Genomic DNA, 72,089 nt, shown 5'->3' on the forward strand with positions numbered 1-72,089 from the left:
GCAATTTGAATGGGAGAGACAAGACAGGCATAGGAATCAGAGGCACTGAGACAGGAGGGGTGGAGATGGAGTTTGTTGTGTGTGTGTGTGTGTTTAAAATCAGAGAATGGAAGGATTTATGTACATATGATAGAAAGGAAGATGAAGGAAAATGGTATCGAAGAGGTGGAAAAGAAAAATTACTGGGGTGTGCTTCAGTGGCATGTGTATAGGGTTTGGGGCTAGGCATATCTGGTTTGAAAATATCTAATAGTAAGAATAAAAACAACATTATGAAGAAGGAAGAGTAGGTACATTTATTATGTTCTTGACTATGTTCTGTCACAGAATTAAGCCCCTTTTAGACACTGTTTCATGGCTGCTAACCAGCAGTCGGCAGTTCAAACCCACCAGCTGCTCCGTGGGAGAAAGCTATGGTGGTCTGCTTTCGTAAAGATAACAGCCTTAGAAACCTTATGGAGCAGTTGTGATTCAGAGTTGACTTGAAGGCAATGAGTTTGTGGATTATTTTAGGTGGTGATTGTTTTCTTTTAATACATTATCTCATTGATTCCTTGAAAGAACAGTATTTGGTTTATAGCATTATTATCCCATTTTTTAGAAGAGGACAGTGAGTCCCAGGGAGACTAAAGTGACTTGCCATGGTCCCAAACTAATACATGAAGAAGCTTCAAGGGGAAAACACCTCTGCTTGACAAAGAACCTTTACCTCTGTGTCTCCATACAATGAATACAAAAACTGACGAACACTCTCTCATTAAACGCATCGGTTCAAATTCTAACTCTGTCCTGTGCCCTTGGATAACTTATTTTCTTTGTGTGGAATATAAACTAAGGCTTTTGTTCCCCAGCTCACAGAGAAGATTAAATGAGATAACACATATGAAGGCACTTGGAGAATTTTGAAGGGCTAAGTAAATGTGTAGCTTGCTATTTGGACTTATCTGTATGTGCTAGTTTCTTTGCTTCTTCCTAGCCTGTGATCAAAGACACTACTTTCCATCCAAACACACAGGTCCTTTTTTACTTCTCACCTTTCTCCTCCCTCTCACCAGGGGCTGCCCCTTTCCATAGTCCCCAGTCTCCAAAAGAAACACAAGTTTGAAGTTCCATGAAAAATCAAAGACAGCAGATTCCAAATAGCCACTCGGTCAGAGTAGCAAAGAGATGCCCGTTTCATGAATCTTACTAAGAGATGAGGAATAGACAATTGTGTGCTAAGGAATGCTTCAAAATTATTTCCAGTGTAGTTAAATACAGTTGAAGTTAGGGATGGGTGAGCCACGGTGGTGGTGGTGATGGTAGTTGTGTGCCATGAGTAATTTCCAACTCATAGTGACTCTACAGTGCTTCTAAGGCTATAAATCTTTACAGGAGCAGAAATCTCATCTTTTTCCTGCAGAGCAGCTGTTAGACTCGAACTACTGACCTTGAGGTTAGCAGCCCAACTCGTAATCCACTATGCTACCAGGGTTCCTTAGGTAAGCCAAGTTGTTGTTGTTACATGCTGTCGAGTTGGTTCTGACCCATAGCGACCCTGAACAGGATTTCCGAGGCAGTAAATCTTTACGGGAGCAGAACGCCTCATCTGTGGACAATCCCCATGACTCACATTGAGTCTTCAGCTTGCTCAGTACCCAGAACTGATCAGGCTGCATAAAACTGAGTTCCATCCACCGCACTCTGAAGGACAATTTCCAAGCTGCACCCGAAGCTCTTTTAGATGCAAGGAAAATTTAAGACCAGATGCACTTACATGATGTGCTTGTATTTAAACTGAACAGAAGGAAAGGAAGCCCACAGAACTTTGCTAAGGATACACGTGCTCCCAGCACCAGAATCCCCATGGCCAAGGCACCCTATAGACCTGGGAAGACTGGAACAATGATCTGTTATCAAGCAGGGGCTCAGTGGGGCCCAATTTCCCTGCATTCCATTCATCAGAAGATAATCTTCTGATCAGGCACCAACCTGCATCCAGTTCATTCATTGGGTGGCGTTTCACATGAGGCTGCATTGTACTCCCTTACCCCACAAGCTATGGAGTCCTGGTGTGGTGCTGTGGGTTAATGCGCCAGACTGCAAAGTCATTTGAACTGCAAGATCAGTGGTTCAAGCTCACCAGCTGCTCCTCGGAAACCCTATAGAGAGTCACTATGGGTCAAAACCAACTCGATGGCACTTGACAACAACAACCCCACACCCTGGTGTGGTGTTGTGGGTTAATGCATCAGACTTCAAAGCTGTTTGAACTGCAAGGTTGGCAGTTCAAGCTCACCAGCTGCTCCTTGGAAACCTTATACAGGGTCACTATGGGTCAGAATCGATTCAACGGCATTAATAATGACAACCCCACACAGAAAAGAGCTCTGGTAGCAGAGTGATTATGAATTAGGATGCTAACCTCAAAATTAGCAATTTGAAACTACCAGCTGTTCCACAGGAGAAAGATAAGACTTTCTGCTCCCGTAAAGTTTTACAGCTTTGGAAACCCTGTACAGGTCAGAATCGACTCCACAACACATAACCACCACCACCACCACCACCACACCACACCCAACAGATACATCAAAGTTCTAAACTCCTGGTACCTGTGAATGTGACCTTACTTGGAAAGAGAGTCTTTGCAGATGCTCTTTATTAAGATGGGGCCATTAGGGTGGGCCCTTATGTCTTTATGATTGATGTCCTTATAAGGAGAGATGAGGGAAGACAGGCACAGAAAGCTGGAGGCCAAGATTAGCATTATGCTGCCACAAGCCAGGGAAGCCTGCAGCTACCAGAAGCTGGAAGAGACCAGAAGGTTTTTCTCTTAAAGCCTTCGGAGAGAGCATGGCCCTGCTGACATCCTGAATTCGGACTTCAAGCCTACAGGGCTTTGAGACAATAATTATTGTTGTAAACCACATAGCTTGTAGTAATTTGTAATATACTGCCTCCTAAGCGATTTGCTAATCTTATGCCTATACGAAGCGTTTGTTGGGACCTTGGTAATTAGTTCAACTGTTGTTGTGGTTAGCTGGCATCAAGTCAGTTCTGACTCATAGTGACCTTACGTATAACAGAATGAAACTACCTGGTCATGCACCATCGTCACGATTTTTGTTACACTCAAGCCCATTGCTGCTGTCACTGTGCTAATCAATCTCATTGGGGGGGGGGTCTTCCTCTTTTTTACTGATACTTTACTTTACCAAGCATAATGTTCTTCTCCAGGGACTGGTCCCTCCTGATAATACGTCTGAAGTATGAGAGACAAAATTTGACCATCCTATCTTCTGAGGAGTATTCTGGCTGTACTTCATCCAACACAGATTTGATCGTTCTTCTGGCAGTCCATAGTATTTTCAATATTCTCCAACGTCATAACTCAAATGCATCAATTCTTCTATGGTCTTTGTTATTCACTGTTTAACTTTCACATGCATATGAGGCTACGGAAAATACCATGACTTAGGTGAAGTACACCTTAGTCCTCAAACTGACATCTTTGCTCTTGAACAGTTTAATGAGATCTTGTGCAGCAGATTGGCTTAATGCAATATGTCACCTGATTTCTTGACTGCTGCGTCCATGATTGTTGACTGTAGAATCAAGCAAAATGAAGCCTTTGATAACTCTGATTTTTACTCCATTTATCATGATGTTACTTATTGATATGGTTGGAGGAGTTTGTTTTCTTTACATTGAGGTGCAATCCATACTGAAGGCTGTGCTCTTTGATCTTCATCAGTATTTTAAGTCCTCTTCACTTTCAACAAGCAAGGTTAGCTCAATTACTAGAAACTTACTGGTTTAACTCTGGAATCCTGGTGTGCTTCTATGGTTAATGCGTCAGACTGCAAAGCCGTTTGAACTGCAAGGTTGGCAGTTCAAGCTCACCAGCAGCTCCTTGGAGACCCTATACAGGGTTGCTATGGGTCAGCCCTGACTTGACAGCACATAACAACAACAACAACTGGTTTAACCCAAGCACGTGGCACAAACCAAGGACCTCAGCCTGAAATGCCTTTCCTCTAGAAAGAGGCTCTGGGCATGCTAGGTTTGCAGAACTTCACCCAGCCCTTAAAAACTCATGTTACCGGGACTGTGTGTTTCTTGCCCTATGAGAACACTCTCCATGGTATCAGAGCAGGGACAGTGAGTTGGATGGCCTTCATGTCATCATGCCATGCCAGCCTGATACCACATAACCTTTCTTAGTGTTTCTTTTCTAATTGCATGAGGGCGAGGATAGGAGCATTTTAATCACAGCACTAAAGCCAAGCAGGCTAAGAGAAGCAGGGGACAGACACAAGAGCAGAAAGAAACATCCTGAAAGGGCTTGCTTGGCCCGCTGTAGTTTTAGATCTTGTTCACACATTCGAGTCCTGCTGTGGTGTTGTAGGATAAGCACTGAACTGGTGACCACAAGGTCGGCTGTTCAACTCCACCAACTGCTCTAGGAAACCCTGTACAGGGTGGCTATGAGTCAGAACTGACTCGATGGCAAACCACACTCACACATATTTTAAGGTGTGTTATTGCTACTCATTATGTCTAGCAGGCATCACATCTGCTGGTCTGAGCACAGTGCTGGGGGCAGCGTTCCTGACCTGGGGGGCTTGCTTTTACTAGGCTTCAAACACAATATCCCCTTCCATGAATGCCTTTTTTTGGTTAGGGACGGGACCATTAACATTGATGCACTTTCAACAAGTTTGCCTTACTGAGAAATCATCTTAGTCCTCTGCTGCTGAAAGCAGACAGTACTGATGGAGGGCTTTCCTGGGCCAGGCACTGGGCTGGGTTAAAAGCAAGGAGAAACTGCACAGGGTCTCTGCTCACCAGGCTCTAGTCGGGTGGGAGAGAGGGCCAATTCACCAAATACTGATTTCAGTGTAATATGTATATATTTTAATCATAGCATTGGTGTGTTGGTGGTGTACTGCAGAGTCAGTTCCAACTCATAGTGATTCTACATAGGGTTTCCGAAGCTGTAAATCTTTACGGGGGCGGAAAGCCTCATCTTTCTCCTGTGGAACAGCGGGTAGTTTCGAGCTGCTGACCTTCAGATTAGCAGCCCAACTCGTAACCACTATGCTACCAGAGCTCCTTATATAATTCATAGATAAGGGGCAAGGCGGTACGGATGAGGAAGTGATAAACTCTGCTTTCAAGATTCAGGGAGGGCTTCATCAAGGGGGCCTTACAAGGAAGGCTTTATAGGCCAGGGAAGCTTTGGATGAGAGAAGTGTAACCAGCTACAGGGCACTCAGGCATGAGCTAACACAGTCTGACCTACTAGAAGAGCAGTTCAGGAACAGTAGTTAAGTGCCATTGAGTCGCTTCCAACGCATGTTGTTGTTGTTAAGTGCCGTGGAGTCGGTTCCAACCCATAGCAACCCTGCACGGGATTTCTGAGGCTGTAAATCTTTACGGGAACAGAAAGCCTCATCTTTCTCCTGCGGAACTGGTGGTAGTTTCGAACTGCTGACCTTGAGGTTAACGGCCCAATTCGTAACCACTATGCTACCAGAGCTCCTTTTACTCATAGCAACCCTAAATACGGTTTCCAAGGCTGTAAATCTTTGCAGGAAGAGAAAGTCTCATCTTTCTCCCACAGAGCAGCTGGTGGCCCTGAACCACCAGCCTTGTGGTTCACAGCCCTCTGCTTATCCTACAGAGCTACCTTGTTCCCGGTTCAGTAGTTAGAGGCTCGGTATTTTTTAATGCAAAGTTTACTAGAGGAAGACTGATAGTGACGACTATCGCATTACCATCTCCTCTTTGTGGAGCACTGCCTGTACCGGGCACTGTGCTAAATGCTTTGCATTACCGAAGCCCATCTTCAGATCAACCCTGTAAGACAGGCACTACCGTATTTACTGGAAGAAAAATCTAGCAATCTTCTGAAAATCAGCCAGTGAAAGCCCTGTGGATCACAATGGTGCAACTGGCAATAGATCATGGGGACGGTGTAGGATAGGGTACGGTTTTGTTCCCTAGTGTATGAGGGTCATCCTACACCTCAATGGCAGCTACCAACAACAAGGACATATTTCTCAGTGGTTAAGACTCTCTTGGCTGTGTCATAAACCAAGTCAAACAGGCTTAAGTAAATGGAAGGGTTTTGGAAGCTTTTTCATTGCCTCTCTCTGTCTCTGTTTGTCTTCATTCTCTCTCTGAAAATTGGTCTGCTTTACACATGGAGTAGTAGTCCTGGTGTGGCGCTGTAGGATAAGCATGGGACTGCAAGGTGAGGCTGAAACTCAAAGTTGGCAGTTCAAACCCACCAGCTGCTCCCAGGGTCACTATGAGCTGGAACTGACTCAATGGCACAACAACAACAAAAAACACACTGGGAAAGGCACCCTGGTGGCAGTGTGGTAAAGCTGCTAACTGCAAGGTCAGTAGTTCGAACCCAGCAGTGAGTCCAGAGCAGAAGAAAATAGTAGTCTGCTTCCATACAGATTTCAGCCTTAGAAACCATAGGGGCAGTTCCCATCGTTAGTGTGGATCAACTATCAACATTCATGGAAGCAGCAGTCAAGAAATCAAATGACGTATTACATTAGGTAAATCTGCTGCACAAGACCTCTTTAAAGTTTTGAAGCACAAAGACGTCTGCTTGAAGACTAAGGTGTGCCTGACCCAAGCTATGGTATTTTCAATAATCTTATATGCATGCGAAAACTGGACAGTGAATAAAGAAGACTGTAGAAGAATTGATGCTTTTGAGTTATGGTGTTGGAGAAGAATATTGAATGTGCCATGGGCTGCCAAAAGAACCAACAGAAATGCAGCCAGAATGCTCCTTGGAGGCCAGGATGGCCAAACTTAGTCTCTCATACTTCGGAAATATTGTCAGGAGGGACCATTCGCTGGTGAAGGATATCATGTTTGGGAGAAAGATAAGGCTTTCTACTCCCGTAAAGATTTACACCCTCGGAAACCCTGTTACAGGGTCGCTATGGGTCGGAACTGACTCGATGGCACTTAACAACAACAACAACAAGGTGGAGGGTCAGAGAAAAAGAGGAAGACCCCCAGTGAGATGGATTGGCCAAATGGCAGCATCAATGGACTCAAGTGTGGCAACAATAGTGAGGTTGGCCCAGGATCGGGCAGTGTTTCATTCTGTTGTGCATAAGGTTGCTATGAGTCGGCACCGACTCAATGGCACCTAACAACAACAACCACAACAACACCACCTCCTACTCTTGAAGGGCCTCCATTGACCTTTGGAAGAGCCTAGGTCTCCACCCCACAATTTAAAGACAATGTTGTTAGGTAGGTGTGGGTAGTGTAGGGTGCTGTTGTTTAGGGATCTTTGAGTTGTTTGCAACTCATAGTAACCCTGTGGACAACAGATGAAAACACTGCCGGGTCCTGGGTTTGCCATTCTCACAGTGTTTGCCACGTTTGAACCTCTTGTTGCAAACACCGTGTCACTTCATCTCTTTGAGTGTCTTCCTCTTTTTCTCTGACCCTCTACTTTGCCAAGCATGATGTCCTTAGGGACAGGTCTCTCCTGATGACAAGAACAAAATATGTAAGATGAAGTCTCACCATCTTCACTTCCAAGGAGCTGCACTTCTTCCAAGACAGATTTGTTTCTTCTTCTACCAGTCTACGACAGATTCAATATTGTTTGCCAACGCCATATTTCAAAGGCATCAATTCTTTTTCAGTCTTCCTTATTTGTTGTGCATCTTTTGCATGCGTATGAGGTGATTAAAAATACTGCATGGCTTGAGTCAGGTACTCCTTAATACTCAAAGTGACATCTATGTTATGTCTTTTATAGTTTATATGTTGCTGTTGTTAAGTGCCATAGAGTCAGTTTCAACCCTTAGAGAGCCTGTATTGGGTTTCCGAGGAGCTTGAAGCATCAACCTTGTGGTTCAAACTGACCTTGCAGTCCAGCACATTAACCCACAGCGCCACACCAGGACTCCAGGCACCAAGTGTGTGCTCTCATACTTCATGGTTTACTCTGTTTCCTTTCCTCATCTGAATGCATGTCTCCACCTTGAGAACTCAGCTAAGCTGCCACTCCTCAGTGATGCCTTGGTGACTCACCCAGAAAAAGTGAGTTCTCCTTTGTGCTTCCCAAAGTCTGCTTACATGCCCACCTCTTCCACTGTTCCTCAAGGGTGTGGTTCATTCCTCTTGGTATTTATTCTTCACAATATCTAACACTGTACCTACCACTATATAAAAACCACAACAGCAACAACAAAACAATGTGAGTCAGAGTAGAACTGTGCTCCACACAGTTTTCAATAGCTGATCTTTCAGAAGTAGAAGGCCTCTCGGACCTTTCAGTTAGCAGCTAAGTGTTACCTCCCAGTGTCTCCCAGTACATAGAAGGTGTTCAGTAATTGTTTACAGATATAAATACGAAATTTCATTGGAAGCAACACCAAAGTTTAGAGTCATATACCTGGATCATCTAAAGGTACTGATCACTCTGCCTAAGCATTGTTTTTTCTAACTCTCACATTTCAACGGTTTTTTTCTTGCCTACCTTTAAAGGAGTGAAAAATCTTGTTTATAGAGTTCAGTAGCTTGGTCCTTCCTCCTCTGCCTGTCAGCTTTCATCCAAATCCGAATGTTAGTTCTGTTTGTTATCAGTGCTTCCCAGATTCTCCATTACCTCTCCAGCTTGGGTTTCTGTTTACCTGCTGTGATTTAACCCTGAGCATGCAGCTCTCCTGCCTCACTGGTTTCCACACTTACTGAACGAGCAAGGTCTTCCTCCATGTGAGATCTGCCATCGGATTTGCAGGTTGGTGGCACCATTTGTTCCCCACTCAGTATGTAAGTAATGACAAGTCCAGCGACTAGCCATCTGAGTATCTGATAGAGTTACCAGTAATTCTGGGCTCTTTGCTAAGAAAATGACAATTAGTCTGTGGGATGTCCTTTTCAACTCAAAAACAAACAACCAGAACAAAACACAACACTCTTGAATGATTGGTCCATTTCAGTCTCAAAAGGCAGAAGGCACACTCAAGTTATCATGAGCTTCTAACCAGAGTGCCAACGTTCGGAGGAGCTTATTAGAATGCAGATGCATGGATGCTGCCAATGACTCTCATTCAGTAATTTGAAATGCAGTCGACGTATCTGTGTTTTTAACAAGATATATCTATCGGTTTCCTAGGGCTTCCATAACAAACAACTGCAAAGTTGGTGGCTAAAAAGAACAGAAATGTTGTCTGTTACAGTTCTGAAGTCTAAGATCAAGGTGTCAACAGAACCACAAAGGTTTACAGACCCTTGTCTCTTTTAGCTTCTGGTAGTACCTGGCATTCCTTGGCTTATGGAAGCGTAACTCCAATCTCTGCCTCCACCTTCACATGACCTTTTCTTCTGTGTCTCTATGTCTCAAATCTCTCTCACCTTTCTTGTATAAGGACACAGTTATTAATTGAATAACTGTATGGTGCAAAAGGTTCATATGCTTAGCTGCTAACTGAAAGGTTGACGGTTTAAGTCACCCAGTGGTGCCTCCAAAGAAAGGCCTGGTGATCTGCTTCTGTAAACAACAACAACAACAACATCCATTACAAACCCTCAGAAGCATACTTCTACTCTGACACACAGGGAATCACCACGAATGGGGTCGACTCGATGGCAACAAGCTTGGCTTTTTGGATGATCACATAGGATGATCACATCTTAAGATCTTTGACTTCATTAAATCTGTAGAGTCTATTTCTGAATAGGGTCAGACTCACACATGTTGCTGCTGTGTGCCTTTGAAACTAAGGAGCTACACCAAGACATCTCTGAAACAAAGGATCTACAATAATACATGTAATTTCCACAAACGTACAGGTGCTGAGTTGGTTCTTATTCATAGTGACCCTGTAGAGGGTTTCTGAAGCTGTAATCTTTACAGGAACAGCTGGTGGACTTGAACTGTTGACCTTGTGGTTAGCAGCTCAACGTGTAACCCACTGCGCTAGCAGGCCTCCTTATATCCACAGACATTGGGGGTTAAGGCATGGACATATCTTTTGGGAGAGTACAATTCAATCCATTGTACAAGGTTATTCTTGTATTTATGGGGTTTCAGAATCTAAGAAGTATTGTTGTGGTAAGATTTAGAGCTTCTTAGTGAGTTTGAACTGCTAACCTTATGGTTCAAACTGACCTTGCAGTCCAGCGCTTATCCTATAGCACCACACCAGAACTCCATATTGATCCTTTATTGTTGTTGTTAGGTGCCGTCGAGTCAATTCCAAATCATAATAACCCTAGGCACAACAGAACACAACACTGCCCAGTCCTGCACCAACCAACCTCACAATCATTGCTACATTTGAGCCCATTACTGCCGCCACTATGCCAATTCATCTCATTGGGGGTCTTTTTTTCTCCTCCACTTTACTGGTCCTTCCTGATAAGATGTCCAAAGTATGAGAGACAAAGTCTGGCCATCCTGGCTTCCAGTGAGCATTGTGACTGTACTTCAACACAGATTTGTTTGTTCTTTCGGAGGTCCGTGGTACTTTCAATATTCTCCTCCGACACAATAATTCAAATGCATTATGTCTTCTACAGTCTTCCTTATTCATTGTCAAACTGGAGAAAAGATTGAAGTTGTCAAAGACTTCATTTTGCTTGGATAAACCATCAATATTCAAGGAAGCAGCAATCATGAAACCAAATGATGCACTGCATTAAGCAAATCTGCACAACACGTCTTTAAAGTGTTTGAGGACTAAGGTGCGCCTGATGCAGCCATGGTATTTTCAATAACCATATTGATCCGAGTTTCCATTAAAATCTAGATAGTTCTACACTGGGACACAAGGGAATTACACAAAATAAGAATTAGACAAAGAGGGTGCTCTTTCCTCTGTCAGTGACTTGGGAGTTGGGGAGGAGACGCAGAAGTGTCAGGGGGTTTTCCTGCCCCCACGCGCTCTCGAATTCTCTGGGCTCCTTTCTTCCCCAGCAACCACAAAATACTGGCTTTGAGAGTCAAGTTCTAGGCTTTCAACAGCCTCTTATTTAAACTGACTAACTCATCGGCTTCAAACATAAATATTATATAGATAAATGAATGAACAAACGTGCAAAAGAACGGAAGTATTTAATTCATTCAGAATTTTGTACATTGACCCTTCAAAAAATTAGCACCTGCGCCTTCTTAATCTTTAGCCTCCATGTTATCAGCATAATTTTGCCATTGAGATAAAATTCCTATTCTCTTCCTGTGTGTTCCTTACCTACCTCATTTTGTTTCAAACCAAAGACGTCCTTGAAACCAAGGATCTACACTAATACCTGCTGTTTCTGCAAAAGTATATGTCATAATTTCAGGGCTGCAAGCAGCCTTGTCTAGAAGCACTTGGCCTCCTTTACTGTAAATTCATTTCCTGTACAGCTAATCCTCCAACTATCAGTTACAAATCCTTCAGCTGGTGGCCCCTTCTTGGACAAGACCCAGTTTACCTTTCATTCAGTTCTCAATCCCTTCTTGGTAGTAGTTCTCGGCCCTGGAACCTCCCGCAGAACTGTGATCTCTCTTTACCACTCACACCTGGCTCCATCCCAGAGCTCTACTCGTCCTTCAAAGTGCATGCTCAGATAATTTTTCTAGTGGCCAAACCTGACCTAGTGAATCTCTTAACTGGTATCCATCTGTCTCCCATCCTTGTATACCTCTATCTATCCTCCACTCAGGAGTCCCGCTGTGCCGCTGTGGGTTAATGTGCTAGACTGCAAGGTCGATTTGAACTGCAAGGTCAGCAGTTCAAGATCACTGGTGGCTCCTCAGGAACCCTAAACAGGTTCTCTATGGGTCAGAACCAACTCTAGGGCACTCCACAACAACCCCATGGGATCAGAAATAGCAACTCAGTTGGCATATTATGCTTCTGAAAATAACACTGTGAGGGTAGGGGTGCACAGTCCAAAAAAAAAAAGGTGCAATATACTTTATTTGCATAAAAATTCAGTAGTGGATGGATCAGTTAACCTTTGGTTCCTTTGGGAAATGCAAGTGTTATGGATTGAATTATGTGCCCCCCAAAATATATGTTGTAAATCCCAACCTCTATGTCTGTGGTTAATGAGCATTAGTAGCACAGCAGTTATGCACTAGTTTGCTAACCACAAGATCAGCAGTTCAAATCCTCCAGCCGCTATGAGGCTATGCTATGAAAAAGATAAGGCTTTCTGCTCCTGTAAGGATTTTCAGCTTCAGAAAACCTATACAGGGTCACTATGTGTTGGAACAGACTAGAAGGCACACCACCATCTACCCACCCTGCCTGTGGTTATAATCCCATGGGGAAGTGGGTTATCTTTGTTATGTTAGTGTAGTAAGATTAGTGTAGGGTGTAGTTTGAGTCAAACTCTTTTGAGATATAAAAGATATTTTAAAAACAAGCAAGAGAAACAGAGATGGGGGAAGAGAGGTGTCAAGCCACAGGAAGATGTCACGCTATATGAAGATCACCCAGGAGCAGAAACTCAGAAGAGACAAGGCCCTTCCTCCAGTGCTGGCATCCTGAATTTAGACTTCCAGCCTCCTAATTGTGAGAAAATACGTTTCTGTTTACAGCACTAGATATAACTAAGGCCCTGGGTTCTGCTGGGCAGTGAGGAAGGGACCAGAGCAGCAGCCTTATTATGTGGACTGGAAAGCGCTTGGTCATCCAACACCAGCTCTGGACTCCACATCTCTCTACCTGTACAATGCAGATGTTAACATGAGAATACTCCAGCTCAACTCTAGAACCCACCATTTACAGAAAAGAAGACTGGAGCTTAGGGGAAGAAGTGCTTTGCCTAGACATGAGCATTTCGTTACTCCTGAGTGGGATGAGAATTCAACTCCCTTGATTCCCAATCTGCAGCCCCCATTTTATCACGTTGTCAGAAGCCAGAGATGGGTGTTGGTGGGACATGAAAGGACACAGACATGGGAAGAGAAATTGACCTTGTAATTGCCTCATTCAACATTATTGAGCAAATAACTGAATCTCCTAAACCTCTGTTTACTCATCAATAAAATGGGGCTCATACTGTCTATTTTATAGTGAACTTGTGAGGAATGAAGGCAATATTGTAACCCAAGGATGACTGGTTACCTTCTCCCTGTAGCAGCATAGCACCACACGTGGTGGGGGTGGGACAAAGTCAATCCAACTGAATTAATGCCCTGGCAGTGGACTGGCATTCACAAGCTTTAACTGTCTAAGAAAAAAGCTGGTGCCACAATGCTGTTAGCACCTCAAACTTCTGCCACTGAATAGCTAATGAATTCATTCCTGGAGGCACTCTGGGAAGAGTGAGAAAATGAAAGCAAAAATTTATCTACAGTAGTGATGAAAGGCATTAAATCAACATGCTCCAGCTTTTCAAAGAACTGGCACATTGTCAGTGTCAAAAATATAGTGACCTATGTCCTGATACACGTTATCTAGTGAGACCGTACTCTTAAGAACAATCTTTCATGATTACAAGTCTTAAGTTTCTCATTGAAATTTGCTCACTCAACAATAAGCCCAACACAAAAGGACAAATATTGTAGGATTCTATTTATATGAAATAGCTTCTGGTCATTAAGTGCTGTCCAGACAGTTCCGACTCACAGCAACCCTGTATAGGGTTTCCAACCTTGCGGTCCCGTGCTTATCCTACAGTGCCACACCAGGATTCCATGAAATATCTCAAACAGGATAGGGAAAGTAAATCAGAGGTTACCAGGATGGAGAGAAAGAAGGAGCCGGGAGTTACTGTTTAATGGACAGTTTCTGTTTGGGACGATTCAAACATTGTGGACATGATGGTAAAGGCTGCACAACTTTGTGAAAGTAATCAGTTCCTCTGAATTGTATTCCTAAAAATGGCTAAAATGGAAATTTTTATGCCATATATATTTTACCACAGTAAAAACAATTGTCACGCAGATCTTAGGGATTCCAGGTATTAAAATGATGCACTAAATGAAGCAAAGGGAAAGCACTGATATACTTAGTGTTTATTTTGTTCCAGGCACCATGGTAGGTGTCAAGCTCCCAATGAGAGACTCATAACTGTCTCCGTAGTATGGACTTAAGATTTCATCTATGAATGAATATGTATCACTTAAGTAGATTCTAAGTTGAATCAGTTGAGATGTATAAAGGAGATCTGAAAAGTACAGGAGCTCAAACAAGTTAGAAACTTTTTTCTTTCTTTCTATTTGTAATAAGTTTTTATTATGAATTGAGTGATAGCTCACACGGGAGAGCATCAGCTTTACATTCATCCTATCATATTTCGTTTCATTACAATGATTTCCATCCTCTCCATGTGTCATCATTCAGCAGCATTTGTAGAAGCTTCTTTCTCATATACCTGACTTCGCATATAGAGAAGTCAGCAGCCCAGGGGTTAGTAGGTGGTTCTGCCATGCACAAGACAGTACTTCCATTTCTGAATCCAAGATGGCCACTTCGGTTGCCACCATCGTGTTGGCATTCCAAACAACAAACAGAGGGGAGAAGAAAGTGATCTTTTATTTTAAGGGCATAACCCAGAAGTGTAACGCATGTGTGACACATGGCAACCCCAGATGTTACAGAGTAGAACTGAACTCCCTAGGGGGTTTCGGGCTGTAATCTTAACCGGATCAGACTGCCAGTCTTCCTCCCATGCAGCTGCTGTGTGTGTTCAAACTGCCAACTTTTTGGTAAGCACCAAAATCCAAAACCAAACTCACTGCCATCGAGTAAATTCCAACTCATAGCAACTCTATAAAGGGTTTCCAGGACTGTAGGGAGCAGGGAGAGGGAGAAACCAGTAATTTTTGCCATAATATTTCAAGGTTTGTCATGAAGATGAAATAATCCAGAACACATGTCAATATTTATATCAGCAACATTAAAATTATCTAGTCCTTATTGTTGTTGTTGTCAGGTGCCATCGAGTCGGAACTGACTCATAGCGACCCCATGCACAGCAGAACGAAACAATGTCCGATCCTGGGCCAACCTCACTAACGCCACCACACTTGACGCCATCACTGATGTCACCTGGCTGATCCATCTCGTTGGGGGTCTTCCTCTTTTTCTCTGACCCTCCACCTTACACAGCATGACATCCTTCTCCAGTGACTGTTCTCTCCGGACAATGTGCCCAAAGTAGGAGAGACGAAGCTTAGCCATCTTGGTCTCCAAGGAGCACTCTGGCTGCACTTCTTCCAAAACAGATCTATTGGTTCTTTTGGCAGTCCATGGCACTTTCAGTATTCTCCTCCAACACCACAACTCAAAGGCATCAATTCTTCTATGATCTTCCTTATTCACTGCCCAGCTTTCGCATCCATATGAGGTTATTGAAAATACCATGGCTTGGGTCAGGCGCACCTTAGTCCTCAAGCTGACATCTCTGCTCTTCAGTACTTTAAAAAGTTCCTGTGCAACAGATTTGCCCAGTGCAATACGTCGTCTGATCTCTTGACTGCTGCTTCCGCGAGCGTTGATAGTTGATCCAAGAAGAATGAAGTCCTTGACAACCTCAATCTCTTCTCCATTGATAAGAATGCTGTTTATTGGTCCAGTGGTGAGGATTTTTGTTTTCTTTACATTGAGCTCTGGTAGCGTTGTGGTTATGAATCGGGCTGCAAACCTTAAGGTCAGCGGTTCGAAACTACCAGCCGCTCCGCGGGAGAAAGATGAGGCTTTCTACTCCCGTAAGGATTTACACCCTCGGAAACCCTGTACAGGGTCGCTATGGGTCGGAACCGACTCAACAGCACTTAACAACAATAGTCCTTATTAGGTATTCTTTATAAATGAAAAAAAAAATCCCTTACTTTTTCTTATAAAAATGATACATGTTTGTGATAAGTCAAATAATATAAACGTGTAAAAATGGTATATATAAAAAAAGCAAAAGTAAAATCTTCAGAGTTAACCATGCCTCATACCATGTCCATATTTTAAATGTATCAAATGTTTCCTTCCATCAGAACATGTAGTAACTTTTAAAAATGTTTTAGCACTTAAAAAACAACAACAAAAAACCCACATGTTCTGTATTTACTAGTTGGTGGTGCTCTGGGTTAATGCACCGGACTACAAAGTTAGTTTGAACCTCAAGGTCGGCAGTTCAAGCTCACCAGTTGCTCCTCGCAAACCCTATGCAAGGTAACTATGGGTCAAAACCAACTCGACGGCACTTAACAACAACAATAATATTCATAATGGCAGCCATATTAATTATTTTTGTGTTTTGACTTGGTTATTTGGTGTAAAAAAGGTATAATTATTATATCTTCATGTGGGCTGAACCATTTATCATTATAAAAGTTTTCTCCTGGTTTTCAAATGTCTGATTTTTGTATCATAACACTGCAATTCCTTTATGAGTCTACTTAACTTGAAAACTCAGGTGAATTTGTCCCAAGGAAGTTCAGGACCTTAGTTGGTTCTGTTTTTTAAGGGTTCAATCTTCTTTTTTCTTTCCCTTAAGGTAACTAAGGCAAATCTCCTGTTTTGTAATCTCTACTCCTAGGTTCTTTAAGGATCTGAGATCTTATAAAAACTGTATATTCTATTTGGTTCCATTTCCTTTTGTATTGAAAAAAGATTGCTCCAAACAGTAGCAGCAACCCAACTCCAGGGAGTTTAATTTTTTACTAGACTTCAAGTAAAACTTTCAATGCACAGTGAAAGTGTAGTCGAAAGCATTTTAACAGCTTCTTGGATTCTCACAAAAACTTTAAATATACCTTGAAAATTGTACACACCTTGTGCTTCATCTATAGAGAAGACGGCATTTCAGAAATAGCAATTTCAGGCAGATAAGACCTTTCCAAATTTAGTCTAATTCCTATTGAAATCCTCTCACTATCATGACACTGTATTTTTGTTTAATACAGGTTTCTACTGTTTTACAACCATACTAAAACTTCCCCTAGTATTTATATTTTTTCTTACAATCAACTAAAATCTTTACTATGTAACATCAGGGAAAAAACAACAACAACGTTGTCCCTGTGTTTCAGATGTATTTCTATTAATGTGAGCTGTACGGTGTAATACAAGATATTTTAGCATCATTGGCTGAAAGGACCTGGGGATGGTTTAATAAGGAGGAGGAAGTAGCTTGGCCATAACCAATAGCTCTGCACTGGTGTTGGATGCTCAGCCACAAAGGCAGGCCCTCCCCTAGACTTCCTTATTCAACACTGGGAGAAGTGGAGTTCCCGGCTTATATGTTTAGAAAATCGGATGGGGATGATGTTGCTGTGCTTCTCTGGTTGGGAGCATGCCAACTGACTGGCAACAGCAAAATATTTTCTGTCAAATGCTGACTTCCACTTCATAATAGTCTCCTCCTTGTCCCTTTTCCTCACTCCAGGAAAAACTGAAAGAAATACACAATGAAACATCCACAGAATCTGGAGGACTTTAGTTGTCTGCTGTGAATACTTGATGGAGGCAGGGCTTAATGGTCAGTTGCATGCTGGTTCAGGGCATCTGAGACTAACATGAAGTCCCCCTCCCATTCCCCCCCCCCACACACACACCACCAGCAACAACAACAAAGAAACCCAAGTACCTTCTTTTCATTCTAAAGTTCCTTTCAGAACTTTAGAAATCATGGAGCCTAATTGTTTCACAGGACTCCCGGTGTGGTGCTGTAGGATAAGCAATGGACTGTGAAACACAAAGTTGGTGGTTCAAACCCACCAGCTGCTTCTCTGAAACCGTATACAGAGTCACTATGAGTCAGAACTGACTAGAGGATGGCACTTAACAACAACAATGGTTTCACGTGGATAAAGTGAGCCCGGAATGGGAGGTAACTTCTTGAATGTCACACAATTTTTCTCTACAGTACAAAAACATTTAATTCAGTGGCCTTGCTAGGAATGCAAATTGAGCTATTCTTTTTTAGAATGCTGTCTTACTGAATTTAGAAAGAACACAGAAACAGCTGTTCAGCCATGTCCAGAAATGATAGTCAACTCCAGTAAACACCAACAGTTTAGCCAAGAAATATTAAAAGAGACCAACTTGAAAGAGTCTTTAGCAAACTTGCCTGTCTTCACAGAGACACTCAACGAATAAAACAGTCAAAGCTACCTTTACAGATGCTTTCCTGCCACCAATGTGGATTGTTTTTCTAGGAAAGACACTTAAAAAGCAGAGTTAGAGCCTCTGCACATGCTGTTATTTTCTGAGAACCACAGAAAGGTACTGTCTCAGTCTTGATCTTGCTCCCATGCCCAGCCTCTACACACAAACCTTGGAGAAGAGATTTAGAATAAGGCGGATGATCAGATAACATATAATCCAGTGGTGGATATAATGTCTTGCTGGATCACTAGTCATCTGCCATGGAGATGAGCTTTAAGTCCATTGTTTCACAAGCTCATGTTCCTTACAGATTGCCAGTGTTGGCACTTCTAAAATAAGGTCTTGGGTGGGCATGGTGTCAGTTAGGGTGCTTCTGCTGCAAAGAACAGAAAACCCAACTCAAATGACTGTGGTCACAAATGGGTATTGATTCATTCAAATAACTGAAAGGTCAAAGAAATAGTGGTGAGTGCAAGAGCCATTTGATTAGGGCTGCCCCCTCTACCTCTTCTTGTCTCTTGGGTGTATGGTTGGTTTGGCTTTCTTCCAGGTGAGAAGATGGCATCAACAGTCATACTTGCTTCTTCAGCCCCAACCAAGGAGAAAGAGTGCCATCCTGTAGTCATTGAAACAAGCCCAAGCTGTCCTCTGGTTAAGGCAGTCATTGTTACACTAATGATAGCAACAATAATGACAACAACTAATAGTCTCTGAGGGCTTGACAGGGGTCAGGCATGCTTCTAAGTGCTTTAGACACATTCCTTCTTTTAGTCCTCATGAGAAGTGTAATGGAATGTCCTGATTTATTAAATCGGTCATGGTTAACCTCTGAAGTTGTTGCTGACAACTCCCATCCAGTTGGCCTCCGACTTGTGGAGGGGTAAGAGCACCACTAAAGGGTCAGATCATTGCAAAGGTGAACCAGGGATATGATGGAAACAATCACAGCATGGATACATAGCCATGTCTCTGAACAATTAGAATTCTTCTTCACTCATTTTTCCTGGATGAGCTAGCAGGATACAGGCAAAAATGCAAGATACTGCTTACACTGTCCAGGTTACCTAAACTGCGTTTCATCCTAAATGTCCTTTTAAATGACAACGATGCTGTTACCTCCTTACAGATACAGATGCCAACAGAGACTGAGATGGGAAGCACATACATTTCCTGAAATGTGTTCCCAGACACACAACCAGCTTTCCTGCTGCAAGACATAGTGGCCTCCTGGGTCAGACGACAAGTCCTTTAGATTCTGCTGCAGAGAGGTGTGGAAATCCCTTGGCCTGGTCTGTCTTTTGCTTCTTTTTCTGTTACTATTGAGTCACAGTAAGAAAGAGGCAACTCTGATGATGCTGTAAGATAAGCACTGGATTGCTAACTGCAAGGTTGCCAGTTTAAACCCACCAGACACTCCAAGGGAGAAAAGATGAGGCTTTCTGCTTCCATAAAGATTTACATCTGCGGAAACCCTATACAGAGGCACTATGAGTCGGATCAGCTCAGTGGCAGTGGGCTATTTTCAGAGCCGACTTTGGTGCTACTTTGACTTGTCTAGTACATACATGTTTGCCTGATATTGTCCATTTCTCATACTTGAATTCAATTAGAATTTTATCATGGGTCATGAAAGCTCACAAAGTTTTATTATGATTTATTGTTGTTGTTGTTGCTAAATGCTGTTGAGTTGGTTCCAACCCACAGCGATTCTGTATAGGGTTTCCGAGGAGCAGCTGGTGAGCTTGAACCACTCACCTTGCGGTTTAAAGCGACTTTGCAGTCCAGTGCATGAACCTACAGCACCATGCCAGTAAATCAAGGGTTAATCTCAACAGGCTTCATTGATTAATGGAAATAAATAATAAGCCATTTTCTATCTGAACACTAGCTGTTTAAATACCACCTTGGTATACATTAGTACAGTTTTTTTCAGGAAAAATCTGACAATGCTTTATCACACATTATAAAATATCTCAATCCAAAGATTACGTAAAAGTGGAAGGAAATAGCATTTTCCACGTTGATGTTCATTCTAAGCCTGTGGCTGAGCGTAACATAGAGAGTCCTGGGAGCACAGTGAATTACAAACTGGGCTGTTAACCTCAAGGTTAGTGGTTCGAATCTACCAGATCTTCATGGGAGAAAGATGAGTCTTTCTGTCCCCATAAAAATTTATAGTTTCATAAACCCTATACAGGGTTGCTATGAGTCATAACAGACTCCACAACACAGAGTCACCACCACCACCAGAGTAACCTAGGGGTCCTGGTGTGGTGCTATAGGATAAGCACTGGACTGTAAACCTAAACGTTGGCAGTGGAAACCCAGTAGCCACTTATTGGAAATCCTATACAGAAACTGTCTGGACTGCACTAAAGGAAACCATAGTAACATAAACAGAAACAATGTACACCCCAGTCATATGCATGGCTACTACAATTATAGTAACAACTACTTGAGGAATACATGTAACTACTAGCAGTGCCCTTAATTTAGTAATTGTCACCCACTCTGCCACACTTCTTTACCAACAAATTCTTACTTCGCCTTCAGGACTCAGTGTACCCCACCACTGTACTTGGGCCCCCTCCTTCTGTGTGCTTATGCAACACCAGAGCACCCCTCTATTAAGAGAGTTATTTGTTGTTGTTGTTGTTAAGTACTGTGGAGTCAGTTCTGACTCATGGCGACCCTATACAGCATCTCTGAAGAGCAGCTGATAGGTTCGAACTGCTGACCTTGTGGTTAGCAGTCCAGTGCTTATCCTATAGAGCAACATCAGGATCCAGAAAACATCCACTGTACTTTGTCCGTATCCCACTGGATTGCAAGTCATTCTTGAGGAAGCTGTTTGTACAACAAATTGAAAATCAGGAGTGGAGCAAGAAGTAAAATTCTGCCTAATAAAACTTTAGAAATAGATTGATTCCGAACTATGACCACTACCCTCTCTTCCGATCCTATCAACAACACCATCATTGCCAAAGTCTCATGTGGGAGGGATAGATGAAATTTTCTTAAAAGCCTTCTAGAAAAGTCCAAGGAGCACATGAAAAGAGCTAGTCAACAAGGTCATTAGAGTATGCAAATCAAAACCATAAGGTCAGAGTAAAACAAAACAAAACAACGAGAATAAAATTGGACGAGAAAGATGTGGAGCAACTGGAATCCTAGTGCATTGTTGGTGGGACTGTAACATGATGTAGCTGAAGTGGAAATGTTTAGTGTTTCCTCAGAAAATTAAAGCAGACTTACCATTGTTGTTGTTAAGTGCCTTTGAGTCAGTAGTGATGCATAGGGTTTCCGAGGAGCAGTTGGTGAGTTTGAACTGCCGACCTTGGCCCATTCAAACGGACCTTGCAGTCCAGCGCACACCAGGACTCCAGATTTACCATATAATCCAGCTATTCCAAAACGAGGTCTATACCAAAGAAAAAAAAAAAGAAAACATATGGTCATATAGAAACTCGTACTGGAATGTTTGTTGCACCATTCATAATAGCAACCTAAATATCCACCAACAGATAGATGGCTAAACAAATTGTGGTAAATACAATGAAACATTATTCAGCCGTAAAATAGAATGAAGTTTTCATACTTGCTACAACTGGGACAAACCTGAAGACATTAAGTGAGATAAGTTCATCTATGTGCAGTTTCTTTCATATAAAATATTTAGAATAGGCAGATCTATACACAGATTTCCATAGACCTATACCGGGGAGACAGTAGGAGCATAGGATGGGAAGTGAGTAGTTAATGGGCAACGAATGTCCTTCTGGGGTTATAAGTAAGGCTTGAAACTATACAGAGGTGGTAGTTGTACAACATTATGAATGCAGTAAATGCTACTGAACCGCACACTGTAAAATGTTTAGTTGTATGTTATGTGAAGTTCACGTCATTAAATAAAAACTCTTGTAAACATTTTAAAACCTTCTTTGGGGAATTGGTAGGGGATTAAGGCATTGGCCTTGGGAGCATTCCTGCACAATTCCAGGAACCGCCAATATTCCTTTACATGTCTTTTACAAACTTTGTCTCTGAGCTCCTGTGAGTTACCCCACAGACAAATTAGGACCGCCCTAGATCTGAAAGGTTCGGGTTACACAGAAACCTAGCCCGCGATCCCGTCTACCATTCCAGTGGGCGATACTACTTCAGCCCTGTGCCCCTTCCTAAACCCCTGGTTGGGAATTGGAGGCTGTTTTCCTCCCCATTCATTCCCAGCAGGGGCTGCTTCAGGCAGCGTTCCCATTTGCCCGCCCGACTTTTGAGCTGAGCACTCCGGGGGAAGGAGAACCGTTAGATCCTCGCAGGCGCCAGGCCCTAGCGGACCCGGCCCGCCTCCACCCGCGCCCGGCCCCATCACGTTGGCTGCAGAGCGCATCCCAGTTGCGCCCCGGCGGGGAAGCGCCAGGGTAGCTGAGGGGAGCGGTCACGTGAGAGGAGGAGTCTGACCTACTTTCCCGGGCAGCACGCGCGTGCGCAATCCCTACTTGTGCGCCGCCCTGAGGGCTCACGTGGAGACGCACGTGCCTGTGCTCTCCCGCTCCTTGCGTGGGGCTCCGGGTACAGGGGCGGGTTCGCACCGGGAGCTGACCAGGTGCCGCGGGACCCGAGGCGGCCCAGAGCGGGTGCGGAGGTGGAGCCCTGCCTTCACATCGCCGCAGTCATCCTCATCAATAAGCCGCAGTCTGGAGCGTTACTTCAGCGCAGGGTCAAACCCAACATTTATTAACACTAAGTAACTGTACACAGGACGTGTGCCCTCGGAATCACCAATTCCACAACTTGGAGTTTATCCCGCGGATGGAAGGAACTATGGCTTGACATACTGCAGTCCTCAAAGTGACATCTTTGCTTTTTAACACATTCAAGAGGTCTTTTTGCAACAGATTTGCCTAATGCAATGCAGATGGACTCTCACTACTGTGAAATGAGGTCCCCTCGGAGCATATTCGTTCCTCACATCAAGGTTTGATATAATAAACAATCAAAAACAATCTACATGTCCAACTAGAAACACTTTACCTAAATTTCCATTGGACCCTACTTGGATTTCTCTGCAGCTCTAAAAATGCGATAGCACACTAGCCACTGATAAGAAGTGCTGGTGGCGCTGTGGGTTAGGCTGCTAACTTTAAGGTTGGTGGTTCTTGCCCACCAGCCGCTTCTCTGGAGAACGATGAGGCTGTCTGCCCCTGTAAAGATCTACAGTCTCAGAAACCCTAAACAGGGTTGTTATGAGTCTGAACCAACTTCATGACAGTGAGTTTTAAGTTTTTTATCGGCCCTGACAGGAACCTCCAAGATACATTTGTGATTTTAAAATAATGCAAAACACTATGTATGGGAAGCTAATGTTTGTGTGAAAAATTAAAGAATACGTACTAAGCTTGTGAATGTACAAAATAGCTCTGGAAAGAAGCAGAAGAGACTGGGAAAGAAGGAATATTGGATGGTTGCAGGGCAGAGAAAGAGGGTACACTACACTTACACCTAACTTTTAGAATTTGTGTCATTTAAATTTTTAAATAAAATGTAAAAACAAGGGTTATATAGCATTTACTCTGTGCTGGGCATTAGGCTTTATGTAAATCATTTTCATGAAAAGTTTGCCTGGTACAGTTGTTGTTGTTAAGTGTCGTTGAATCAGTTCCAACTCACAGCGACCCTATATAGGGTCTCCGAGGAGCAGCTGGTGAGTTTGAACCTACCACCTTGCAGTTCAAACTGACCTTGCTGTGCAGTGCTTATCCTACAACACCACACCAGAATTCCATCCTGTACAGTATCTGACATATTTTCTATTCTGTTCGGCTTGTATCTTAATGTCTCAAGCTTTCTGATGAACTCTGTTGAGGTTTTTTTTTTTTTTAACTCCCAAGATGCACAGCCCAAAGCATCATCTGCATAATTTGATCCTCTAAATTCTGTCTCCTGAGGGAAGAGATTTTAACCAAGGGACTCGCAACAACAACATTTGCATAATAAAGTCTATACAGCAATTTTACATCGGTGATTAGCCTTTACTCTCCTAATTATCTTGTGAGTAGTACAAATATTATTATCATTATTGTTATATGTGGAGTTCCTGGGCTAATTGAAAGGTTGCTGGCTCAAATCCATTCAGAGGAACCTTGGAAGAAAACTATTTCTGTAACATCACCTACTTAAAACTCTACAGAGCACAGTTTACTCAGACACATTGGGTAGCCATGAGTTGAAATTAACAGCAACTGGTGGTCAGTATATGTATACCAGTTATAAACGTGACCAAAACTCAATTCAAAGTGGCTGGGACAGTAAATGGGAAGGATAAGCTTTAATTAATTGATGTCCAGGGCAGGATACTATAGAAGTTATACAATGTCAACAGGATCTGTTTCTTCCTGACTCTCTACCATGTGTTTCATGATTAGCTGTAGCTTTGGGAAGGTCTTAATGAGAATGTACCTTTTCCAGAAGCAACAAGCAAATATCTTTTCCAGATTCACTGGGGCAAATGGCCATACCAGAACAAATAATAGTAACCAGAGATAGGGTTATTTTGATTCATTTAGCATATTCCATGACCCATGAGCTCTGAGGGGAGCTACAAACAAAAGTATGAATGTTGGGGAGGCACACCCGATGCCCTTACATTGGTACTCCTGTGACTTCTACTGCTGTATGTTCTCCTTTCTAGGTGTGGCAACTTGGACTGGGTGAGATCTCATGATTGCCCCAAATTCTGCCGCCAGTGTATTTGTATTTTCTCACCTCTTTCCCCCCACATCTCTTGATAACCACTTGAAGGATTTGGATGTGCAGTACAAGCAGGACATCCAATATTTGTGCTTTTTACTTTTTAAAAAAACTTTTTATTGTGAATTGAGTGAAGTTTCACAGAACAGATACTTTTACAGTCAGTTCTACATTTAACAAATCACATATTTTTCTTCATTACATGGTTGCAATCCCCTCCATGTACTAACAATTAACAACATTTACTTCTATTCACAGCCTTCACTATGGGTTGCACCTCAAAGTAAAGAAAACAAAAATTCTTACCAACAGACCAATAAACAACATACATATAAATGTAGAAAAGATTGAAGTTGTCAAAGACTTCATTTGTTTGAATCAACCATCAACACTCACTGACACAACAGTCAAGAAATACAACGACGTATTGCATTAGGCAAATCTGCTGCACAAGACCTCCTTAAAGTGCTGAAGAGCAAAAATGTCAGCTTGAGGACTAAGGTGTGCCTGACCCAAGCCATAGTATTTTCAATAACCTCGTATTCATGTGAAAGTTGGACAGTGAATAAGGAAGACCATAGAAAAATTGATGCATTTGGGCTATGGTGTTGGAGGAGAATATTAAAAGTACCAGGGACTGCCAGAAAAAAACCGATCTATGTTGGAAGAAGTACAGCCAGAATGCTCTTTGGAAGCCAGGATGGCCAGACTTCGTCTCTCATATTTCAATGCTATTATCAGGAGGGACCAGTCCATGAAGAAGGATATCATGTTTGATAACGTGGAAGGTTGGAGAAAAAGTGGAAGACCTCCAATGAGATGGCTTGGCACAGTGTTGGCAGCAGTGGGCTCAGGTGTAGCAACAATTGTGAGGTTGACACAGGACTGAGCAGTGTTTTGTTCTGTTGTGCATAGGGTAGCTATGAGTCAGTACCAACTTGATGGCACCTAACAACAACAACAAACTTTAACCATTGCATTCCACCACCCTGTGTCCCCAGATACCCCATCTTTCCTCTGCTAACCTCCCTCTTGTATACTACCCACCCTGTCACCTATGTTAACATGTTAACGAGCCCATGAATAATTTTCCCTTCTCATCATTCTCCTATAATCATAGATTGTTTCTTATATCAAGAAAACCTATTTTTTTTAACCTTGTACAACATTGGTCTTACACAGTGTTTGTCCTTTTGTAATTGACTAATTTCACTCAGCATATTGTCTTCCAGGTTCAGTCATGTTGTGAGGTGTTTCATAGATTCATCATTATTCTCCAACATTTTGTAGTATTCTGTTTTGTGTATGTACCAAAGCTTGTTTAACCATTCTTCTATTGACGGGCATTTACACTGTTTCCATCTTTTTTATATGTCTCTTGACTGATACTTTAAACGCACCCATATTCAGTGTAATTACAATCGGTGTGAATTGATTGTTGTCAATTTTCTGTGTGGTTTTGTGTGTGTGTGTGTGTGTGTGTGGTGCTGCTGGATTCTTTGTTCTATGCTGAGTGCATTTTGTTTGTGGGTTTTCTTGTCATTTCTGTTGTGTTAATGTTTACTAAGTCTTTCTGATTTTCCTCTTTTTTTAGTTTGATATGTAAGTGTATTATTTTTCTTTGAGGTTATCCTGTAATTTATTAATTTTTCCCAGCTGAAAACAGTCTGTTTTATCTTGAAATCTACTTGACTTTTGCTATTTGGAAGTTCTATTTCTGCACTATTCCCTCTTTTGCATTGTAGTTGACGTCATTATACATGATATCTCTGATTGCCTATTTTCAGTCTTGTAGGTTTGTTTTATATTAAATACTTCTATACACCTGAATTGAATTTTTAGGTGGTGTTGTTGTGTATGGTAATCTCAGGTTGTGTTGCCGGTTGTTGCTGATTCTCAGGCCAAAGAACACCCTTAGCATTTTGTTGTTGTTGTTAAGTTGGTCTGGTCTTCACAAATTGCTTTAATCTCTGTTAATCATGAAATGTCCTTAATTTCACTGTCATATTTGAGAGACAGCTTTGCTGAGGATCTGTTTCTTGGTTAACAATTTTTTCTTTCAGGGTTTTGTATATGTCATCCCATTGCCTTCATGCCTGCATGATTTCACTTGGGGACACTTTTCATTTTCCCCGAGCTGCTCTCAGGATTCTTTACTTGTCTTTGATTTTGGAAAGCTTGATTCTGCTATGTCTTGGTGATTTTCTTTTTGGATCTATCCTGTTTGGGGTTTGTTCCACTTCTTGTATGCTTATCTTCTCATCTTTCATGATATTAGGGAAATTTTCTTCTAACAACTCTTTGACAATTTTATCTGTGCTTGTCTCTTCCTGTTCTGGAATTCAGATCACCCGTAAATTGTGCCTATTTATGCTGTCCCACATAACTCTTAGACTTCCTTCAAGTTTTTTCACTCTTTTTTCTGATAGTTCTTCTAGCATAGTTGTACTGAGAAATTTATCATCAAGCACATTAATCTGGGCTCCTGTTGCTTTGTATCTAGTCTTTTGCTATTTCAATGTATTGTTCATTTCTGAGATTTTAATATACATATATATACATACTTCAGAATATATATATATATATATATATATACATATGGAGTCCTGGTGTGGTGCTGTGGGTTAATGCGCCAGACTGCAAAGCCGTTTGAACTTCAAGGTCGGTGGTTCAAGCTCACCAGCTGCTCCTTGGAAACCCTATACAGGGTTCACTATGAGTTGCAATCGACTCGACGGCACTTGACAACAAGAAATATATATATATATACTACATAATACATAAATACACACACATATATATTTCAGCTTGAGAAATCCCAAGTGTGTTCTTCTATTTTGGTTTTCTAACTCTAGGTCTTTGCACATTGTATTGTAATACTTCGTCTTTTCCAGCTCTTTTACGTCTTTTCTTTAGCTATTCTACATTCCAAAGCAAGTTTTAGAGTCTCTTCTGACATCTATTTTGGTCTTTTCTTTCTTTCCTGTTTGTTTAATGACTTTTTTCTTGCTTCATATATGATGTTCTTGATGTTATCCCATAAGTCATTGGTCGTTCGTATTCAGTGTGTCAAATCTGTTCTTGAGATGGTCTCTAAGTTCAGGTGGGATAGAGTCAAAGTTGGAGCCCTGGTGGGATAGTAGGTTATGTATTAGCCTGTTTACCACAGGACTGGTGGTTAAAACCAACCAGCTGCTCTGCAGGAAAAAGATGAGGTTCGCTGCTCAAGCAGAGACTTATAACCTGGGAGCCATGAGTTGAAATTGATAGACTACACTCAACAATAACAACATACTCAAGGTCATACATACATCAGCTCTTGTGGATTTTTTTTTAACTTTCTTAAGCTACAACTTGAACCTGCATATGAGAATTGATGGTCTATTCTGCCATCAGCCCCTTTGTTCTGACTGATGATATTGAGCTTCTCCATGTCTCTGTCCACAGATGTAGTTGCTTTAATTACTTTGTATTCCGTCTGGGGAGATCACTTGTACAGATGCCATTTATGGTGTTGACAAAAGGTATTTGCAATGAAGAAGTCATTAGCCTTGCAAAATTATATCATATGATAGAAACCAGGTTATTTTTATCACCAAGACCATGTTTTTCTACGACTGATCTTTCTTTGCTTCCACATCTTGCATTCCTAATCACCGTTAATTATCAACGCATCTTGATTGCATGTTTGATCAATTTCACATTGAAAAAGTTGGTAAAAAGTCTTCAGTTTATCTTTGTCAGTAGTGGCTGGTACATAAATTTAGTAATAGTGGTATTAACTGGTCTTCCTTGTAGGTGTATGGACATTATCCTATCACTGACAGTGTTGTTCTTCAAGACTTGAAAGATTATTTTTGACAATGAATGAGAGGCTTTCCTTTTTAATTTGTCATTCCTGGCATAGTAAACCATATGATTGTACAATTCAAAATGACTAACACCAGTCCATTTGGGTTCACTGATACCTAGGATATCAGTCTTATGTGTTCCATTGCATTCTTGATGACTTCCAGTTTTCCTAGTTTCACACTTTGTCTATTTCATGTTTTGATTAGTAATGGATATTTGCAGCTGTTTCTTCTCATTTTTTGTCATGTCACTTCAGCTAATGATGGTCTTGGAAGCATTACTCCATCGATTGCTTTAATGTCTGATTTACTTGGAGGAGGCAGCTTGTCCCCAGTTATATTTTGAGTGCCTTCTAACCTTAGGGACTCATTTTGGAACTGTATCAGATCATATTTCACTGCTGGTCATAACGTCCTTACTGGCCTTTTTTTTTTTTTTTTCATGGTCAGGCCTGTCTTCCTAGTCTGTCTTAGTCTGGAAGCTTTGTGGAAACCTGCCAACTATGCGTGACCTTGCTGGTATTCGGAATACTGTTGGCATAGCTTCCAGCACCACAGCCACATGGAAGCCACCACAGTGAGACACACTGAAGGACGAGTGATGGTGTGGATCCATACATGTGTTTTTCTCTTCATGTCTACATACTGTGCCCATTATTAGCTAGTAGCTTATTGAGAGTCTCTCCCTTATAGCTAACTTCACAGCACTGATGGGAGCTAACTTCCAGATATTTCTAAGACATTACTGCTGATTTGGGAAAATGTTTTATAAATTGCATACAATCATAGTGAAAGAATAATAACTACGTTTGAGAGCTTTAGTATGTGTCAAGCACTTTCCATTCATTATGTTATACATCATCAAAATAATTTTATGATGTGGGCACTATTATCAACTCAAGATAGCACAGAGTGAAGCTGAGATGCAGAGAAATTCTATGTATTACTAGTAAACAGAACCAATGTCTTACAGACTGCAGAGCCCATACTGGGAAAAATGCCCTTCCTGTTGCCCACCTGAGTCTGGTACTCTGGGCCCTGTGTGTTCTACAGTTCATTATACTCATTATCCTCGCCCCACTGAAACTTCCAGCTGCTGGCTGTTTACCGAACACCCCTAAACCTGTTCACCTGACTTTTCATGGTGGCTTCTCCCACCTCTTTGCTTGTTGTTGTTAAGTGCCGTTGAGTCAGTTCAGACCCATAGCGACCCTGTATAGGGTTTCCAAGGAGCAGCTGGTGAGCTTGAACCACCGAACTTGCAGTTCAAACAGCTTTGCAGTCTGGCGCATTAACCCACAGCGCCACACCGGGACTCCACCTCTTTGCTTAGAATGTTCTTTTATCTCCATGGTCAGTGCCACTTCTCCTTCTAGGCTCAGATCAAGGAATGTGTCCTTCACAAACTCCACCTAGCAGTCTTTACCACGTCTATCTAACTACTGTTTCCTCCCATGTTGCTTTGGGTTTTCACTCCCATGTGTGTCTCACCTCAGTCCACCTTTCATTGGAGAGCTTGGCTTGTGTCACATGAACAATTTTATCCTCCAAGTACCTAGCTGACCATGTGATAGACATTCAGTAAGTATTCAGTGAGTGAACAAAAGAGATATTTACATAGATCTGAGAAACTGTTAAAATGGTCACTGTAAAACAAGGGCACTGTCTTCTTTAGTATTTGAACAAAGACACAATGAAAAATAGAACTTAATGCAAATAAAGCTAGTTAATAATGTACTCAAATATTCATTGATAGAATGATGCCTCTCATAACTTAATGATATATGAAGTCTGATATACCCGGGCATTTGTCTCTTCAACAATTACTCATGAAGTGCCTCATACAGCACCTAACAACAACCATGTAACCAGGCACTGTTCTAAGCAACACCAACTATGTAACCACGTATTGTTCTATGTTTGGTCCTAAAGCAAACAGACACTATGCAAATACAGTATGTCAGATGGTAGTTAAATGCTATGGGGGTGGAAGGATTAAGCAATATCAAGGATAGGGAATGCTCGGTGGGGGTGGGGGGAGGAAATTTTGTATGTAGAAGCGAGATGCAATTCAAAGCTATCGTAAGATAATTACACTTCCATGAGGATGGCTAAGGTAAAACAAAAAGAGGAAGTAGCGAATGTTGGGGAAGGTGAGGCGAAGTGGAACTAGTAGGAATATAAAATGACATAGCTGTTGTGGAAAGTAGCGTGGCAAGGCCTCAAAACGCTGAACGTAGGACTACCCTACGACCCAGCGATTGCATATGCTGTTAAGAACATACCCAAGGGATGTCACAAACAGTGAGATTATTTAAAACAGTGTCACAAACAGACATACACACACCAATGTTCATTGCAGCATTGTCACAATAGTCAAAAGATGAAATCAACCCAAATACCCACCAATGGATGAACGAATAAACAAAATGTGGTAATATGTGCAGTGGAATTGTACTCAGCCCGAAAGAGAAATGAAGTCTTGATACTAGGTAGGTAGGGCTTTTGAAACCATTGTAAGGCCTTTGGCTTATAATGAGTCAGATGGGAGCCATTGGAGGATTGTGGGCAGAGTGGTAGTTTGATGTAACGTACATAAAAGAATCTATGTACTATACTATGTGCTCTACTGGGAATCGTCTGTAGTGTGCAAGACTGCAGATAGGGAGACAAGGCAGTAGGTGGGTGCAACAATTCAAAGGGGGGCTGATAATAACTGAGTCTAGAACAGTGGTTCCCATCTGAAGATGATTTTGCCCCCCATGAGATATTTACCAATGTCTGAAGACATTTTTGGTTGGCATAACTGGAGGTTGTGTTGCTACTGGCATCTACTATGTCGAGAGAGGCTCGGGATGCTGTTAAACATACAATGCACAGGACAAGCCCTAACAACAAAGAATTATGTAACCCAACATGCCAACAGTGTCAAAGTTGAGAAATCCCTGATCTACAATGGTAGCAAGTGGTAAGAACGGCAGGAAATAATCCTCTGGATGCACATTTTGGGGTAGTTCCAATGAGATTTGCTGATGCATTGCAGATAAAGTGTGAGAGAAACGAGCCAAGGATGACTTAAAGTTTGTTGCTAGAGCAACTGAGAGAGTCTCCACTTCAAATCTGAAGAATTCCTTTAACTGAGATGAGAAGAAACTGACAAGAGCACTGTTGGACAGAAAGCTGGGAATGTAGTTCTGGACATGTTAGATGTAGTCAAGGTGTTGCTCAGATCCCCAGTGGTAAACAGGGACCTCATTATAGATTGTTAGTGGAGGTATGCCTAGATCATCTAAAAAAGATAGCCTCAAATTATTTATATTTAGCCTTGGACTGCATTATATGACATGCTCCTAGTAAGTTTATTGTTCTACTTACACTGTGTTAAGTAAGTATTCTCCTGGATTTACATTCTCTGAACGTGGTCCACTTGGGGAGGGTGGAAGAGGGAGTCTGGGAAGCTGGAAGCAGGGATGAAGTTGATAACAACTTTACATTGGGGTATTGGCTGATACCAAATATTATCTTGTTTCCCTTCAGATTTGAAGATGACTCTGGTGGGCTGTGATCAATTTCTTTGTTCACGGTCATGGTTGGAAAGGCTGCAGTATGATCAGTTGTCCCTTTCCTCCTGGTAGCGTAGTGGTTATGAGTAGAGCTGATAACCTCAAGGTCAGTGGTTTGAAACTACCAGCTGTTCCATGGGAGAAAGATGAGGCTTTCTGCTCCCATGAAGATTTATAGCCCTGGAAATCTTATACAGGGTCGCTATGAGTTGGAATTGACTCCACGCACACCGCCGCCACCACCACCACCATACAGTGAGGAGAGGCTATGTCATGTGGTGGTTTAGTGCTTACTCAGGGGCTTGCTTACGCAGGTGGAGTAACGGGTCCAACTTTTGGCATTTGCTACATATTTACTATGTGGGAATGACATGACTTCTCTGAGCCTGTTTCCTTATAACTAAAATGATGATAATAATAATGCCTACTTATAAAATGGTTATGAGTATTAAATGAGTTGCTGACTATATAGTCTTGCATTCTCACTACACACATAGTAAGCAGCCACTAACCACAAGTTTATTATCATTGTGAAGATTGAAGGCTGAGGTCGAGGAAGAAGGAGATTCAAATTCCAGTTTTACCACCTACCGTGGGAGGTGAACATTGGCAAATTTAACTTCTCTGGTCTTCAGTTACCTCATATGCAAAATGGTTATGATTTAAAAATCGACATCTTGGAGATCTGAGCATCGTGTGAGATCATCTACATAAAGCAGTTAGCAGAATGCCTGACTCACAACAACAGTCGACAAGTAAGCCTAGATCATTAGCAAGGAAACAAATGTCTTACAGTGAGTTGAGCAGATATTCATCTATGCAAACACCATATATATTTCCAAGAGCTGTTAAGCCAGAGCCCCAGTAAACCAGGGGGCCACTAGCTAGAATCCTTATTGCTAGGCAAATAGCCCTAACCTGGAAGGAGAAAAGCCCAGGACTGGATATGACAATCATTTTATTTTGTTTCTCTATTGTTGTTGCATTATTTTAAAGGAGGAGGGAGAAGGAAGAAATAGAATAGTTTGAAACCCATGAAGAAAGGAATCATAAAGTCTCAAGTGTGTCCAACAGGAGACAGAGAAGGCTTTTTATGGAGAGCAGATGCTTGGATGGGCTTATGTTGGGGGTGGAACTCTTGACTCTCTTCCAGCTAAGTCCAGGATGTGGTATTGGGGGAAAACAGGACAATTTCCAAGTAGGTCATGAGAAAACATGCATGTTTATACTTTTCAATCCAGGCCAAAACAGCAGCATTCTGAATCTATAGATTTGAAATAATTCAGTTTACAAGCATTTACTGAATGCCAAAAGCCAAGATGCTTGGGATACGAAGAAGAATAAGATAGTGCCCAGGCCCTCAAGTATCTCACAGCACTGTAACAAGGTAGCCAAGTAAACAACTAGTTTTGAAGCTAAGCAGAGGGAAATTGAATGCTTTGTGAGGAGTACGAGGAGCACTTCCGGCTAATGTAGGTGCGATGCCGAGACACAACAGCCATCTCACTTTGATGAAACCATAGTGCGAATGCAGGGGTTAATGAGGTCCTCTAGCAGCCCTGTACCTGTAAGGTCTGAGACTGTGGTCTGTGGTCTGTGTTCTGTGTGCTGTGTGGAGACAAGTTATCAGGTCTCATGGTAGATAAGTTCATCTTCTCTGTGACCACCATTCTCTTCCCTCAAGTCCCCTCCATGCTGGGCTGTGCCTGATTTCCACATTAGAAGATCAGAAACTCAGATTGAGGGAAACTCCTCAGTGACCAACTAGTTATTCATGGGTTTCAAACTTTGTGCTGTGGGGCTATCAGAGGTCGCCAGGGGCTCCTCCCGGGGCTGCTGCAGGTGAGAAAATGGAGGAAAGAGAAGATCATTGAGAGAGATTGAATTTATTGTTCTAACTCATAAGTGACATTATACAGGGTTTCCGGAGAGCAGCTGGTTGGTTTGAACTGCTAACCTTGGGGTTACCAGTGCCACACCAGGACTCCAGAGATTAAATTATTGTTGTAAAGTGTCATCAATTTAATGTCAGCGCATAGCAACCCTGTATAGAGTTTCCAAGGAGTGGCTGGTGAGTTTGAACCACCAACCTTGTGGTTCAAACCGACCTTGTGGCTAGTGCTTATCCCACAGCGCCACACCAGGACCCCAGAGATTCAATTATATCATCTTTCATTTCAACCAGAACATTTCTGGTTTTCATGCATTTTATTTGGGTTTCTTTTCATATAAACTTTATTTTAAGCAAAGGATTCTGAAGCAGGAGAAGGTTTGTGAGGTACTGATTTTAATTTTACAGAGAAGAAATCTGGAAGAGAAATGACTTCCCAAGATGCCAGGGTCAGAGAAACCAAAGACTAGAGTCTGAGTTTTTTAATCCATAGGCCACTGTGCTTTCTTTGGTACCAAACTGCCTCATTGTGAAGGGGAGGCACAGTCACCGGAGGCTTTGAGTGTCTTTCTAAAGTGGTTGGAGATGGTTGTCTAAGGTGCAGCTACTGGTCTCTCCATGTGTGGAAGAAAGAGGAGTGATGAGAACTAATGGTCAAGACAACATCATTCTCCATGACTCTGAGACCAGAAGAACTAGACAGTGGCTGGTCACCACTACCAAGGTCCCAGATAGAGTGGGAGAAAACGTGGAATAAAACTCAAAATTATTTCACAATTCTACTAATAAAACTGGTTTTACTGGTCAGAAAAATCCTGGAGGAACTGAGACTATGACCCTCAACCACCCTTCATGTCTGGAAAGAAAATCAACCTTGTGGCCCAATTTTCAGTCAAGCAGTAGATAGATTTACAGTGGAGGACAACAACACTAGTAAGGTCTAGTCACCATAGAATGCTCAGTCATTCAAAATCAGAAGGACCACGTTTTTCTAAGGTCAAAGTTGCGAGAGTGGAATGGAAATAGGACCCACGGGGAGAAAGCAGGATAACACTCGTTGCTCAGAGGCGATTGTAAAGAGGGAGATGAAAAAAAAGGTGCATGATTTGTTGACTGAAAAGCTAGTGATCTTATCCATAAACCTTTATTCAGTTCATAATAAAAAGTTAAAAAAAAAAAAAAAGATAAAATCAATAAAGTGGATGGAGAGAGTTTTATGGTAGGTTTCTGTCAGAGATGGACTGAGACTCTCGGAAGACTCGCTGTTGCTAGTTACTGCTTCGCATGTGCCCTGCCTACAGGTCAAGGTGCTGGGGAGGGTGTAGGACATGAGTGTTTGCCAGAAAAGCACCAGAGACCTGGCCTTGATGCTTAGAAACAGAGCTCAGTGGGGAGTCCCTGGGAACCAAAGAGTAGGAAGGTGGTAGGGATTAAGTGTGATTTGAAAGAGGGATAGCTTATGAAATGCCCCCAGAATAAGTATAAGAAAAAAACCACACTGTTCCTGGGCACTAGGAATTTGAGCAGTTTTTAGGCCAAGGATCAGAAGCATATCTATAGAAAATAACATCTAGTTGGTTTTCACTTGCTGAATGATCTCCGACAGCTGTGACCATCACCCCCTCAAGTGGAGCCTAGGGCATGTGCCAAGACTATCTTACCTGCATATGCCTCTTTCCCTTATGCTGAGTGCTGACAGGGAAAGGAAAGTTGAATCAGACATTAACCATGTCAGAAGGAAGTCTAGAATCCAGTGGGAAGGTTCAGGCTCAGATGTAAGTATAATGCAAGAGTGAAAGAGAAAGGGCCTCTCTTCAAGAGATTTTCTTATGAAGAGAAAATCACTGGCAGTTTCCTCTTGCAAGGTTCTATCTGAGCTGGCACATGAAGCAAGGCAAGCCATCAAACAAGAGATGGGAAAGGGGGTTCCAGACTGAGGGTGCAGCACGAGACAAGGTGCCTCTGCAGAGGTAGGACCTCGTTAGCTGTGTATGGAAAAGTGCAGTTCCTTTGGCCAGGCTTGAGCAAGCACTCCAAAAGTTTAGTTTGGACTGGATCACATTCTTTCCAGGACCTCACATTCTTTCCAGAACCTTGGGTACTTCTCCTCCTGAAATAATAAGTGGGCCATAGCTGACGTGTGTAATTTTGGGAGAATCCGTTTTGCTGCCTAGTGAGAGGAAGCCAGGATCATTCACAAAAAGTAGAAGACTTCCAAACAATCCAACATCTCATCTCTTCTTCTGTTCTTCCCTGGAGGGAGCAGCTGGGAGCTGACGACCAGGGGTTCAGGAATGACTGTGTTTCAGGGAAGGTGATGTGCTGATGGCATTGAAAATGGGGTTTGTGTTACATCTGGCACGTCTCCAAGCCAGCCACCAAAACTCACAGAGAGGAGTGGGACCAGAGCATGATGACCCAGGGCACCTTCCTCTCCCTTGGTCTGCATGTTAACGGGGAGAGGTTGGAAAGGTGCCAGAGGTAGACACTGGGCAGGAGATATTAGAAAAGTCCCTGAACCACATAGACTGAATTCTCAATTATTTAAATTCTTGGCAAGTTATGTCATTACAGAAAATTCAGGAATAGTGAAATGAAAGTCCATGCTTTTCCAAGATATCTAGTTGTCCTTGACAAAACCATGGAGTCAGTCCTACCATGGGTGTGTGACCTGATGGGCAGAGGTCACTTCTCAGCGATTCTCAAGGTAAGGGACCAGCTAAGTGGCTATCCCTTTGAGCCAATTTTTGATCAATTATATTTTCCTAAATATGTGATCCAAACTAGTATAGGACTATGATATTTTCTCAAAATTTCAAACCAAAAATGCTATCTTTGTATTTTAAAACAGGTCTAACTTTAAAAAATGAACCCATAGCAAAATATTTATTTTTATGGTAAACATGTTGTTGTTGTTAAGTGCCATTGAGTCAGTTCTGACCCATAGCGACCCTGTACAGGGTTTCCGAGGGTGTAAATCTTTACGGGAGTAGAAAACCTCATCTTTCTCCCGCGGAGCAGCTGGTAGTTTCGAACCGCTGACCTTAAGGTTCACAGCCCAATTCGTAACCACTACACTCCCAGAGCTCCTTACATATCTTGACATATTTTAAAGTACAAAAAGGTCACAGTAAAGTATGTATTGAGTTTTATAAACATGCCTACACATATGCATGTGTGTATATTGTTGTTAAGTGCTGTTGAGTCCATTCAGATTCATAGCAACCCAGTATAAGTTTTCCAAAGAGCAGCTGGTGAATTTCAACCTTCAACCTTGTGGTTCAAACTGACCTTGTAGTTCTGTGCTTATTGTAGAGCACCACACCAGGACCCCATGTTTGTATGAGGAGCCTTGAAAATTTTCATGAAAAATTCAATGATCTTTTCATTCGATTTTCCCACAGAAGTTCTGAAGCTCCCTCACGAGTGTGTATATGTGTGTTAGTGTGTAGAATGAAAGAATGCAAGAAGAAGAATAGAAATATAAACACATAGATACAATTGTGCTTTTCTGTCTTCTTCAAATAGTCTGCATTTGGCCGTACCTTTTCATTACTGCTGTTTCTGTTAAGGGCCATCAGGTTGGTACTGATTCCTAGTGACCCTGTACAGGATTTCCGAGAAGTAGCTCATGGGTTGAACTTGTCAACCTTGTGGTTTGAAATCCAGTGCTGTTCCTACAGCGCCATACCAAGAATTCACTTTGTAATTAGCTAAGTATTCTTACTACTATTTGAAAGGAAGGAGACTCTATCTCCTCTTCCCTAGGAATAAAGGAGGACATTCTGTTTTGAGATGTGGTTTCTAGTCTTCTCACCTTTATTTCTGGAGATATAAAGAAGTGTGGTGTAGAGAAGCAGGTGCCTGTCTCAAGATGTGAGCTATCAGAGAATGCACCGAGAGAGACAACACATGCTCTAGTTTATTGCTTTTCTAAGTGAGCTAACAGTATGCATTTCTTACTGTGTGGCAAGAGTGAGCAATGCTTCAAGCATTCTGTCCTTGAGTTACATGTGGTCAGAGCAGGTACTTTTGTGGGTCCCAGAGACTGGTCTTAAAAAGGCCAACCAGGAGCAACGGAAATATTGCTGCAGAGGGAAACCCATCCATGGTCAGAGGTAAAGGGTAAGTGTTCAGTTGGAGTCAGTGAATAGAGCAAAAGGCCAGACGCTGAGGAACTAGACTGGGTCAGGAAATAAATTAGCGTGTGACCGTGAACAACTGGGCTCTCCATTTGGCTGTGGAAAGTGTCAGGGACTGAGTGTTTTAGGGTATTGGCAGTGCAGATTGGGAATGGCTTGGTTGATTTAAAACAGCTGGGTCAGGTACATGATTGATTTGTTGAACTCAAGCACATTCCGTAATATTTATCTCTATTAAATTCAGTCTTGCTATATTTGGTCCATTGTTACAGCTCAATGAGCTATCTATGGGACCTGATTCTGTCACCCCGTGAATGAGTTCTTGTAACTAGCTCCACCGACTTGATCAGCATGTATTCAAGTTATTCACACCAATACATGAAATTCATCAGCAAAAACCTCTGCTGCATCTTCCACAAATGGTCATTCAATTATGTAGCAACTCAACCATCTTTTTCCTTTTTGTTTGTGAGGATAACCTGAGAGATTCCACAAAATCCTCTGTTAATAGAATATTTTCTCAGATCAATCAGTTTAATGACCCTAACTGCAAAAGACAGGTGAATTTGACAAGACTTGTTTTAGCGAGCAGATTATATCTTATCTCAGCATTTTTTTGCCTCTAGGCTAATAATCCCAAGGGTACTAATATTTTTTTCTGATACCAGAATGAATTGCAATATAACAGAGTGACAAAGATCTAGATTTATCTCTGCAAGGGTAATGTACATATTTCCATTCACTTTCAAATATTTTTATGGCTGCATAAAGTCACGTAGCCTAGAGACCCCACTGTCTGAATACCCAAACTGATTCCCATAAGGAAACATGATATTAGTGTCAAGTCTGGTCTGGGCTTGGGTGTTAGCTTTGTGGGACTACAAACTATGTTTAGTCATAGTATTGAATAGATGTAGGGCAACTGACTCATGATAAACAGTCATTCATCAACAAATTCATTTATTCATTTTGAAAAAAACCTTTTTTTTTATGTGCCTACATGTGACTTGAGTTCTGATTTGGCACTGTAGACTGCTATCCACAAGATCAGTGGTTCAAACCCACCAGCTGCTCCTAGGAAACCCTGTACAGGGTTGCTATGAGTCAGAACCAACTTGACAGCACTTAACAACAACAACAACTTTGTGACTGGCCTCATATGGATGTTATTATACAGCAGCAAACAAGACAAAATATCTGTCCTCATAGATCTCAATCCCAGTGGGAAGAGGCAGGTAATAAATGAGTAAACAAATTTTAAAAACCCTGGAATTTAAGATAATGGTAAATGCAAAAAATAAAAAAATACATATATTACAGGATTGAGGAAAGAATGTCTTACACATGGCTGGTAGATAAATAATTAGGTTAATATATCCATATGTAATATAAATTTCCTTACTTATAAGAAACTGTTATTATTATTTCAATTTTATGGATGAAGAAACCAAGGATCATGGAAGCATCTTGCCCAAGATAGTATGTAAGTAAATTGGTAAGCCAGTGTCCAGGAAATCTAATGAACTTAGTTTGATTTTAGAGACATTCTTAATCAATGTACTCCTATTCGGTGAAGTCCCAAGATTTATAATCTGTCTCCCTTGGATTGTACTGAACTCACATTGCCAAATTTCACCTCTCTGATTCCCATTTTCTACATTCTTTTGGTTGAGTACCCCCTCTGGTGCCACTGTATTAGGTTGTTGTTGTTACTGTTATGTGCCATGGAGTCGATTCTGACTCATAGTAACCCTCTACAGGGTTTCCGAGGCTGTAAATCTTTACGGGAGCAGAAAGCCTCATCTTTCTCCCACGGAACAGCTGGTAGTTTCCAACTGCTGACCTTGGGGTTCGCAGCCTGATTCGTAACCACTACACTACCAGAGCTCCTTCCGTATTAGGTTAGGAAGGTTAATATCTATTCAGATGGGGTGAAGTTGCTTTTTCCTTTGTCCAGGACATTTTTCCATATCTTATTTCTACATTGATAATGCTGACAAACTCTCAGAATTCTGGGATATACTTCATTGTTCCTTCACTTCCACACAAAATAGACAGCTGTGCCATTCCTGAAGTCACTGAATCACTTGGTGGTGTCTTTTTATCCTTAGACAGTGTTACTGATGACATCGTGGGAGTTGACAAGTCAATGACAAATCAGAGAAGTAAACTTTTATAAAGGTTTACAGTTGTTTAGATTCTACCCTCCCAGTTCAGCACACATACATTCTCCTCACCAGAACAACTCAAATCCCAAGATATGTCAAAGGGCTATTTTCAGGAGAAACAGAAGGAATTTTGTTAAAGGTATTTGTCTTCTGGTGGTTTCATTTGGTGGTCAGATAGTCCCTTGTATACATGGATTGAGTGACAGTTGAAAACGTGCCTCTCTCCTCAACTTTGCTCCTCTTCCCAACTTGAACCCAGATGATTCAACCTCCCCGACCTGGAGGATGATGTTCAGAGCCACGTGTGCCTTTTCCAGCATGAACACACATGTACCTATGGACATGGTAAATTTCCAGTTTGAACACTTCAACTGTATCTGACCAGAACCTCCCCTAAGAAGACAGAAAACTCTGCTTGATGCTGAAATGCAGTTTTAAGAAAGGGTTAATCTAGTATCCTGGAAACAAAAGGGTAAAAAATTTAATTGGATGCCTTTTACCCATAAGACCTCCAGACCCACCATAGTTAATCCCAAATCTATTTAAGTACTCCCTTTTCAAAGCTCCCTAAATACTAAATAAATTGTGATGGCTGGGAAGCAGAAAGATTAAAACTGATCTTATCACTTTCCTCTAAACTCTCTAATGAACTCCTTAATTTTCAGCTATGAGGAAAAATACGTAAAGTATATCAAATAAATCCTCTTTTATTTATAATAATATACTTCATCTGTTACCTATACATTTCATATAATACGAGTATTCAATTCTTATCATTTCATATTCTTTCAGATCTTCTCATAGAAAATCTATGAAGGAACTTCAAAAAGTTATCACAAATTCTGTTGTTTTTTTCCTTCCGTTTTCCCATGAACTTTTGAAGCCCCCTCGTATATAATTTTGGTGTCCTGGTGTAGTGCTGTAGGATAATGCACTGGATCACAAGGATAGTTTGAACCACAAGGTTGGTGATTCAAACTCACCAACCACTCCTCAGAAACCCTATAGAGGGTCGCTATGGGTCGGAACCAACTTGACAGCATTTAACCACAACAAGAAGATAGATAATTCTGGCCCACTGGGACTGCTGACAAAATTTTATTTTTATTAGGATCCTCTTGGAATTATTGGGGAAATGGTGAGAAATAGTATGGAGAGCTGGTTTCTATACTATGGTGATTAAAACACTGAAAAATATATTAGAAAAAGATATGTATACCCTTTGGTTGGTTGATGATGCATGGAGAGGATTGTAACCATGGCAATGAAACGATATACGATAGGATGAATGTAAAGCTAATGTTCTCCCATGTAAACTATCACATAATTCACAATAAAACATTAAAAAAATATATATTCTCTGCTTCTTTGTCCTGGAGGACTTCCTGGGTTAGCAGGAAGAAAGTCCTAGGATGCTGGGTAACCATTGGTGGGGATGAAAACTCTTTTGAGTTCCAACCTGGAAAGTTCTTCTGAGTTGCTTCTCTGCACCTGAAGAACTTATCTGAAGTTTATTAATAAGAGGGATAGTTAACAACATTTGATTATATGCCCCATAAAGTCAATGATATTGACTCTCTTCTCCACTGTGCCCTGGTTCTGGGTCCATTGTCTGGCACATGATATGTACTTATTAAGTATTTGCTGACTATCTGTTGAATGAATGAATGAAGATGACAAGAGCTAGGATACAAAAAGGAAGCTAGACTCAGAACTGATGCATTTGAATTGTGGTGTTGGTGAAGAGTATTGAGGATACTTTTGACTTCCAAAAGTTTGTGCAAATCAATCTTAGAAGGAATACAACCAGACTGCTCCTTAAAGGCAAGGATGACAGGATTTCAGCTCACTTATTTTGGGTATGTCATCAGGAAAGATCGACGTCTAGCAAAGGACATCATGCTTGGTAAAGTAGAGGGTCAGCAAAATGAGAGATTTGTCTTCTGGTGGTTTTTACTTGGTGATGAGATGGACTGTTAAATACTCAGTAAGGTGGATTGACACAGTAGCCACACAATGAACTCAAACATACCAGCTTGTTGTTTGATGACATGGTACTAGGCAATATTTTTGTTCTGTTATACATAAATTGCCACATGTCGAAGCCTTGCAGTTGCTTACAAAGAAGTTAAAATGTTGTTGGTATAATGAGAGAAGCTTCCTCCATCTTGCTGGCAGTGGGAAAGCTGCAAAGTGGCAAAGAAGTAGCCCTGACGGCCAAACCCACCACTTAGCAAAATGACAAGCAAGTAGTAGGATGTAATGCAAGAACCCTATCCCTTTCAGGGTCCTTCCAGAGGAAGAGATGGGATGGGAGACTTTAGAACCAATGATTCTGTTAGATTTATGATGTCAAACCACTGGGATGGTTGCTCTACACTTAGCAGCATCTCAACTTCTCTCCAATGTCTTCTTCCACTTCCTTTCCCTGATTCTAACCCTCCTCCATGCTTATGTGACTTGAAAGAAGTAAGTGTATGTTTCTAAAAATAATCTTCTTCCCTGAAACTTAGCCTAATGTTACCACCTGGGACAAGAATCTAAAAAAAAAAAAAAAAAAGTCCAATTTCTTTCCCCCACATTAGACCTTCAACCAGAAAGCCTATGATAACAAAGAATTCCATTTTCCTTTTATCTCAGCAAGATTCATAGATTATTTCCCCTATGTAGGTCACAATTGTTGGGGTTGTTGAAGAATTTTATTCAAGTTACCTTGAAGTCCCTCCATGCTTTCTCAAGGCTCAAAGGAGAATGTAATTAAGACACCTCAAATTGATTAATGAATGGATATGGAAGCTTGCACTCCCTAGTTCACTTTTCTGACAAATGCAAAGTCATTTCAGGTCAGAGACATGTTAATCTAGGTTTATTTGTTACAAAATTAAAAAAGTGTCCACTGTTCAATATGTTAGACCCATGGGGATAGCCTTTCTTTATCATTCATCTCACATTATCAAATTCATAAAATTAAAACTGACTGCAAACAAATACCTTTCTGAATACTTAAAGCTGGCCCTGATCCTACCAGTAATTCCCTTTGGGTAAGATTTCCTTTAGTGCTATGCTTTGTCTCCAGGGATCCTTCTGATAATAAGAGAGCAGAGATCTGTTAAGGAATTCCTCACGCAGACCTAGGTCAATTCCACTTGCTTTGAAACACTGTTTGGCAGCGAATGGGCTCAGTTTCTCTTTCTACCCACTCTGTAGATACTCATTCCCCATCTTTAGGCTCAGGGAACTGTAGAAAGACTAGCTTCCTTTTTGTTAATTCAGAATGGCACCAAAGTGGTTGTGCACCGGGTGACTTTTGTTAGATAACTGGAGATTTGAAACATTACGCATTACAAATTAAAACTTGGAAAATAAATGAACACAAAGCAGTTAGAATAGAAGCAAATTCTTCCTGCTTTCCTTTCTCCCTTCCTTGAGTTTCAAATTGACTCTTGAAACTCTAAAGTTTTCATTTCTATGGTGGAGGCAAGCTATTAAGCTTTTGTTTTGTTTCTGTTTTTAAATTATTTTAAAGGATTAAAACTCTGAAGGAAGGCACGGGAATAGTTAATTCCCTATGTAGATTGGAAAAGAAGTTCCTGGTGGTACAAATGCTTACCATGCTTGGTTGCTCACCAGATTTGGAGGTTTGTGTCCACCCAAAGGTGCTGTGAGTTAAGGCCTGGTGATTTTTGTTTTTTTTTTTTCAATCAGTCATTGAAAATTCTAAGGAGCATAGTTCTACTCTGACATCCGAGAGGATGCCACAAGTCAGCGTAGACTTGATGGCAACTATTATGATAAAGATTGGGGAAAGTCTTCAGAGAAGGACTTAAGGGAGCTTGACTACCAGCTGGTCTTAGAAGTGGGCTGGTCCCTCTTTCTGTCTCAGAATTAGCCTGAAAGGGAAAGATGACAGCAGACTAGAGCCCTAAAAGGAAACAGGATCTCCAAGTCGGGGAGTGGATGGCAATACTTTAGAGAGGTCGGCTAGCGCAGCCTTGGAGAGTGTGCAGACAGGATAACTGGGAACCGGGCAAGTCAAGGCAGAGAAGGCTTGGTTGAGATAGTGCCCCTCCATGCAACTAACAGGATCTTAGGACACCTGAGCATCAAGGGATGGTATCCCACAGTTCCACATGCTTCTTAGAGGACTGCTCACACCAAAGAAGCTCAGACATCAGAACAAGGTGGTCAATCTCTGTGGATCTGCCAAACGAAGGCAAGGCAATGGAGGACATGCAGGCCCACAAGGCAATGACCAGAGATTAACAGGGTGCATTCCATCCCTGCAGGTTCTATTGGACCCAGAAATATAAAGCCGCAGACCACACACCCCCCATTCCCATCAAAGCTTCCCTCAATATTAGAGAAAAGAACACCAATTGAGTCTTAGTCTCCAGCGATTGGCCCCCCAAAAAAGTCATGTAACTCATTGATTGTGTTCATAGGGATTCAATAGTTCTAGACAGAGTAAAGGCTCATCATAGATACCAAGTTGAACTAGAGAAAAGCTTTGCCTACTTATTTTCATGGTGTACAAAAGTTTCACGATCGGATTATTGGTTTCTATCATTTAAGTTAGGACTTCTCAGGGGGAAAATGTTAGACTTTCATTTCATCTTCTCTATAGGTTCTGCCCACCACTTGTCTATCAGTTTATCATACTGTGGTGGCTTGTGTGTTACTGTGAGGCTGGAAGCTATACTATTGGTATTTTAAATACCAACAGGTCACCTGGAGTCCTGGTCTGGTGCTGAGAATTAATGTGCTGGACTGCAAGGTCACTTGGAACAGCAAGGTCAGCAGTTCAGGCTCACCACTCATTCTTCAGAAACTCTATACAGGGTCGTTATGAGTTAGACCCGACTCATAGCATTTAACAGCAACCACAAAGGGTCGCCTATGGTGGACAGGTTTGAGCAGAGTTCCCAGCTAAGACAGACTGGAAGGAAGATGAGGCAGATCACTTCTGAATGGCTAACCATTGAAAACCTCATAAATAAATAGCAGCAGAGCATTGGCAAAATATGAGCTCCTCAGGTTAGGAGGAACTCAAACTATGCCTGGGGAAGACCTGCCTCCTCAAAGTAGAGTTGAGCTTTAATGATATGACTGGAGTAAAGCTTTCGGGACTTTCATTTGCTGATGAGGCACAACTCAGAATGAGAAGAAACAGCTGTGATCATCCCTTAATAACTGGAATGTGGAATGTACTAATAATGAATCTAGGAAAATGGAAGCAATCCAAAATGAAGTTGAACGTAAAAAGATCAATATCGAAGGCATTCATGAGCTGAAATGTACTGGGATTTGCCATTTTTGATCTGACAATCATATGGTTTACTATTATGACCAGAAAGACAAATTCAAAAGGAATGGCATTACATTCATTATCAAAAAGAGCATTTCAAGATCTATCTAGAAGTGCAATGCTTCCTGTGATAGGATACTATCCATATGCCTATAAGGAAGACTGGTTAATGGGACTATTATTCAAATTGACACAGCCACCACTAAAACTGGTGATGATGAAATTGAAGAATTCTACCAACTTCTTCCTGGTGTGGTGCTGTAAGATAAACACTAGACTGTGAATGACAAGGTTGGAGGTTCAAACCCAACTGCTGCTCCTCAGAAACCATATACAGGATAGCTATGAATTGGAACCAATTCCATGATATTTAACAACAACAACCAACTTCTTCAATCTGAAATTGATCAAACATGCAATCAAGGTGCATTGATCACTACTGGTGATTACAATGGGAAAGCTGGAAACAGAGGGAAGATCAGTAGTTGGAAAATCTGACCTTGGTGATAGAAATGATGCTGGAGATTGCCTGATAGAATTTTGCAAGACCAATGAACTATTCATTGCAAATACCTTTTCTCAACAGCATAAACAGTGACTATATACATGGATCTCATGAGATGTAATTCACAGGAATCAAATTGACTACATCTGTGGGAAAAGACGATGGAGAAATTCAATATCATCATCCAGAACAAGACCAGGGGCCAACTGTGGAACAGACCATCAATTACTCATATGCGAGTTCAGGCTGAAGCTGAAGCAAATTAAAACAAGTCCACGAGAGCCAAAATATAATCTTGAATACCATCCACCTGAATTTAGAGATCATCTCAAGAACATATTTGAAGCATTAGACACTTATATCTGAAGACCAGAAGAGTTGTGGGACATCAAGAACATCACATATGAAAAAGGCAAAAGGTCATTAAAAAGATAGAAAGAAAGAAAAGACCAAAATAGATATCAAAAGAGACTCTGAGACTTGAGCATAGAGAACCTAAAGCAACTGGAAGAAATGAAAAATAAAAGCTGAACAGAAAATTATTGCTCAAGAAGATAAGTATTATAATGAAACGGGCAGAAACAAAAAGGGAAGAACACAGCTTTTCTCAAGCTGAAAGAACTGAAGAAAAAATTCAAGTTTCAACTTGCAAAGTCAATTTGAACCACAAGTTCATCAGTTCAAACTCACCATTTGCTCCTTGGAAACCTATACAGCGTTTCTATGGGCTGGAACCGACTCGATGACACTTAACAAGAAATGACAACAAAAGGAGGGGCCTTCAAAGAGTATGTGGGAGAATGGGGAAACAAGATAATGGAAGATTTCCATGAACTTTTTTTGAAGACCTCTCACATAAGAGTAGAGTCCTGATGTGGCGCTGTGGGTTAAAACACTGGACCGCAAGGTCGGTTTGAACTGCAAGGTTGGCAGTTCAAACTCACCAGACTGTTCTTGGAAACCCTATACAGAGAGGCTGTGTGTCAGAACCCACTCGATGGCACTTAACAACAACAACAACATATAAGACTAAGTAGGAAAGCACAAGATACAAATTTTTGCATAAAGTATGATACTAATTTCAACTTATATATGTGTGTGTGTGTGTGTGTGTGTGTTTATAGATTTGCATGTGATTGTTTCTTCAAAGGAAAATTAATGGAAGGAAGCACACTGATGTATCTAATGCTTGTGTATTTTTTTTTGTTGTTGTTAAATGTCATTGAGTTTGTACTGCCTCAAAGTGATCTTGTATAGGATTTCCGAGGCTGTAAATCTTTGCAGGGGCAGAAAGCCTCATCTTTCTTCCTTGGAGCAGCTGGTGGGCTCAAACCACTGACACTGTGGTTCATAGGCCAGTGTTTATCCTAGAAAGCCACTGTGCTCCCCATATATATTTTAAGCAGGGTGGGGGAAACTACCTATCAAGAATCCATCTTTCCTTCTTTATCTTTCTAATTTTCTGATTTTATTATCTGGTGTAAACATTATAAATTGGCACATGAAATAAAAGCATAATCTTGGTTTTGGCATTTATTATTTCTCTTTTGAAACCTATCAAAAGAAGCAGCATAGCACTTTCACATGGCAACTTGCCAACATCACAAATCAGGATTTTAATGAATTGCCTCCTTCTGAGGCCCAATTTAAAGTAAACCAAACAAACATATTATGCCAGAAAGGGAAATGAGCACTTCTTCTTGCTTGTGCAGGCTTTGAATCGGAATCTCTTTAGAAAATGAAAAATAGAGCAAAAAATGAACTTAATAAGCTAGACTTCTCTGCTCAAGCTTTTCTAATTAAGGTCTAATAACATCAAATGTCGTTCGAAAATGTAGATTTCTACAATATGTGAGTGGTTCAGCTTTGTTCTTCTGGAATGCTGGGACACAAGTAAATACACCAAACACAGAGGGTTAGCAAGCTTGGGAGATCATCTAGGATTCATTAATGACTTCAACCTTTTTCACTTCACATCTTTCCCTCATACACGCACACACAGTTTGACTCTTGATGATGCTCCAAATTGTGCAGAATGAAAAGCCTATAACTAGCTCCACTCCCACCCCCATACCCCTGCCCCAGAGGAATCCTCTAGGAAGAGGAGAGTAAATTATGGGCAGGTGGGTGGTATGGATTCTCAGCAAGCTGGAACTGTCTTCTAGACTGTGATACGACATGTAGGACAACAATATAGGATGTGCTTTGACGTCTGAAGTAGCAGTAGCAGATATTGAAAAGAACACAGATCGGTTGAACATGGGCCCTCAACAGCTGACTCTTTACTTTGAATAATTGTTTGAAAACACTTGACCCTGGTAAGGGAGATGGGTGCCTGCCATCACTTTTCCCCTCTGCTTAAAATCTAGATAGGCATGAGGTATACCATATGTGTTTCCTAGGGAGACAGACACATATCAAATGAAATAGACCATATTGTTTTATTGAATTTTCACCTCATCCTTTGCGGTAGTTGTTTTCATTGTAAATGGACAGATGGGAGAAGGGAGGCTCTGAGAGTTTAAATCACTTATACAAACAGTTTGTCTAAGTCTTTTGCCTAGCTCCCAAGCATAGGTCCTCCAGCTCCACTCTGCTCTTCTCTCAGCTGCGGCTATGACATGGCATTTCTGCCATTCCCTAGCCATTTCCAGCACAACTCTTCCAGAGAAAACAGAAACTTCTCCCAGTTCTCCCATGCCTAGACAGACCGGTAAAAGAAACCTGTTACTAAAGGACATGTTCTTTGATGAATCACTGGGTCTCCTCAGACAGTGGCATTTCTCTATTAATCGTTAAAAACAAACAGGATTATTTGGCTCCAAAACCCTTTCTGATTGCTCTCCATCCTGCTCCTTTTAAAATATGTTGTTGTTGTTAGGTGCCATCGAGTCGGTACCGACTCATAGCGACCGTATGCACAGCCGAACGAAACACTGCCCGATCATGGGCCAACCTCACTATCGTTGCCATGCTTGAGCCCACTGATGCTGCCACTTAGCCAATCCATCTTGCTGGGGGTCTTCCTCTTTTTTCTGACCTTCCATATTACCAAACATGCTATACTTCTTCAGCGAATGGTCCCTCCTGACAATATGTCTGAAGTATAAGAGACGAAGTTTGGCCATCCTGGACTCTAAGGAGCACTCTGGCTGTGCTTCTTCCAACACAGATTTGTTGGTTCTTTGGCAGCCCATGGCACTTTCAATATTCTCCTCCAACACCATAATTAAGAAGCATCAATTCTTCTAGGTCTTCCTTATTCACCACCCAGCTTTCGCATGCATATAAGGTTATTGAAAATACCATGGCTTGGGTCAGGCGCACCTTAGTCCTCAAGCTGACATCTTTGCTCTTCAAAACTTTAAAAGGTCTTGTGTAGCAGATTTGCCTAATGCAAATATGTTGTTTGAATTTTTGACTGCTGTTTCCGTGAGTGTTGATAGTTGATTCAAGAAGAATGAAGTCCTTGACAACTTCAATCTTTTCTCTTTTGATAAGAATGTTGTTTATTGGTCCAGTGGTGAGGAATTTTGTTTTCTTGACATTGAGATGCAATCCATACTGAAGGCTGTGTTCTTTGATCTTCATCAGTAAATGTTTCAAGTCCTCTTCACTTTCAGCAGCAAGGTTGTATCATCTGCATATCTCAGGTTGTTAATGAGTCTTCCTCCAATCCTGATGCCACGTTTTCCTTCATAGAACCCAGCTTCTCAGATTATTTGCTCAGCATATAGGTTGAATAAGTATGAAAGAATACAACCTTGTTGCACACCTTTCTTAATTTAAAACCATTCAGTGTTCCCATGTTCTGTTCGAACAACTGCCTCTTGGTCCATGTACAGATTCCTCATGAGCACAATTAAGTGTTCCACAATACTCATACTTTACAATGTTGTCCGTAAATGGTCTTGAACCACACAGTCGAAAGCTTTTGTGTAGCCAAAGAAACACAGGTAAACATCTTTCTAATATTCTCTGCTTTTAGCCAAGATCCATCGGATATCAGCAATGATATCCCATGTTCCACGGCCTCTTCTGAATCTGGCTTGAACCTCTGGAACTTCTCTGTCAATGTATGCTTGCAGCCGTTTCTGTATTATCTTTAGTAAAACTTTATTTGCATCGGATATCAAAGAGATTGTCTGATGATTTCCACATTCTGTTGAGTCACCTCTCTTTGGAATGGGCACAAATATAGATCTCTTGCAATCAGTTGACCAGATAGTCGTCTTCCAAATTTCTTGGCAGAGATGAGTGAGTGCCTCATGTGCTGCCTCACTTTCTTGAAAGATTTCAATTTTTATTCCATCAAATCCTGGTGCCTTGTTCTGTGCCAATTCCTTCGATGCACTTTGGACTTCCTCTTTCAGTATCATTGGCTCGTGATCATATGCTACCTCTTGAAACGTTTGAACATAAACCATTTCCTTTTGGTACAGTGACTAGTGTATTCCTTCCATGTTCTTTTGATGCTTTCTGTATCATTTAATAATTTGCCCAAAGAATCCTTATTTAACGAAAGTCGATGCTTGAATTTTTTCTTCAGTTCCCCCTGCTTGAGAAATACTGAGCATGTTCTTCCGTTTTGGTTTTCTGACTCCAGATCTTTGCACATTTTGTTGTAATATTTGGCTTTATCTTCTCGAGCTGATCTTTGACATTTTTTGTTCAGCTTTTGTACCTCCTTCCTCATTTCTTCCATTTGCTTTAGCATCTCTACACTGGAGAGCAAGTTTCAGTGTCTGTTCTGACATCAATTTTGAGATTTTCCTTCTTTCTTGTCTTCTTAATGACTTTTTGCTTTCTTCCTGTATGATATTCTTGATGTCATCCCACAACTCTTCTGGTCTTCGGTCTTTAGTGTTTAATATATTAAATCTGTTCTTCAGATGATCTCTAAATTCATGTGGGATATATTCAAGGTCATATTTTGGCTCTCGTGGACTTGTTTTCATTTTCTTCAGCTTCAGTTTGAATTTGCATATGAGTAATTGATGGTCTGGTCCACAGTCTACGCCTAGCCTTGTTTTCACTGATGATATGGAGCTTTTCCATCATCTCTTTCCAGATGTAGTCAATTTGATTTCTATGTATTCTATCTGGCGAGGTCCATGTGTATAGTCATCTCTTATACTGTCTAAAGAAGGTATTTGAAATGAACAAGTCATTGGTTTTGTGGAATTCTATCATGTGTTTTCCAGCATCATTTCTATCACCAAGGCCATATTTTCCAATTACTGATTCTTCCTTTTTGTTCCCAACCTTTGCATTCCAATCACCAGTAATGATCAATACATCTTGATTGCATGTTTGGTCAATTTCAAATTGCAGAAGTTGGTAGAATTCTTCTATTTCATCCTCACTGGCTTTTGTGGTTGGTGAGTAAATTTGAATAATAGTGGTATTAATTGGGCTTCCCTGTAGGCGCATGAGAGTGTTGTATGTCATGACTGATCTGGATATATTCTTTTTGGCAATGAATGTAACACCATTCCTCTTCAATTTGTCATTCCCGGCATAGTGGTTGTCAGATTCAAAATGGCCAATACCAGTCCATTTCAGCTCACGAATGCCTAAGATATCAATGTTTATGCTTTCCATTTCATTTTTGACAATTTCTAATTTTGCTAGATTCATAATTCGTACATTCCATGTTCTGATTATTAATGGATGTTTACAGCTGTTTTTCTTCATTTTGAGTTGTGCCCCATCAGCAAATGAAGGTCTCGTGGGTTTTTCTCCCATGGACTTTACTCCATTCGTATCATCACAGTCAACTCTACTTTGAGGAGGCAGCTCTTCCCCAGTCACATTTTGAGTGCCTTCCAACCTGGGGGGATCATTTTCCAGCACTATATCCGACAGCATTTCTCTGCTATTCTTAAGGTTTTCAGTGACTAACTATTCGGAAATAGTTTGTCACTCCTTCTTCCTAGTCTATCTTCATCTGGAAGCTCATCTGAAACCTGTCCACCATGGGTGACCCTGTTGGTATTCAAAATTCCGGTGGCATAGCTTTCGGAATCACAGCAACTCACAAGCCACCACAGCAAGACAAACTGACTGATGAGTGGTATATTTAAAATAAAGTAAGTTTCAAAATCATTAACTTATAATAACTGAAACTCAATTACATTGATATACTACCTCTTTCTGGTTTATTTTGTTTTCACGCTCTTTACCTTGAATTGTAGCGGAACAAGATTTGTTTACTACTCAAAGATCTGCAGAATCACAAAACAACTTGTGCATGTTTTTCCTCGGTCTCTCCCTCTCACCCTTGTCTCACCCTTTATTTGCCCAGAAGTAACCTGGTTTTCACATGTGTACCTGCAATAAATGTAATCCTGGGTTGCACTGTATGATATGCACTTGACCACAAGGTAGGTTTGAACCTCAAGGTCAGCAGTTGAAACCCACCAGCTGCTTCTTGGAAATGCTATATAGGGATGCTATGAGTCAGAACCGACTGGACGGCACTTAACAACAACAATTGCATAACTGAGACTAGCATCCGATTTCATATTAGAAGTGTTCTGATTGGGGTAAGAAGTTATCTGACCGCTGGATCCATTTGGCAAGCATTTATTGAGTGCCTTCTGTATGTAGAACACTGGGTAGGTTCTACAGACACAAAGTGGAAACTCGCAGTCTGCAGTTCAGTCAACTGACACGCCATCCTTTGGTATCTGCTACTTGCTCGGGAGGAGTAGAGTGTACAGGAAGACTTTTTATGGATTTCTGGAGTCATATTCAATTGGATTCTAAGGTCAGCACAACTTGCAACTTTGACTAAGCTCGCCTGAAAGCATCTCAGTCTCGTTTCTTCAAACAGTATAATCATGGAACAGTGGTGAGGATTAAAATAGATCATGTCAATAAAACATCTAGCACAGTACTTGGTACTGTGAGATTTAAAATGGCAGTCATTCTCAATCTTTTACTATTATTGCTCTCATTACTGTTTTATGGTTTTCTTAATTACAAAAGGAATACATGTTTATTACAAGCAAATGGAAAAATACTGAAATCTGGAGAGCAAAATTGAAAGTTTACCTTTCACATGTCACCCTAATTCTACCGAAGAGATCATCAGTGTTAACAGTTTGTGGGTGTCCTTCTAGATCTTGTTCTGTTTCTAAATATATATATATATATATTTAGAAACAGAACAAGCGATATCTAGATATATGTGTGTGTGTGTATGTATGGAGTCTTGGTGTGCACTGTAGGTTAATGTGCTGGATTGCAAAGTTGGTTTGAACCATAAAGTCAGCAGTTCAAACTCACCAACCACTCCTCAGAAACCCTGTACAGGGTTGGTATGGGTCGGAACTGACTCAACAGCACTTAACAACATATATGTGTATGTATCTATATGCATGTGTCACATGGGTTTCACCCTAGATATTGTTGTTGTTGTTAAGTGCCATCGAGTCGGGTCCGACCCATAGCGACCCTGTACAGGGTTTCCGAGGGTGTAAATCTTTACGGGTGAAAACAATTTATATATATATAAATGGACTCCTGGTATGGTGCTGTAGTTCAAATCCACCAGCTGATCCTCAGAAGCCCTACCCAGAGACACTATGAGTCAGAACCAACTTGACAGCGCTTAAGCTATTATATACGTATATATATATATATGTTGTTGTTAAGTGCCGTCAAGTCGATATATATATTTATAATTATGTGTGAGTGTATGTGGTATAAACATGAGAGGGTGCTCAAGGGAATGTTTCCTATTGTTTAGGGTTTTCATCTAACACATCAAAGCTGAGGATAATAGGTGATGAAGGCCCCAATATTCTAAAGAAATGTACAACACACCCACACAGAATATACTAAAACAAAGCAAATGAGACCAGCAACATCACCAACAATACAGCCTATATAAAAGTAGGCTGAAAATTCATTTGAAATGAGATTCTCTGAAGACAATTTGTAGGAATGAGAAGTCTAGCTCTTCTCCTCCTCCTTATGCCTCCTCAGGTCAGTGAAGGGGGTTCAGGATTGTGCCATGCCTGTTAGAGAGGAAACAGACATCCTCTTCCCTGGCAGAATGCCTGCTGACTGGAGTATTGCAGACCCATTCTATGGAGACACTGAGCTGGAGTGAGGCTAGAGTACTCCAAGGAGAACTTGAGGTGTGCCTGCAGTAGTTTGGGGTATATGAGAACATAGTGTCTTCTCCTCTAGTCTAAGGGCAGGAGGCTGGCTAGGGCTGCTTGGGATGGCATAGCCTAGAGCAGGTCAGCAGAGGCGTTCCACACCTGGAGAGTTGCACATGGAATGAAAGTGAAATAGACTGAACTTGAGTCATCTTAAGTGAAGCCTGAGCTCTGGTAGTATAGTGGTTACGAATTGGGCTGCGAACCGCAAGGTCAGCAGTTCGAAACTACCAGCTGTTCCGTGGGAGAAAGATGAGGCTTTCTGCCTCTGTAAAACTTTACAGCCTTGGAAACCCTGTACAGGGCTTCTGTGAGTCATAACCAACTCCATGGCACATAACCACCACCAACCACCACCCAAAGCGGTATCCTATAAGGGTGCAGGGACCTCAGAAATAAGTGTTGATAGAGTGAAATGTTAAATTATTTACTGATGAAAATCAAAGACCACAGCCTGTGGTATGGGGTGAACCTTAATGTAAAGCAAACAAAAAGCGTCACAACTGGACCAATAAATAACATCATGATAAATTGAGGAAAGACTGAAGTTGTCAAAGACTTCATTTTGCTTGGGTCCACCATCAACAATCATGGAAGCAGCATTCAAGAACTCAAATGACGTATTGCATTAGGCAAATCTACTGCATAAGACCTCTTTAAATTGTTTAAGAGCAAAGATATCAGTTTGAGGACTAACGTGTTTCTGATTTAAGCCATGGTATTTTCACTAATCACATAGGCATGTGAAAGTTGGACAATGAATAAGGAAGATCATAGAAAAATTGATACATTAAGTTATGGTGTTAGAGAAGAATAGTAAATGTATCATGGACTGCCAGAGAACAAACAAATCTGTGCTGGAAGAAGTACAACCAGAATGCTTCTTAGAAACCAAGATGGCCAGACTTTGTCTCTCATCCTTCAGACATATTATCAGGAGGGACCAGTCCCTGGAGAAGGACATCATGCTCTGCAAAGTAGAGGGACAGTGAAAAAGAGGGAGACTCCACCCATCCTCAGTGAGATGGTTTGGCATGATGACAGCAACAATGGCTTGAAGCGTAGCAGCAATTGTGAGGATGGCGCAGAACCCGATGGTGTTTCGTTCTGTTGTACGTAGGGTCGCTATGAGTTGGAACTAACTTAACAGCAGTTGACAATAACAATAGGAGTGAACTGCTATGTGAAGTTCAAGAGGGCAGTTGAACAGTGTCCTCTATGCCATGTTGAAGAAAGGGTGGATTATTCAATAATCACTGGACTGCCAGCCATAAGGTTGGTGGTTCAAACATATCAGCTGTTCCTCAGAAACCCTATACAGGGTTGCTGTGAGTCCAAATCAATTGAATGATACTTAACACCACCATCAAGGTAAGCAGGGCTTAACTTGCACTTACTCATCTGTGGTGAACAGTTTCACATGGGTGTCACCTCAGATATGGTGAAAAACAGGAAACTGTTCACTACAGACCTGTAAATAAGCACAAGTAAGCCCAAGGCTAGAGTCCTGATGTGGCGCTGTGGGTTAATGCGCTGGACTGCAAAGTCTGTTTGAACCTCAAGGTCGGTGGTTCAAGCTCACCAGTTACTCCTCGGAAACCCTATACAGGGTCGCTATGGATTGGAACCAACTCAATGGCACTTAATAACAACAACATTCCTTTAAAGACATTTAGATAATTTCTAATTTTACATTATTAGAAATAATGCTTATGGTGGCTGTGTGCCGTGGAGTCGGTTCCCACTCATAGCGACCCTGTACAGGGTTTCCGAGGCTGTAAATCTTTATGGGAGCAGAAAGCCTCATCTTTCTCCCGCAGAACAGCTGGTAGTTTCGAACTGCTGATCTTGTGCTTGTGGTTCACAGCCCGATTCGTAACCACTACAACCAACACTATATTTATTTTTATACAAGTGCTGGCATTTCTATAAGACATGCTCCTGTTTTGTAAGACAGAATTGAAATGGTATCCATATTTTAAAATTCTATTGTTGTTGTGAAATGTCAAGCTGGTTCCTACTCATACCAATCCTATGTAGGATTGCCAAAGCTGTAACTCTTTGCAGGAGCAGAAAGCCTCACCTTTCTTCCGCGGAGCAGCTGGTGGGCTTGAATCACTGACCTCGTAAATCAAAATACAGTGTTTATTTACAAAGCCACTTCACTCCCTAAAATTTGAAATTGTCAAATTGCCCTTCACAAAAATTGCATTAATTTATTTTACCATCAAGAGTGTATGTTGTTGTTGTTGTTAAGTACCGTGGAGTCAGTTCCGACTCATAGTAACCCTGCCTGCACAGGGTTTCCAAGGCTGCAAATCTTTATGGGAGCATAAAGCCTCATCTTGCTCCCGCAGAACAGCTGGTAGTTTCGAACTGCCGACCTTGAGGTTAGCAGCCCGATTCATACCCTAGCCAAGACTGGATATAGTTATATGTCAATCTGAAATATATCTGAAAATCATTTTATTTTTCAGATTTTGTAATGTAGTGAGGTTGAGCATCTTTGAATGCTTATTGGCTATTTTACTTTCTTTAAATTTTCTTCATGGTGGTGTTTTTACAGTATACACAGCAAAAACCCACAGCCATTGATCATTTTATACACATACAGTTTGGTGACACTGATTATATTCTTCATATTGAGCAGCCACTCTTCCCCTCTTTCTCTGAGCTTTTCCTCTCTCATTAGCATAAACTCATTGCCACCAAAGGTTTATATCTAAACTTTGGAGTTGCTGTTGTCAGTTTGATCGCATACAGAAAGTTCTTAAAAGAGCATAATGCTCAAGGCAAACAGTTTTTTTTACTAGCTAAGCTAAATTGATGTTTGCTTTTCAGAAGACCTCAGGGGACATTTTTAGCTTAAGGTTTAAAGTTCATCTCAGGGCAAGAGTTTGAAGGGTTCATCTAGCCTCCACTGCGCCAGAAAGTCTAAAATCTATGAGAATTTGAAATTCTTTCCTACATTTCCCCCCTTTTGATCAGGATTCTTTTATGGACTCTTTGATCAGAATATTCAGTACTGGCTGTTGTGTCCCATCCAGTTCTTCTGGTCTCACGGCAAAGGAGGCAGTGGTCCATGGAGGGAGGCAGTTAGTCATCCATTCTATGTCCTCCTCCTTTTCCCGACTCTCCTTCTTTGGCTGTTCCATGTCAGTAGAGATCAATTGTGCCTTGGATTGCTGCTTGCATGCTTGTAAGACCCAGGCACTATGCAACAAACTAGTGGCATTAAGATAATTAACAGGGACATCCCATGAATCCATGACCCTAAACCTCTAAGCCAAGGAACTAAATCCCTCCCATGAGGTGTTTGGTTGTGCATAACCGTCTCTAAAACTACTCTTCTTTTTTTTTTGGTCATTTTTGTAAATATATCTATCATGCAACTTTTGAGAATTAACATTTTCACACATATACAAGTTACTGACAGCAAATACAGCAACTGGCTGTACGACCCTCCCCTCAACCAATGTGGCTTTTCCATCACCATTAGCTCCTCTTTAGACTCTCACTCCTACCCCTTGTAACCAATAAAACACTTGGGTCTCTATACATTTGCATTTTCATGTCTTTATATAAGTGAGGTCATGCATATGTTCATCCTTTTGTGGTTTACTTATTTTACTCTGCATAATGTCGCCAAGTGCCATTTATACAGCAGCACGTTTTAAGACTTCATTTCTCCTATTGGCTGTGTATGATTCATTGTATGTATAGACCACATTTTACTTTTCCTTTCATTTGTTGACTCCACTTTTTGACCACTGTGAATAATGCTGCAATGAATTTTGGTGTGTAAGTCTCTTTATAGCTCAGATGGTAGTTCTAGCTGTAGTTTTTTGATGAACTTCCATATTGTTCTCCACAGAGGTTGTACCATTTTGCATTTCCACCACCAATGGAGAAAAGTTCTAATTTCTCTATATCCTCATCAGCATTTGCTGTCTTCTGCTTTTTTGTGTGTGAAATCTTAGCCAAAGTAGTCAGGGTGTAATGATATCTCATTGTTGTTTTGATCTGCATCACTTTGATGGCTAATAATGCTGACCATCTTTTAATGAATTTAGTGGCCATTTGAATGTCTTTTAGTTAAATGTCTATTCAAGTCCTTTGCCTGTTTTATGATTAGGCTATTTGTCATTTTTGTCATTAAGGTGTTGAAATTTTGTATTTTTGGTTATTAGATTCTTGTTGGAAATTTTTCTCCCACTCGACAGCTTGTCTTTTCATTTTAGGTAAGGTCTTTGATGAACAAAGATTTCATTTTTACGAGGCCCAATTTATTTATTTTGTCTTTTACTCTTTGTCTTTTATTATTACATTGTTGTTGTTAAGTGCTGTTGAGTTGGTTCCAACACACAGTGACTCTGTATAGGGTTTCTGAGGAGCAGCTGGTGAGCTTGAACTGCCGACCTTGCAGTTCAAAGTGACCTTGCAGTCTGGTGCATTAACCCACAGTGCCATACTCCATTATTGGAAGCTAGGCCTAACTTTTGCCCCTGGTTGATCTTTGAAAATTTTTATGGTATCCATTTGAACATTTAGGTCCTTAATCTATGTTTTAGACTAGGTTCTCAAGAAGAAAAAACCAGTGAAGCTATGTATATATACCGATGCTGCTAACAACTCATAGCAACCCTATGCACAAGAAAATGAAACACTGCACAGTCCTACACCACTCTCACAATGGTCATTATGTTTGAGCCCCTAGTTACTGCCACTGTGTCAATCCATTTCATTGTGAGTCTTCCTCTTCTTCTCAGACCCTCCACTTTCCCAAGCATGATGTTGATCTCCAGGGACTAGACCCTCCTAACATGCCCAAAGAACAAGATATGAATTCTCACCATCCTTGCTTCTAAGGAGCATTCTGCACTTCTTCCAAGACAAATTTGCTGGTTTTTCTCTTCTCCAATGCAAAATCTTCTTCAGTCTTCCTTTTTCATTGTCCGACTTTCACATGCATATGTGGTCATTGGAAATACCATGTCTTGGGTCATGATCACCTTAGTCCTGTCAGTGACATCTTAACACTTATAGAGGTCTTTTGCAGCAGCTTTGACTAAAGCAATATGTGCCTTGATCTCTTAACTGTTGCTTCCATAAGCATTGATTGTACATCCAAGCAAAATGAAGTATTTGACAACTGTAATCTTTTCTCCATTTATTATGATGTTATTTTATTGATTCAGTTGTGAGGATTTTCATTGAGGTACAATCCATACTGAAAGCTGTAGTCTTTGATCTTCATCAGTAAGTATTTCAAATCTTCTTCATTTCCAGAAAGTAAGGTTGTATCATCTGCATTTCACAGGTTGTTAATGAGTTGTTCCCAAATTCTGATTTGCATTCTTAATATAATTCAGTTTATCAGACTATTTACTCAGGATGCTGATTGAATAAATATGGTGAAAGGAGAGTACCCTGATGCACATCTTTCCTGATTTTAAACCATTCTGTAGTCCCTTGTTCTCTTTGAATGGTTGCCTCTTGGTCTATATACAGGTTCCTCATGGGCACAACTAAATACTCTGGAATAATCATACTTTACAATGTTATCCATCGTTTGTTATGATCCACACAGTCAAATACCTTTGCATAGTCAATAAAGAGCAGTGAACTTCTTTCTGGAATCTTTGCTTTCTGGGATCCATCTGATGTCAACAAGAATATCACTAGTCCCCTGCCCTCTTCTGAATCCAGCTGGAAATTCTGGCAGCTCCATGTGGATGTTCCGGTGCAACCATTTTTGAATGGTTTTCATGAAATTTTATTTGCATACAATATAAATGATATTGTTAGATAGTTTCCACATTCTATTAAGTCACAGTTATTGAGAATGGGCACAAATGCTGATCTCTTCTAATCGGTTGGTGAGCACTTCCAGAGCTGCATTAGTTTGTTGAAACATTTCATTTGGTATTCCGTCTATTCCTGGATCTTTGTTTTTCACCAATGCCTTCAGTGCAGCTTCCACTTCTTCCTTCAGTAATATTACTTCTTGACCATACGGTATCTCTTGAAATGGTTGAACAGCGAGCATCCCATTCTTTTTTAATACAGTGCCTCCGTGCATTTCTTACATCTTGCTCAGAAGCTTCCTGCTTCATTCAATATTTTGCCTATGTTGTTGTTGTTAAGTGCCACCAAATCAGTTCTGACTCATAGAGACACCATATACAGTTTCTGAGGAACAGCTGGTGAGTTTGAACCATCGACCTTGAAGTTAACAGTGCAGTGCTTATCCTACAGCACCACACAGGATTCCATTTTGCCCATAAAATCCTTCAATATGGCAAGTTGAGGCTTGAATTTTTTTCCTTCAGTTCTTTCTGCTTGAGAAATGCTAAGTGTGCTCTTCTCTTTTGGTTTTCTAATCTCAGGTCTTTTGCATCTCTCATTATAATACTTTACTTTGTCTTCTTGAGGTGTCCTTAGAAATTTTTTGTTCCGCACTTTTATTTTATCATTTCTTCCTGTCACTTCAGCTTCCCTACATTTAAGAGAAAGTTTCAGTTTCTTTTGACATCCATTTTGGCATTTTCTTCCTTTCCTGTCTTTTCAATGAACTTTTGCTTTTTTATGTTTATGATGTTCTTGATGTCATCTCACAACTCCTCTGGTCTTCAGTCATTAGTGTCTAATGCATCAAATCTGTTCTTGAGATGGTCTCTAAATTCAAGTGGGATCTATTTTGGCTGTTATGGGCTTGCTTTAATTTTCTTCAGTCAGCCAGCTTGAACTTGTATATGTGGAATTAATGGTTTGTTCCACAGTTGGTGCCTTGCCTTCTTTTCTCTGATATATTGAGCTTCTCCATCATCTCTTCCCAAAAACACAGTCAATTTGGTTCCTGGACATTTCATTGGTGAAGACCATGTATATAGTCAAATTTTATGTCATTGAGAAAATGTATTTGCAATGGATAAGTCATTGGTCTTACAAAAGTCTATTACATGATCTCCAGCATTGTTTCCACCACCAAAGTCATCTTTTCCAACTACTAATCTTTCTTCATTGTTTCCAACTTTTGTATTCCAGTCAGCAGTAATTATTATTGCATCTTGGTTACATGCTTAATATATTTCAGATTAAAAAAAAAATTGGTAGAAATCTTCATTGTTATCATCACTGGTTTTAGAGATTGGTGCATATATTTGAATAATAGTGGTATTAACTGGTCTTCCCTGTAGGCTTATGAATACTGTCCATATGAATACAGTTAACATTGTATTTCAAGATAGACCTTGAAATGTTCTTTTTGACAATGAATGTGATACCTTTCCTCTTCAATATTTCATTCCCAGCCTAGTAAACTATAGGATTGTCTGATTTTAAATGACCAATACTAGTTCATCTCAGCTCATTACTGCCTAGCATATTGGTCATTATGAATTCCATTTAATTTTTAATGACTTCCAATTTCCTGGATTCATATTTCGTACAGTCCATGACAAACAGACAGATGAGTGGTAGAAGTGTGTATGTGTGTATGTATATATATATAATCAAATATAGATATAATCAAATATAGATATATAAAATCAAATATAGATATATATATTCCTAGTGTGGTGCTGCAAGGAGCTCTGGTAGCGTAGTGGTTATGAATTGGGCTGCGAACCTTAAGGTCAGCGGTTCGAAACTACCAGCTGCTCCGCGGGAGAAAGATGAGGCATTCTACTCCCGTAAAGATTTACACCCTCGGAAACCCTGTGCAGGGTCGCTATGGGTCGGAACCGACTCGACAGCACATAACAACAACAACAAGTGTGGTGCTGCAGTATAATACACTGGACCTAGACCACAAGGTCAGTGGTTCAAACTCACCAGCTGCTCATTTGGAAACACTATATGGGATCACTATAAGTCAGAACTGACTCAACAGCACTTAACAACAATATATATATAAATTATATAGTTTTTATTGTTGTTAAGTGCTGTCAAGTTGACTCATAGAGACCCCATATAGGGTTTCCAAGGAGCAGCTGGTGAGCTTGAACCCACCTTGCAGTTGAAACGACTTTGCAGTGTGATGCATTAGCCCACAGCTCCACACCAGGACTCCATTACAGTAAATCTTATTTATGTATACATAGAGAGAAGTTTATCCACGACTCATCTGTCAGTTTGTTGTACTGTAGTGGCTTGTGTGTTGCTGTGATACTAGAAGCTATGCCACCAGTATTTTAAATACCTGCAAGGTGACCCATGGTGGACTGGTTTCAGCAGAGTTTCCAGACGAAGACAGACTAGGGAGAAGGAGAGGTGGACCACTTCGGAATGATTAGCCACTGAAAACCATGTGAATAGCCAAAGAACATTGTCTGATATATTGCCAGAAGATGAGCCGCTCAGGTTGGAACGTACTGAAAAAAAATGATTGGGGAAGAGCTGCTTCCTTAAAGTAAGTTGATGTGGATGGAACGAAGCTTTTGGGACCGTCATTTGATGATGTTGCATGACTTAAAATGAGAAGAAACAGCTGCAAACATCCATTAATATTCAGAACATGAAATGTACAAATTATGAATCTAAGAAAATTGGAAGTCATCAACATCGAAAATGAAATGTAACACATAAAAATAGATATCTTTAGTGAGATGAAATGAACTGTTTCTGGCCATTTTGAATCTGACAATCATGGTTTACAATGCTGGGAACAACAAACTGAAGTAGAGTAGCATCACATTCATTGTAAAAAAAGAGCATTTCAAGATCTATCTTGAAGTACAATGCTGTCTGTCATAGAGTAATAGCCACATGCCTACAAAGAAGACCAAGGAGCTCTGGTAGCATAGTGGTTACTAGTCTGGCTGCTAACCTCAAGGTCAGCAGTTTGAAACTACCAGTAGTTCGCAGGAGAAAGATGAGGCTTTCTGCTCCCATAAAGATTTACAGTCTTGGAAACCCTATGCAGGGTCGCTATGAGCCAGAACTGAATCCATGGCACACCACCACCACCACCACAAAGAAGACCAGTAAATATGACTGTTTTTCAAACTTACCCACCAACCACTTAATACCAGCGATGATGATATTAAAGAATTCTACCAACATCTTCAGTCTGAAATCGATCAGCCAGGCAATCAAGAGACATTGATAATTACTGGTGATTGAAATGTGAAGGCTGAAGACAAATAAAAAGGATCAGTAGTTGGAAAATATGGCCTTGATGATAGAAATAAAGTTAGAGATCGCATGATAGAATTTTGTAAGGTCAACGAATTATTCACTGCAAATACCTTTTCTCAACAACATAAACAGTGACTATCCATGTGGACCTCACCAGATGGAATACACAGGAATAAAATTGACAACATCTGTGGTAAGAGACAATGGAAATGCTCAGTATCATCAGTCTAAACAAGGCCAGGGGCCGATCATCAATTCCATATATGTAAGTTCAGGCTGAAGCTAATGAACATTAAAGCAAGTCCACAAAAGCCAAAATATGACCTTGAGTTTATCCCATCTCAAGAACAGATTTGATGCATTAGATACTAATGACTGAAGACCAGAGGAGTTGTGAGATGACATCAAGAACATCATATATTAAGAAAGTAAAAGTTCATTGAAAAGCCAGGAGAGAAATACCAAAATGGATGTCAGAAGAGACTCTGAAACTTACTCTTGAATGTAGAGTAACTGAAGTGACAGGAAGAAACAATGAAATAAAAATGCTGAACAGAAAATTTCAAACAGCAGTTCAGGAAGACAAAGTAAAGTTTTATAATGAGATATTCAAAGAGCTGAAGTTAAAAAACCAAAAGGAAAGCACATACTCAGCAATTCTCACGCTGAAAGAACTGAAGAAAAAATTCAAGTCTCAACTTGCCACATTGAAGGATTCTATGGGCAAAGAAGAAGCATCAAAGGAAGATGGAAGGAATACACAGAGGCACTGTACTAAAAAGACTTAGTCAGTGATCAGCCATTTCAAGAGGCAGCATGTGATCAAGAAGTCATGGTACTGAAAGACGTTTAAGGTGCACTGAAGGCACTGGTGAAAAATAAGGATCCAGGAATTGATGGAATACCAACTGAAAGATTTCAACAAACTGATGTAGCATTGGAATACAACTACCTGACCAACCATTTGGTAGCGATCCATATTTGTGCCCATTACAAAAAAACAGTGACCCAACAGAGTGAGGAAATCATTGAACAATATCATTAATACGACATGCAAGTAAAATTTTGCTAAACATTACTCAAAAATGCTTACAGTGAAACATCAATAAGGAGCTGCCAGAATTCAAACAGGATTCAGATGAGGACATGGGACAAAGGATAGAAATCCAGACATCAGATGGATCTTAGCCCAAAGCAGAGACTACCAAAGATATTTATTGACTAAGCAAAGGCATTCAACTGTGTATATCATAAAAGCTATAGTAACATTGTGAAGAATGGGAATCCCAGAACACTTAGTTGCGCTCATGAGGAACTTGTACATAGACCAAGAGACAGTTATTAGAATAGAACAAGGGGATACTGACTGGTTCAAATTCAGCAAAGGTCTGCCACAGGGTTATATCTTTTTTTTTACCGAATTTATTTTTATTCAACCTGCATGTTGAGCAAATAATGTAAGAAGTTGGATTATATGAAGAAGTTTGTGGTAACAAGATTGAAGGAAGACTGATTAACAACCTGTGATATGCTTATGACATAACCTTGCTTGTTGGAAACGAAGAGGACATGAAATATTAAGTGATGAAAATCAAAGACTACAGACTTCAGTATGGATTGTACCTCAATGTAAAGAAAATGAAAATCCTCATAAAAGGATCGATAAATAACATCATGATTAATGGAGAAAAGATTGCAGTTGTCAAAGACTTCATTCTCTTGGATCCACAATCAATTCTCATAAAAGCAGCTGTCAAAAAATCAAAGCATATATTACATTAGGCAAATCTGCTATAGAAGACCTCTTTAAAGTGTTAAAGTGCAAAAGAGATCACTTGAGGACTAAGGTGCACCTGACCCAAGCCATCGTATTTTCAATCGCTTCATGTATGTGAAAGTTGGACAGTGAATAATGAAGACCATAGAAGAGTTGATACATTTGAATTATGGTGTTGGTGAAGAATATTGAAAGTGGCATTCTTTAATTCTTCCAGAAGAATTTTTTAAAAAATCTGTCTTTGAAGAAGTATATCTAGAAGCTCCTTAGAAGGATGATGAAACTTCAACTTTTGTTCTTTGCACATGTTGTCAGGAAGGATTTAATCCCTGAAGAAATCATTCTTGGTAAAGAGGAATGTCAGAGAAAAAGGGGGAAGATTCTCAACAAGATGGCTTGATGCTGTGGCAGTAACAGTGGGTTAAAACATAAAGACAATTATGAGGACAGCGCAGGACAGAACAGTATTTCGTTCTGTTGTGCATAGGGTCACTATGAGTCAGAACTGACTTGACAGCAGCTAACAAGTACAACAACAAGAAAATGTTATTTCTAGGAAATGGCTCACACAGCTGTTGAAATTGGCAAGTTCTAAGTCCATGGGTCAGATATCAGGTTGGAGGCCTGAACTGACTCATGTAGTTGCAAGGGCTGATGAACCCAGGATGGGCACAACAGATGGCAGGCTTCTGACTGAAGAAGCAAATGAATTCAAGTTTGGCAGGTATGATGGCATGCTACTGATGACTCCCAGGATCAGTAGGCAAGGTCACATGATAAGCCTGATGCAGGATCTAGACTCACCAAAAAGCAAGCAAGCATGTCCAAATGTCTAATGTATTAGAACCGGTCATATCTAAGAGAAACTTCCTTTTGGTTGATTGGTGGCACGTAGCAAATCTCCTCATGGAGACGATTCCATTATATTAGATCTCATCATGGGTAATTACTACATTGTTGTTGTTGTCAGATACCATCGAGTCAGAACCGACTCATAGCGACCCCGTGCACAGCAGAACGAAATAATGTCCGATCCTGGGCCAACCTCACTACCGCTGCCACACTTGACTCCATCAATGATGCCACCTGGCTGATCCATCTTGTTGAGGGTCTTCCTCTTTTTCTCTGACCCTCCACCTTACCCAGCATGACATCCTTCTCCAGCGACTGTTCCCTCCTGACAATATGTCCAAAGTATGAGAGATGGAGCTTAGCCATCCTGGCCTCCAAGGAGCACTCTGGCTGCACTTCTTCCAAAACAGATCTATTGGTTCTTTTGGCAGTCCCTGGCACTTTTTTTTTTTTAAGTTTTAAAGAACAGAAATTTATTTTCTCACAGTTCAGAAGGTAAAAGTCTGAATTCAGTGCACAGCTTGACTGGGAGGTCGTTCTGTATTTCAGTTTATGGGAACTGAAACAATCCTTTGTGTTCCCTTGGTCTTGTAGATGCATTTATCTCCATTGCCTATCTTCTTCTACTTCTGTGTGTCTGTGTTTAGTCTGGTCTTTTCATAACTCAGAAGTGATTAGGTTTAGGATCCACCCAAAATTGGTACCGTGTCATTATGCTAAATAACAACAAAACTAATTTCAAACAAGATCACATCTACAAGTACCAGGGCCTGAAATTCAACACATGTTTAGGGGGACAAAAGTCAATCCAAACAGTGCTTCATGAAAGGAATAATTAGCCTTATGTGGAGAAAAAAATTAAAGCCCTGAGATATTATTAGCTCACGTCAGGGCTAAATCTCTATTTAACCCCCCAAATTAAAAAATAACAGTCATTTCCACCTACTGAAGTTCAATATCCTTGACTTTTTAAAGCAACTGGGATGATTTTAGTTATCTTCATTCAGTTAAGTAGATCTCCATTCTCTGAGAAACAAACCTCTTAATACCACCCCTTCCTCTGCATAGTCAGAGGTGATGGTTGAAGGTCTGCTGCAGTGTAGGCTCGTTCCCGGGGTTGACGTAAAGAGTACGGTTGAGCCTCAGGAACTAGAGATGCACCGTCTGCATGTCAGCATGGCAGCCAGTGCCCCTTCCTCACTCATACAGAAGTTATCACACTCATACAAGAGTCTTCAGAGGCCACTAAGAAGCTGCTCTGCTTGCCTCTGTGCATCCACTGGTGGTGGTGGTGGTGGCTATGTGCCATGGAGTCGGTTCCGACTCATAGTGACCCTGTACAGGGTTTCTGAGGCTGTAAATCTTTTTTTTTTCTTAAATGTTTTATTGTGAATTATGTGATAGTTTACATGGGAGAATATTAGTTTTACATTCATTCTATCCGTATATCATCTTGTTGCCATGGTTACAATCCCCTCCATGCAATCCTTCCCCAGTACCCTCAGGTCTTCAGCACACAGTTGCTCTCCCTCTCTGGATCTAAAGTCTCCAGCTGCTCCATCGCTCCACGTCATCATCTCTGCCTCCATCTCAGGCATCGCTGCTTCTCTGGGTAGGGGCCCGCTCTTGGCTCTTCTCCTTTGATGGTCCTAGGGACCTCCGCTCCTAGACTGAAAAGTTAATCACTCCCCTCCTTGCTATAAAACATCTACCTTTACATTTCCGACCCTCACAAACAGTCCTGATAACAATTATACACTATTGTATCACAAGAGACTCGTCTGCATTTCATTGCATCAGCCCCACCTAGTCAGATTGAATACTACTCACTGGAGATTCTACCTTCCTCCAGGCCCTCTTGGATCTAGGTTCCCTCTTGAAAGCTTGTAAGCCAGTCACTTCTTGCCTTTGTAGCCTCCCCGCCCCCCATTTTGGGTAGCCAATGTCCAAGTTGCCCATCCCTGTCTACTTTGTGTGTGGAGGGTGTGGGAATGATTCTTGCTGTAAGGACTTGTTCCCTCTTTTGAGCTACTGCTTCCATAGGTGTAGGTCAAGTTCATCAAATTGTATGAGAATACTTTTTTTTTTCCCCTCTTCTTTTTACTTCTGGTTGAGCTCTGATCATCCAGTCACTGAAGCCAGGATAAGTGGGTATTATCTGCAAGTGTGGGTGTTCTTATGCATATCCCCTCTCTTATCAGCTGGACGCTTCACTCTCCACTCTAGTCCTCTGTGGCTATGTCACTGACTCTGGGCCCAAGAGTCCCCAGGTCTTGCCACACTGCTGGCCAACCAGGTCTTCACCCAGGTTCACAGAAGTCTATTGAACATTGTAGGTCTTAGCTCACCGCTTCACTGGTGTTTTTCCCTCACTTCCCCTGATCAGTGTCGAGCAAGGTCACCAATCACAGCGTGTATTCCCATTAAGTCTTAGTTTTGGAAGGGGGTTTGCACTGAGGGGAAGTCCATGGCACTTTTAGCATTCTCCCCCAACACCACAATTCAAAGGCATCAATTCTTCTATGATCTTCCATTTTACCCAGCAACATTTATTAAAGAGACTCTTCATTCCCCATTGAGTGGACTTAGCATCTTTCCAAAAATCAATTGACCATAGATGTGTGGGTTTATTTCTGGACTCTCAATTATATCCAACTGGCCTATGTGTATATTTCCATACTAGTATCAGTTTGTTTTGATTGTGAGCCCCCACTATGTTCTTCTCTTTCAGCATTGTTTTAGCTATTCAGAGCCTCTTCCCTTTCCATATAAAGTTAAAGCTTGTTTGTTTTTTTGAATTTCTGTAAAGAAGACTGTTGGGATTTTGACCAAGATTGCATTCTATCTATAAATCACTTTGGATAGAATTGACATCTGAACAATATTAAATGTTCCAATCCATGAAGATGACATATCTTTCCATTTATTTATCTTCTTTATCTCTTTCAGCAGTATTTCATAGTTTTCATTTTTTTAAGTCCTTCAAGTCCCTATTTAGATTTATTCCTAGTTATTTTGTTTCTTAAGATGTTATTGTAAATGGAAGTTTTCCTAATCTCCCTTTCAGAATTTTCCTTACTTTTATATAGAAACTCAACTGAATTTTGTTTGTTGACTGTGTACACTGCAGCTTTGTTAAATTCCTCAATTTTCCCTAAAAGTTTTCTTGTGGACTCTTTGGGATTTTCTATGTATAGGATCATATTATCTGTGAATAGAAATAATTTTACTTCTTCATTTTCCAATCTGAATACCTTTTATTTATTTTTCTTGTCTTATTGGCCTGTCTAGGATTTCTAATTCAATACTGAATAGAAATGGTGAGAATAGGCACCCTTGTCTTGTTCCTGATTTCAAAGGGAAGGATCTCAGTCTTCCTCCATTAAGTATAATACTGAGTTTTTCATATTTGCTCTGAATCATAGTGAGGGATTTTCCTTATATTCTGATCTTCTTTAATATTTTCTTATACTGTGTCAAAATATTTCTGCCTGTATTTTCATTAATTCTCATTTTGTTTGTGAGAGTTTCAGAGAATTTGGAAAGTCAGGAATTTGGGGGCCTAATTTTCCTTATGTTTGTGGAGATAATTCTAGATAGCTCTGGGGTTTGGGAAACCTTTCAAACTCATTTTAGATCGTGGTTACAAATCGGGCTATGAACCACAAGGTCAGCATTTCGAAACTACCAGCTGTTCTGTGGGAGAAAGATGAGGCTTTCTGCTCCTGTAAAGACTTACAGCCTCGGAAACCCTGCACAGGGTCACTATGGGTCGGAACTGACTCGACAGCACTTAACAACAACAACATTGTCTATTCGGAGTCCTGGTGTGGTGCTGTGGGCCAATGTGTCAGACTGCAAAGTTGTTTGAACTGCAAAGTCTGTGGTTCGAGCTCACCAGTTGCTCCTTGGAAACCCTATACAGGGTCGCTATGCATCAACATCGACTCGACGGCACTTACCAACAATTGTCTATTCATTCTATAAGCAATGAGCATCCACTATGCACCTATTACTTTCCTGAGATTGAAATGCATTGATAATGGTGACACACTCACTGTGTGAGTAACCCATCATGTTTCTGTTACTTGGTACCATTGAGTAGGTACCAACCCATAGTGACCCTATGCACAACAAAACAAAATACTGTCTGGTCATGGGCCAATTTCACAATATTGCTGCGCCTGAGCCCATCACTGCTGCCACTGTGCCAATCCATCTCATTGGGGGTCTTCCTCTTTTTCTCTGATACTCCACTTTACCAAACTTGATAACCTTCTCCAGTGACTGGTTCCCTTCTGATAATATGTCCATAGTATGAGAGGTGAAGTCTGGCTATTCTGGCCTCCACTCTGGCTGTACTTCTTCCAAAACAGATCTGTTTGTTCTTTTGGCAGTCCATGATACTTTTAATATATTCCTCCAGCACCATAGTTCAAATGCATCAATTCTTCTATGGTCTTCCTTATTCACTGTTCAACTTTTACACACATATGAGGTTATTGAAAATACCATGGCCTGGGTCAGGTGCACCTTAGTCCTAAAACTGGCATCTTTGCTCTGCAACACTTTAAAGAGGTCTTGTGCAGCAGATTTGCCTAATGCAAAGCATCATTTGATAGTTTGACTGCTGTTTCCATGAGTGTTGATGGTTGATCTGAACAAATGAAGTCTTTGACAACCTCAATCTCTTCTCCATTTATATGGAAGTTGTTTATTGGTCCATTGGTGAGGATTTTGTTTACATTGAGATGCAATCCATACCAAAGGCTATGGTCTTCTTCAGCAGTAAGTATTTTAATCCTCTTTGTTTTTAGCACGGTTGTATCATCTGCATATCACAAGTTGTTAATGAGTCTTTCTCCAATCCTGATGCCACATTTTCCTTCATATAATCCAGCTTCTTGGATTATTTGCTCAACATACAGATTGAATAAGTATGGTGAAAGAATACAACCCTGGCACACACCTTTCCGAATTTTAAACCATTCAGTGTTCCCTTGTGCTGTTCAAACAATGACCTCTTGGTCTACATACAGGTTCCTCATGAGCACAATTAAGTGTTCTGGAATATTCATACTTTGCAATGGTGTCCATAGCTTGTCACGATCCACATGTGTGCAGTCAATAAAGCATATTGTAGAGGTTCAAAGAACGGTAGACAGCAATCACAAGGCTGTGTGATAATTTCAATTGTAGTGGTAAACCCAAGATGCTATGAGAATAAAGAGCCGTGATATTTAACTCAACATGGTGAAGGAGGATACAGCTCCTGAAGGAACTGCCCTCTGAGAAGAGATAGAGGATGTACCTGAACCTTGAAGTAGGAGTTGTTATTGTTGTTGTGAAGTGCTGTCGAGTCGGTTCTGACCCATAGTGACCCTGTATAGGGTTTTCGAGGAGCAGCTGGTGAGCTTGAACCGCTGACCTTCAGTAGGTGTGATTAAAGAATGAGCAATAATTTCCAGCCTCAACAGAACCCATGGAGAGGCAATTAGATGTTGGTGAGAAAGGACAGCTATCTACTATATTCTCGCAGTGTAAAAATCAGAGGCCATCTACATCTCTACTCTCAAAAGTTTTTCTGTTGCCATGTGTCTTAGGCTACAGTTCTAGAGAAGCAAATGGAGAGAGACAGACAGGCAGACAGACATTTATCTCAAGGAAATGGCTCACAAAGTTGTGAAGGCTGACTAGCTCCAAATCCATGGGTCAGTCATCAGACTAAAGGCGTCTCCTGACTCATGTAATTTCAAGAGCTGACAATCCCAAAATCAACAGGCTGTATTTTTTCGAGGCTGTGAGTCACACTGACTCGATGGCACTTAACAACATCAAATCTTTATGTGAGCAGAAAGCCTTATCTTTCTCCTGCAGTGCAGCTGGTGGG

Source organism: Chrysochloris asiatica, unplaced genomic scaffold, assembly GCF_000296735.1.
Source record: "Chrysochloris asiatica unplaced genomic scaffold, ChrAsi1.0 scaffold00007, whole genome shotgun sequence".
In the NCBI taxonomy this organism is placed as follows: Eukaryota; Metazoa; Chordata; class Mammalia; order Afrosoricida; family Chrysochloridae; genus Chrysochloris; species Chrysochloris asiatica.